Below are 72,089 nucleotides of genomic sequence, written 5' to 3'. Positions count from 1 at the left end.
AATGCATTCTTCTGGGATGAAAATATCATTGCGTCCTTCAAAGTAATGGTGACCATCCAGAAAATGCTATAGCCAATGTGGCCAGAAAAGAAAGAACTCCAGCTCCAAAACACAGAAGTGTTTCCTGCTGACTGCAGTGCCATGCCAAAATATTGCATTGCACCTCTGCTTAGCACCAGGAAACCAAGAACAGGGAACAGTCCAGCCATGACAGCATGGACTAATCCAGCACACTGGCAAGGTCAACAACCTCTTTTAGGAGTGGAAATGGGGGGATGAATGCTATAACTTTTGCTGCTTTTATAGCTTAGCTTTACTGGGTTTAGCTGCTGTTACCTATTTTCCCCTAACTTTGATGGCATTTCTGTGGTGCTGCTGTGACTGTGAGGGTTGTGGGAGAAGCTTGCAGCAGTATTACTGAGAAATGTGTGATAGTAGTAAATCAAAAATTAATCTCTAATGGAAATCACTGTGCATCTCTTACTCTAATTCTTTTCGGGCAAAGGCAGAGAAAATATTTCAAATTTGGGTTATGCAGGTTGAATTATTGCATTTCAAATTTGGGTCGTGCAGGTTGAGTTATTGATGTTTGCTGTCTTTTAGCAAAGAAGATGGAAAGTTTGTGGGGCTGGGGCTAGTCTTGAATAGGGCCTTTTTTTTTTTTTTTTCTTCTAGGGGATAAATATTCAGTACTCAGTGGAACTGGGGTATTTTCCAGTGCTGCTCCTTTTTCAGCTGTGATTCCAGTATAGCTTCCATTTCTAAAAGTTTACTCTGATGGTTCTGGATGCAACAAAGTGTAAGTAGTTGGATTGGATTGTGGGGGAGTGGATGTAAGACACTGTGCCTGATATCTTGCATATGTTATTCTTTTTTCTTTCCTTTATCTGCTGTACTTGAAAAGTCTGTTATTAACTATCATTTTCCTGCCTGGATTTCCTGTTTTGTGTACTTGCCTGTGATATTCATTTCTCTTCTGTGTACACCTGGTGCTCATAAGTGTCTTAATTTCGTTTTTTTTCTTGACTGGCTCCTGTGACGCTTTATTTCATAAAAGAGGACACCTGGCAGGGAAGTCTTGTTTAGCCCATCAGTTCTCAAAAGTGTTTATCGAATCAAAGAACTTCCTGATGTTTCTGAAGGCGTAAATGAGTTCAGCTACATATAATATTCAGAGTTGTAAGTTATTTTAGTGGTTGTCTTTTGCAGGAAATAATAATTACAAAACAGTCATTTCTTTCAAGTTTTAGTATCACACGGATTGCAAGGCATGGGGGAAAACTCTTTGGTTTCAAAAATTTACATATCTTAAAAGGGATAAGACTTTGTTTTGGTATTACTGTAGGCATGGTCCCTATGATGCTTATCATTTTAACAAACTAAAGTAAATAGCCAAAATTAAGCTTTGCTAACCATGCTTCTGAAGGAAGGAAGGACTTGAATAGACTTAACTAGTAAAGATGAGCAGAGCTGATGTAACTAGAACCAGAATGTCAAAACTTTCGAGGGCCTGACAGCTATCAGCAGGACATCAAGTGAGGGGAAGCTTTTATTCAGAGGATCTGATGAACAGCTTACTGATGTTAATAGGATATTTTTCACGTACTTCGAATTTTTTGGACTTTGAATCAGGTCTAATGTTCTCACTGAACGTGTGATATTGCACTCCCTCTGTTGTCATAAGAATGACACCTTCTTCAGAAGAGATTACTTGCTTTCGGAAGGGGAGGGACCCATGAAGGAAATAATTGATAGTCTTAAATCCTGTACTTTGGAAATTCAAGTTCTTTTTTTATAATCTTCACAGAATAGGAAAAAATGACTAGGAACTTCACAATACTTAAAGCACATCTGATAATGGAGTAATTATTTTACACAAGAGCACATTCTTTATTGCAAAGATGAGCATTTAGTTCTATCTATACACGGCTTTGTAATAAAGGTAATAATTTCCACCAGAACATGTGTGATTAACTGAGCAATTCCATATAGAGTTGTCAATCCTGAATGTTCTGGTAGCAAGGAAAGAACAAGGACACCTTGTCTCTGATTATTGTTATTGGGGTGGGGGTGGGCTGAAGGATCTTATGAATAGTGTCTCAACTCACCTAAGGTGTTTAATTTGTATCTGCAAAATACTGAATATAATTGAGAAGGGTGGTGGTGGTGGTGGTGGTGTAAGGGGAGTAAAGAAACAAGAATGACTGCCTACTTGCTGCTGAACAAAGCTATACCTAGGAAAAAGCAAACTTGAAGTAGAAGGGGGAAATATATGATCTGAACCGGGGAAAAAAATATGGGAGCAGAGAGAGAAAACCAACCACATCTTAAAGTTCAGTTTAAGAGAATAAAATTACCTAAACAAAAGTCTTTTGAAGACAATAAAGAAAACGTAAACCATAATTTTCCTCATTTTCCTCATTTTGATCCCCCCCCCCCCTTTCTTTTTTTAATTAGTGAGAACTAAAAGAATGAACTTGTAAGTCATTTTGTTAAAAGGTGCTGGAAGCGATGTTATTCTTTCTAATGGTACATGTAAGTGAATTAGTGAAACTTAAAACAAACAAACAAAAAAAACACATCTTTTTTTCCTGATTCTTAAACTGATAATTGCATTAATGTTTCATAATGTATTATTGGCAATGGTACTTTCGTATACTTTAAAATGTATTTCCAGAAACCCGAAGCATTAAAGTTGTGCAGTACAAAGTGCTGGTAAGTTCTGGGATGGAGCATAAATATATTAGTGGAAATTAAAGCAAAAATTTAGGAACAAACATTTGAAATTTACAACCTATATTGATGGTGTATCTTTGGAGAACAGTGGATCAGAGCAGCAGGAACAATTGCGCCTATACGAAGTGGTAACCTGTTGACATCTTTAGAAGATAACCGCTGCAGAGCACTTCAGGGTAAGCAGCTGTCTCACACAGAGCGGTGCACATATCATCACAATATGGAAAATACAGAAAGTTCATTTTCTGAGATCTTACATCGCATGGCATGAATTCTGATTAGCTTTTGCTTGCACGTTGTGTAAGCAGTGAAACTATCAGCAATATTTCAGTTACTGATGTCCTGTGGCAGTGAATTCCACAGACTGCATTTGCATGAAGTGTTGTTTTTCTTTTGCTACTTCTGGCTTTCCTGTTATTTTTCACTTTGAACATTAGTTTTCGAAGACAAAGGAGTGTGATCTCTGTTTCCTGAGCCCTGTTACAGCAGGAATTGTTTTTTTATGGGAACAAAGCTCTGGCAGAGGACAAGGACAAGGATGCACTTGCTAATGAGCACACAAAGGTAGCAAAACATAAAGAGCTCAGAGCAGATTTCAATGTCACGTCGGTGTTTAATTTGCCCATTTGCTGATTTGCCCATATCAAACAAGTTAGTGTCCAGGTACCGTCCTATTTGGCAAGGGAGATGGGGTCTGAATGGATAGGGTTTCTCTCGCCATCCTCCCGAGGGCCTCTTGACTTTTGAGGTATTATGCTTACCTATGCTTACACAGGTACTTGTAGTGAGGTGTTAATTAAAACATAAAGGAAGTATCTGCATTCTGTGTATACTGAGAAATATCAGTAAGAAGAAACCAGATGTTTCTTCTTATCAGATGTTCTTTATGATGTAATTTAATGTTTTCTTATAATCTGAGATGATTTATTATGGCACATGCTTTATTACAAAATGTCTGGACAAATAACATCCATCTTTACAGAGCCAAAGCTATGCAATAACTGTGATAGTAGAAGAAGCACATAAGTATAGTCATCCTCTTGTGTTTGTGAAGCCTACGCATATAGTGAAATGGTAACAAAATACTGGACTGACTGACGATGCAGTCATCTTGGTGTTTGCAAGATGAATTTCTGATTCCAGTAGGAGAACTTCTGTTAACTTCAGGGAAGCCTTAAGTTCTCCGTTCAGAGCAGTGCTTTCCAGTATTTTTTTTCTCTGAGTATAACAAAAAAAAAGCTCAACAAGCAGGGCTTTTTACTTATCTATGGGCTTTGCCTGTAAACACATTGAGTTCAATTTTTTTTTCTCTTTCCTACAGTGTAATCGTTCTTTTTATATATATATATATATATTATAATATATAAATAAATATAAATAAATATAATAAATAAAATATATATTATTAATATATATATATAATATATATATAATAATATATATATTATTTTTTTTGGATAAAAATACTTACACTGATACTTATAGCTTATTATTTCTCTCAACATAAATACTTGTTTAATCACTTAGTTCTTTTGATAAAAAAATCATTTGAAGGTTTAGTATATAAATCCTTTACAATGGTTTGTTAAAAATCTCTTTCCTTTCTTCTGATGATTGCTTTGTTGGATCAATATTCGTGATCAAAACTATAAGTGATCAGAAAAGGGGAAATAAAGTTAGGTTCTTATTTTAATATGTGTGTCTCAGCCACCTGACTCTGGCTTTAGAAATGACAGAAGTGTCAGAAATACTGAGCAGACTTTCAGGGCTATAAAAACAGTGGGGTGACGTCACTTGGCAGAAGAATATAGCTTTGTTTTCTGAATTTCTTCATTCAATGGCATCAAGACTTAGAAGTTCATATTCTTTAAGAAGTTCCTTGTCTAGCATCATCCCAGTCAACATACACAGAGGTTCAAAAACATATTCCCAAGTTACAGCTGTATGGCTAAGACTAAAATGTGTCTTTAGGCATATTTGTTCAGTTATGCATATGCCAGACCACACTATCAGTCTGCATCCTGCTTTATCTGTGAAAACTGTAGTGCTGAGTTTTGCATGAAGTTCAGGCACTCTGGGGAACACCAGCAAGCGTGCATTAACCATAGCCCTCTCTCTCCATCTTCAGGCTAGGTTAGGAACTTTCAAGAGACTGTAATGCCAGAAATTAAAACATTCTCTTGGCAGTAGAGATCATAACTCTTCCACAGATCTTCATTTCCAGGCATAAGCAGAAATTGCAACTCTCACCACTCACCACTACAACAGATACCACTTCAAAACAAGTGCTAGGGAGTGCTCTGTGGACCACAGCGAGCCACGGGTTTATTGACTTTTGGAGCTTTTGTATCATTTTTAATTTGTCCAGATGTGGGTAAGCCAGAAAATCTTGGAGATTCCTTTAAATTATCTGGGCCTGAGACTAGATGATGCTGTACACATTTAAGGAAAAGTATATACATAGTGCCACATACAGGTTTGTTTTGTAGCATCAGTGTGTATATATGTATATATACACACACATATAAGTGTTATTTACAAGTATATAACCTAATAATTCCAAGATACCTTTTGGTAACAAAGAATTAGAGATATGAAAACAGTCTGACACACTAGTCAGGGCTTTGCAGTCTAGGCTAGGCATGCCTAACCAGAAAAGGATGCTAGCCTTTTTTTGCAGGCTCTTTTCACATTTGGCTGAACAGCGAAGATTTATTCTGGCAAAGCTGTCAGTATGGAGAAACGCACAGGGCATAAGCAGGGCGTGAAAGAAAAATAATTTAAACAAGAAAGACAACAGCTGGTTTGAGTTGGGTCAACTCAAATACCAGTTTACAACACCCATGCAAAGAGAAGAGAAAGCAGTCTGGCTAGGAAAATGTACAGATAAAACTGATTTGTTCTGTAAGGGATGCAATTTGCTGGAATTCCAGAACTCATTGTAAGGTTTTTATAGACAATCAAAATGTCAATAAAATATTCTGCTCTATGATCACTCTTTATAGAAACTCTTATTTGTAATATGTATTCAAAACTTACATCTAATGCAAAGGATTAGTGAGGACATGAATGTACTTTAGCTTGTGCAGGACTGACTTGTCCAATGCTTTTTGATGACCCTTACTGTGCTTAGTAGATACACAGAAAGAGTCAAGCCAGAGACAGAAGGTCCATGAGACTATACTGATTTATCCTAGTTAAAGATGTGCCATCTTGTGCCTCTCTTGTTTTATCTGAAAAATAGGTTAAAACGAAATTTCTCGTACTTGTTTGACTTTTGTTGTTGTTGTTGCAAATCTGGGCTATGATGACAAGAACCACCATTTCTGTTCAGGTAGTGCTCTGACCTCAGCAGCCCTGACATCAGACTAGTGTTTCCAAGCACCACCACTGTTAAACTATAACAACATTAATGTTACCACTATGACTACTATGACACTGGACAAGGGAATGTATCTGTAAATATATATATATATATTTCACTTTCCCTTTTGAGAGGAAGCATCTCCAAATTACTGGGAAGTAATTTATCTCTTCTTTATAAGAAGTGTCCATGGTTACCTTGCTGCTGCCAGTCATGCCAAGTGTTATTATCTATGTATGACAGTTGCAGTCATACATAATGAAAGTGGCTATGTTTATGGAGGTTTTATTAGTTAAAATTATATTTCAGGTTTGCTAAAGATAAAATGGATTTTCACTTTACTTTAAACAGGAGAGTGGGAAGAAAAAAATCCTGTTACAATAAGATACAATGCTCTGTATGTGAGTTTGTAAATTTGACCCTGATTTTGGAAATGGATCTCTAATTTGGTGTGCAAACAACACTTGCTGCACAGTAGTAATGTAGCCATAACAGCAATTTTTAGAAACTGCGCATTCAGTGTAGCAGACTTGTTTGGAAATGATCTGAGTTTTGTGGACTGTGAATCAAAGACAGACTAATGTTTAAAAAAAAAAATGTATTTATTGTGGAAACTGTGGTTACCTACGTTTAGTGTTGCACTACTCTATCTCCTTTCTATTTGTGTCTGAAATTTCCACTAGTACAAATTGCGTGGTGGTTAACCCTTGAAATAACAACTCATGACTATTGTTGTGCAAGTTGCTCATCTTGAGAACTAGCTAAAACAGATTCATGTTCTCCTAGGAGATCATCTAGTTGTCTTTGATACTTGAGTTTTAGGTGCTTCTTCATCCCTATAAAATCCAAGTGCCTTGATGATTTAAATGCACCTGTGCTCAAACTGATTCAGTAAGATAGGAGACTGTGCAGAGAAAAACTGAGGGCTAAGTCCCTAATGAGATGTACGATGTTTAATGTTTGGTGTTCAGGTATCTAACTCTTGTGTGCCCTGATATCCCATTGAATCAATACCTTGTGTTTCCTAAATTGTTTCCAGGTGCTCAGGGATGGGATTCATAAAAGCTACTATGCTCCGAGCCACTTCAACAAGCCTTGTGGGTCCTTAGGCCTTTGCTGTAGTTGGAGGGCTTTGTGCTCCGAAGTTCCCATCCAGCCCAAAGGGATGAGGCAATGACTGGCTGCCTCTTGCACGCTCCCTGATCTTAGGGTGCTGACCTGGAAATCCATCTGTCCAGCCAATCTCACCACATCATAAGGAGGGTGAGGTGTGTTAATAAAGACATGGGAAGATGAATCATAACATTTTACTATTCCTTGTCAAATCATCTTTGCTCAAAAATCCTTATGGCAATGGGGTATTCATTCCTGGGTTGGGGATTCTTAGTTTTATTTTCTTTTTCTACAGTGTAATTACTTGAAACAGAGGGGTGGTTTTCTTGCTAAATGGATGCTTGCTGTAATCATGGAACATCCTTGGAATTAAAAGGGAAGGATTCCTGCTCCAGGTGGGGATAGTGCCATGGATATCAAGGATATATACAGTTCCAGTTTAGAAATGCATAATAATAGTGAAGCAATAGTTACTTAAGTTATAGGTAACAATCAGTAATATTATCTCTGACCCAGGGAGCTGTAAGATAGTTTGTACTGAGTGGCTTCAATAGAAGAGAAAAGTGTCTGAGCTGTGCTGTGGAGAGGTGGTATAGACGCATTTACCTAGTGGCATTCAAGCTGCTGCAGCATTGAAATGTAATTGTATCAGCACATTGCAAATAAGGTCTGCCAAGAGGGCTGGCATCATTGTCTAAGCTAATGGTTATGGAGCTTGGCCAAGAGCAATGTGTACTTAGTCCCGGTCTCTGTCCTTGATTATTTCTGGCTTTCTCATATATATAAAATACATATGCTATCTAATGCTAGATGTTTGAACACCTCAGGGAGCAGAAACTGCATCCCATGTCTCTTCCACTCAGATCCAGGGTTGTGCTTCTTGTAGCCTCTGCCTGGCCCCATCTCTCCTGCATTCTCCCATGGGAGGTGGGAGCTGTGGTTTGAGCCCTCCTCATCAGGGAAAAGCTTGGAATCCAGGTCTACAGCTTTCTAAGCAAATTAACTACTTGGGTAATATGCAAAGTGCCATGGCTGTGAATAAAAACTTGGCTTGCATTTAAGTTGCTCAAAGCACACCAAATAAATCAGACTCTTCAGGAGGGACAGCTAGTTTGTAAATCCCGAACAGCCTTTGTTGACAGAGAAGTGCTTAGCTTGTCAGCTCGGCTTGGATTTTTCAGAAATCTAGTGCAAAATCCCTTTGTGTCTTCAGTTTTCATTACCCTCTGAGCTGTGAGGCAGCGCATTCATGCCTGGCATTCAGGATGAGGTGTATTTCAGATATTTGCCTGTCCTGTGTACCTACAACACCTGGGCCCCAGAGCCCCATTCCTGTAAAAGGTTTTGTGCCAGAAAACGAGAGAGGAGTGAAAGGAGAAGTCATGCTGGAGTGGTTTGAGGGCACAAGTCTGGCAGCATGCAGTACCTGGTGAATCAGGATTCAGCACAGATGTCTGGTGACTGTTTCAATGGGGAGAGTGCGACCAGATCCCCAGTCTGCTTGTGTGCTCCAAAGCTGCTTATGAAAGAATAGGAGAAAAAAGGTGATTATTTAAAAAAGTTGCATAAGCACAAATGGGTGGTTTGAGTTCAACTCTGAAACAAAATATTCTTTTAATGCATACTTGAGCAGTTAACGTCTGAACCTTGCTAGTTTCCTGAAAAGTGATGCTTACTGTTTCCAAACTGTGTGTGCTCAAAGCAACCATCCAGGGACTGTAGCCCATATCTAAGCAGCCAGATAACTTAATAACAAGCAACAGCAGGTTCTTTTGTGCAGCTATGGATATCCTGCAAAATTATGTCTATTTTCAATAGCACGGGCGAGACATTTCTATAAGATTTTTCTTGGTTCTTGTTTCAGATATGCGAGATTAGAAAGCTTGACATTAATGTCCCAGGCTGTGCTCACACCTCTTTGCTCCAAAACTTCTTACTACGTTGGCATCTCTTCTCCTGGACAACATTACTTCTCCAATTGAGCTACACAGTGGCTTACATATGCTAAATCTATTCATGTGTTCACATCATAAAGCTTGCCAGGCCTTATTTGCATTTGTGGTTTATAAAACCTGAATGTGATTTCCTGAATGCATGATGGTGCCGTATATCATCTCCTGATATACTCTGAAAACCAACCTCCTAATGACTTTTAGCCTATTCCTAAGGCTGCTTACATTATTGTAATGTTGTTCAGTTACCTCTAACAGCACCAGCAGACCACTACAGAGATTTTATTCCCTTGTGAGAGGGCAAAGCAACTCTTTTTCTCAGCTGCATTAGTTGTCTCACTACAGATAACTCAACCCAGATTTACATAGGTGTTGAATGTCACAGCTGCATGTCCCAGTGGCTGCAGAAGGCACTGGGGAGTGCTCAGTGCTTTCTGAAAAATGAGACTATTCAGATTTCAAATTTACCACTGCAAATTAGAGAAGTGGAAAGCATGAGGCAATGAAGGATGGGATTTATTTGCATTCTCCTGATTCCAGTATACTGATGTGACTACTAAATATATTTTGAGATCTCCCGAGTATTTGAGAGCATGTAATATTTTTATCTTAACAAGAAAGAAATAAAATGATGGATGAAATCAGATCGTACAAATTTTATTTAAACTCGCTGTCATAGATTTGCATTTTATTTCTTGGTCCAACTGAAGCAGGAAAATCCTACTTTTTCAGCTCTGCAAGTTCTATGATTACATGAGAACCCCCTAAAGAGCTGATAAAATAAATAATTGCTTCTGGCTAATTGTTTCCAAAATACAGATGCAGTCATATAGTCAAAATTCATCATGGCCAGTTCATGGAACATCTGTTTCATATAGAAATGCTGTGGTTCTTTATGTATTCCTGTCCATCATATGCTCTTGTTGAATTTGGTGCAATTATTTGTGGAAAAATGTTTTTTTTTTTTTTTTTTTTTGAGAAAGGCATTGGAATCTGCCATTTTCCAACAGTGTATTTCTGCGTTGTATTATTCCCCCCAACAGAAAGCAGCCATAAAGGTGTGTCAGAAAGATAGGTTATTCTCAAAAACATATGAAAGGTGACAGTCTGTTTTCAACACTGTTCTGTGCCATTTGTAATTTGTTTTCTATCAAATTAACTCTTAGCTGCCCTATTTGGTAAAGATGCATGTTGATAGGAAAAAAATAAACAAACTAGAGGCAACAACATTTTCTGAACGACTTGACTGACTGACAGAAATTCTGATAGGTTGTTCCTCCTGTAGCTAAAAATATATAAAGTGTCACAGAAAGGTAAGAGATTCTGGTCAAGCGTGGCTCTCCACTGGTAGGGATGAATACAGAACTGAAGCTGTGGTGATCCTGATTGTTAATTTTATTGGGTGTTCGCTCTGTTATCTCACCTTTCTCCCTGTAAATGGATTATTAATCCATCCTCCCTTCAGAGATTTAGTTTAGTACAGTCCTTTGACACTATTGATGAAGGATTTCCTCTGCAGTTTAACCCACCTCCCTCTTTGTGCAGATACTCCTGACCACACCAAGAATGTTTCTCTGCAGAATCAGGTTCACTGTTTTGCCTGAAGATTTGCTGAATGTAATGCTGAGTTTTTCCCTGAAAATCCGGAAGAGAAGCTTAAATTGCTTCAGTAAAAAGTGATCCAGAGCGTTGAGTTTTATATCCCTGAATTAATACTGAAGGGAAGAGGAAAACTAAAGAGGTAATTTCACAGTAAAGCCTCAGCATGCTGGTGAGTAGGAAAATATTCTTCCTCCATGAATCATGCTCACTCCTGGGGAGGAAAGATAGACACCTATTTCTCTTGCCATTTACCCTCTGGCCAGCTGGCTGAAGAAGGGTCATGCAGCTATAGCCACATGTTGGAATGTCTTTTCTGCTCTCTCAAGTTGTTATAATGGTTAGAACAGAGAGGAATCGTGAAGGACTGCATTATTCTCACCATTTAATTTTGCAGGATCCTTTTTCGGGCTTCTGCTCTGCAGTACAGAAACAGCATCCTGAGTGATGTATGCATACATATGGTAGACACCAAAATAAGGCTACCACTAGTAAGAAATACTGACTTTAATGTCATGAATTACTACTACCCCCCACCCCCCACCTTCACTGGAAAAAAAAAAAAAGCCAAGGCACTAAGACCACTTTAGAAAAATGAAGTAGAAATGCTTATTTATTTAGCAGCTACAGCACAGAAGGAGAACACCAAAAATCAAATAAAATACCCCTAAAGTATGGGAGTCTAGTGCTAGCAAGCACCAGTTCAGTGTTATCTCCTATGGCTACAGTTGGACGCAGCAGCAGGAGTGTTATTTTCTCCCTGCATGATATGAGTCACTTCCATAGGAGACAATATGCAATCCTAAGAGCTAAGCACTAGGTGTTTCATATTTGCTGAATCTCTTGCTTTGAGTCATTGATTTCTTCGCATCGAATCTCATCTCTGGCCCAGTTAGTGAGCCATTAAGTGAGGAGTCTACTGTGTTGATGAAATAATAATTCTGTTTACAGATCGCCTTCTCACCAAGGCTCTGTAGGTGCAGCACAGTATCTGCTTAATTCACACTCTTTTAATAATTAAAGCTTTTCTGCCTAATGCCTTTGTGCAAAACAGAATTCTTGTGCTGTCTTCAATCAGAAGCAATCGCAGGAAGGTGGTCTGGGGAACTGTTCCTAGAAAGCTGCCCATTTGTTTGGCACCAGAGTATCCTTTCCTCTAGAATGGAGGAAAAATTCTTTTTAGGAAGGTGCTCAGGTCACATACATGAGCACGTCAGCTGGGAAGCAGTGGTACTCTATTTCTGCCATACTTGTGACCCCTTCCAGCGTAATCTGAAAACATAATTAACATGACAATTCAAAGTCTTTTTTCCCCCTTCTAAAATTTTAAAACGTGCTGAAATTATACACATCTCTTAAGGATTCCAGTGTGTAAGAAGGGAGGGGAGAAGACAGGAAGGAACAGCGTGTGCTGGCTAAGCGACTGATGTGCCATCCCATCCCTTCCTACTTGCACACTGCTGGTTTTAATATGAACAGTTCCTTGGTGGTTGTCTTCTAAGAATTCATAGACACTTGCAAAACCTATTGTGAGTTTTACTTCCCTGGACCACCTAAGCCCATTTATTATATAGTCAGTGAACCCAATTTAAGAGAGAATACAGATCAGTTTTAAATGCTAATATATCCTTTAGCCATAAAGCCTTGGTTCTGCTTTTATTTATTTTTTTTCTCAATAAGCATTCACAATGTTTTTGTAAATAGCCACATTAGGGCTTTGTATGTTTCTTGTTGTTCAAGTGTAAAAATGAGACAAGAAAGGCTGTGAAGGATCAGATGTCATAATTCTGAACTGCCATCATTATTGATTTCCATGTGTAGACCAGCTCTTGGGATAATACAGTGTAATTAATTAGCTATATGGCCTGGATACAGCTCTGAAGTGACCATCTGCAGTGGGATGTGAAAAATGAACCTGAGAAACCAGCTATGAAACATGATGACTATCACACCTGGCTGGTGTGACTTCCCTTTGCTTGCAGGAAGGATGCCTGGAAGCTAGAGCACTTCTTATCTCAGAGTTTAGGCTTTAGGTCACATTATTGCTTTTGTTTGGAATGTTTTTTGAGTAGGAAGACCAACAGGGAAAGGTGATAGTCCATGCTGGTATGAATTAATTTAATTGCCACTTTTGCAAATGTGAGCATTGGCTTCTGTAAGCAGTGTCTGTTCCCAGATCCCTTGCAGATCCCTTGATGTACATGCTGGGGGACGTGCTACATGTTTGACAGGTTACTCTGGTGAAAATGAAATTCCTTGAAAATGTACAGCTTTATGTATTAATGTACTTGTATTTCTGTGCAGCTCCCCCTGCCTTCTTCCCAGCATATGTTTGAAGGGGCCCTGGCTTAAGGACAAACATTTATTTCAGTTCACACTGCATCATCCCAAACACTTTTTGCGAAGGCTATAGTAATAGAGGAATAGTTCCGGTGGTTATTCTACTGAATAGTCTCTTTCCGGAAAACCATCTTGTGTCATGTCATGTGAGCACTGACAGAGGGCTAGAGCTCACAGGAGAGGGGTGGCCAGACCTCCAGGAGAGGTGGTGGCTGAGGGCAAACTATCTTTGGCCGAAGTCTTCACCCCTCTTGCCCCTGAGTGGCACTATTGCTGGTGTGAAGGCATGGGAGCAACTAAAACTTGTGAAGTCCTCAAACATCTGAAAATATTTTCCTAAGATTTTTACTTTGCTTCTGTCACAAAAAGCAGACTGGAAAATAGTTTGAGAGCTCTTTAAGATAAATCCTTTCGTGCCTTTCCTACAGATGCAGGTAATTGCAGAGAGATTTGGGATCTGTCTAAGTCAGATCCTGCCCATTAAAAAATACATCTCAGGGTTGGATTTGACATGCAGTGTTGACATCCTTCTTTCTATAGTAAGGCAGATGATATGTTTAGCAGACAGCTACTTTGACAACTTCCCTTCTGAGGAGCTGAAGGAAAATGCTGAAAATTTCCTGTAGCTCTTGGTATTTTATGTGCTTGCTGGCCTAATCTTTATAAAATCCTGACACTGGGGGGTCACATTTATTGCCACTGCAAGCAGATGCAACTCCTGAGACATCCGTGGAATTGCATCTCATTGTAGTTGTGATGCTGGACCTCCCTTTGATGAAAAATATTGCCTTGCTTACACATTAAGGGAGAACAGACTCGCCCACTTCTGAGCTTTGATACCAATTCTGCAGTTTAAAAGGCAGCAGGATCTTTCCAAAACTGTAATTTCTTTCCATTAGGAGAATCACCTTTCAAGAAATTATATTAAAAAAAAAAAAAATCTTCTTAGTAGTGTGAATTACATCTTGAGTTATTCCCTATGCATTTTGTATGTTTTTTACTTTCTTCCTTTCATTTTATTGCACTAAAACCTACCTCCTGTATCCTAATGTTGAATAGCTAACTGCCCATATTATGTGATAACAACTAGCTCCAGAAACAGACTCTGAAACCATTGTAAAGAGCTATTGAACCAGGCTTGAACTGCCAACGTGCTCACTCAGAATGAGATGAAAACCAGGCTAGTGACTTATAGAAACAGTGTAGATTTTTCATTTTATCACTTCTTTCATAGGAGATCCCCAACAATTTTCTGGAAATATTATGATGGGTTACTATAAATATATATTTCAAAATCATATATCTAGTTTGTTTTTATGTGGTTTGACTCTTATCAAGGTGTATACCAGATCTTACTTGATTATCTGAGAAGAAGGTTTAACTTGCATATTTATAAAATGTTTAGGGCCACACGTAATGAAGTGACAATGTGTTTTGGCACAGGTGCAACTGTGAATACTTTGTGTGTCAAATGCAAGGTTTGTGATACCATTACTATATCTTCTCTAAAGGTACAGGTAGAAAAAAAGTCTTCTCATACAATAAGCCATAATTGAAATCGATTGTATATTAATGTACAGAAATTTCTTTTTTAAAATGTCTTGGTCAAGTTTGCCCTCTAGTGGTACAGAGTTTGCTAACTACGGACCCCCAGGAGCCAGTGCAAGAAGGGTGCTCTGCAGAGAGCATAGCTAATGGATTTCATTTTACTCTTGTTTAATTCATGGTTCAGTTTATTTATCAGCCTTTACTGTGAGCCTATAAATGTACAGGGAAGACTTTTTCTCACGTAGAGGTCAGAGCGAAGTGTGAATAAGCCCGCTTTCCGTGCTGCACCAAGGAGGAAGAGAGAGGAGACCACCGATTCTCTTATCTGGAAGATAAGGCCAACGGCAGTTGGTAAGAGTTGGGGGGGGGGAGGCTGCAATTCAGTTTCCTGGGGTTTTGCTGTAGGAATATGTTCAGCTAGTTGAAACACACTTGATTATGTAGCCCTTTCATTATGAACCTGTTTTCTGGGTAACAAGAAGTCCTACAAATAGAATGTTCAAGAATTCAGGCAAAGAGAAGAACTTAAAGTAGGACTAAAAGTGAAAGGTCTTTTCATATGAAGAAAATCTTTTGGGAAGGGAAGGGGGTAATGAAACCCAGTAGCTGTGAAATTGCTATGTGATAACCAAGTAAGCAACCTCTCAGTCTGTCATTCAGAGAAATTATTGCAGTTTTCAGACGTGAGTCATTGGATTAATATGGCAGACTATGCCACATATTTTGTTTCTCATACACTGTTTTAAATGATCTACCAACATTTCTGCAGCAGAAGAGACATTATTTTTTACATGTTCTTTTTGAACAATGAGTTCAGTGGTGTTAATGCAAATATTGAGGAAAAGAATGAAATTCAAGAATGATGTAATGGGGAAATTATCAGGTATCTTCCTGAGGGGGCTGACTGGTGGTGATCCCACTTCATCTGTATTCCAAACACACCCAAACCCATTCCAAATACTTGTAGCAGTTAGTTTTAAAAAAGTAGTATTTTTTTTCCTTTCTTTTCTTTTTTCTTTTTTTTAACCATCTCAATTACCTTAGGATAAAGTACTTGTAGAATGGTGGAAGCATAATGACAGCCTTACTGGATGAAGGTTTTCCAGAGCTAAAATATGCGTTTTGGTACCTTGGCTAAACACAGCTACGTTTGCAGCTAGTAGTGCTTGATGCAGAGCTGCAGTTAAAGGAGGACTTGATGACTGGAACAGTGGCAGAGGGGTGGACACAATTACAACAAAATATTTTTATTGCCAATATAGATGTGGCAGTTCAGTCATACTGTCCTGGTCAACTGATCTCAAAATGGATCAGTTGCATTTATATATTAATAACAAATGAAATCTTAAAATGGGGCTTTTAAGCAAGGAGTTTCTCTGAATGTTGTCCAAAAGGATACTAACGGTAAGGCAGGGAATTCAAGAGGAGCAAAAATGTGCACATTTCAACCACTCCACTGGAGTGCTGAAAATGTGTAGCATGAGTGAGTGAAGGTGACGTTTAAACCTTTGCTCCATAAAAGATTTAGCCTTACAATTGGTGGTAGAATTTTTAAAAGAGATGAGAAACCATATAAATCAGTACTGGCTAGGCCAGGATTTTCTCTCTAGGTGTTTATTCATGTAAAGGTGCAGGTTTAGTAGGACTGAATATCCCACAAAACACTGAGTTTTGCCTCCACTGGTGGCTAAACTGATTCATCTATTCAGTGCCTACCTGTAATGAGATAGATGTGATGTGATGCAGAATTATATAAGAAATAGTACTTTGGGCTTCAGATTCCTTCACAAATATAGATGAAGCAGCCCCATAACATTTCACCCTCGGTCCCCAGCACAAGTGAAGAGGCTGAGACAGAGAGCGACTCCTGCTCTCTGCACAGGGGAACTCTGTCCCAGGGGTTTGGGCTTGTCATGCTGCCTCTCCTTCTGCGCAGGAGGGGGACATCAGCATACCAGCATTTCTCATGAGTGGAGCAATCCATTTTGTCAATCCACCAGCTGGCCAAAAGGTGGAGAGAGTGCCAGGTTCCCTGTCTGCCTGGTGCTAACCAGCTGGCCCTGGGCATGCTTAGGAGCCTGCAGAGCCAAGCTGAAGGCAGGAGGCAGCGTGCAGGAGCTGGCTCTTAGCTGGATAGGAGCTGGCATCCTTACCTGGCCCTGGGAGCTATGTAATCCGTACAGTTGCAGCTGGGGATCTAAGGACTTGGCAAAGGGGGCAACCAGCCTGCCAGATTTATTTTGGTCTGTCAGGCAAGGTCACCAATTAATTCCTCCAGAGTCTTTCAGTTTGGTCGCATCAGAATTTTCCAGTGTGAAGCACTAGCATTGACTGATGCCCAGCTTCACAAAGGAAAATAAAAAAAAACTGGATGCAATGCAGGTGGTTAGACTGAAATCCTAAATACTTTCTCCTCTACCTGTAAGTAGCAAGGCCTATAAGTGTCTAATTTTCACAACTTGTGCAGCTCTCCTGCACCCTAAAGAGCATCCTTGCATCTGCTCAGAAGTGTTGGAATAGCCACAGGGCTTAGCCCTGTCTCACGCAGGACAGATGAGGAGCCTCACACTAGATGTCTTCCCTCAGAACCTTTAATCTGTGTCAGTGAGACCTACAAAAACACAGTATCTGTGGTTACACTCAGTCAGTGATACAACAGTGGTTTCCACCTATTTTCTTACAAGGACTGAATGGGTTGAACAGTCACCTGAGATGTGAGACCTAGATTGAACACCGGTTCAGACAAATGAAAGTTAGATCGTGTGATACAGGTAATCATAAGAGACAATTAGAGCACTGTGAAGCATGCTATAGGGATGTCCAGATTAGGATCAAATGGAAGTGGTATAGCATTCAGAGGTATCAAGGTATCTGCAGTGAGTCTGAAGTAATATAGAGAGGTTAGTGTCATGGTACGGTAAGCATTTTACTGCTTGTTCCAGCCCTAGCCTGAGTTTGCATCAGTCTCTTATGCCCATAGTGAATCTAATATGTGTATCATCTCCAAAGTCTCATGGTCATGAACATATTTTAAACATTAATAGTTTTGTTTGGATCATGTAAGCAGGAATCTAAGTTGAATTCTAGCGTTAGCTTATTCAGCTCAATTTCTTCTTTGTGTTTCTTTTGATGTAATTATCTTTTTATCAGCTGGTGAGAAAACAAAACATCAAAGCGTCTCTTGCTAGAGTAAATTTTCAGCCACCTAAGAGACAGATATGACTGTTGCTAAACAAGGCACTTAAACATTGCTTTATGTAATGTCTGTAAATAACACTGGGTTACTTCGACTTGCAAAGATTAAGATGATATATGGACAAAATAATTTGAAAAAAAAAAAAAAGATCAGTTTGAGAGGTGCTAGTCACAACATTTCATGCATTTCTCACCACTTATTATATTTTGAAATTCATTTCATTACCTAGAAGATGTTAGGAGTCATGAAAGTGCTCTGAAGCTTCAGAACAGAAGTTTCTGAAGCTTGAGATAAAACAAGGATGTGGCAAAAGCCCATGGGTCATTATTTCAGCACCCTAATTTAGCATTGTGTTTGTTATGGTAACCCTTGCAGAGTTCATGCAGGACTCAGGGCTTCATGGTGTCTGATTATTCTTTCTTCAAAGTACCACAATCTGCATTAAGGCAAAGCCAAATACAGTAGAGAGCATGGCTATCTAATAACAGGACCGAAGTTGACTTACATACACCCTGATGAGTCCCAGTTAGCTGCTACTGTGAAGAATTTTGGTTTCATGTAGCCTTGATTATGCAGATGACAATTGGAGGAGTCCAGGGTAATCTGCAGAGGTTTTGGATGTTCAGGCTCCTTATGGGCTCTGAACTCCATCCTTTCCCTAACATTAAAACCTCACTTTACAATGACTGTGTAACACACATCCCTGGCCTGGTTTGTAGTCATGGATGAGTGAAAGGTAACAGAGAAGGAAAACAGTGAGAAAAGAGAGAGAAAGTCTGTAGAACTCTGAAAGCTTCCACAAGCTGATGTTTTAACATAGGGTACGATCTGAATTTTAAAGCTGCCTGAATAGCTTCCAGTCTGGGTGCACAGATACAGAGCTGCCGCCTTCCCCCTGGCTCAGGGGTTGTTCCTGCAGGTTTGGTGAAGGAATGCTGGGATGCCCACATTTGTCCTCCTTAGAGAAGCTGAACAGACCAGTGTGCAATGATAAATGGGGAAAGAAAACTGAGGTGGTGGAAGAAACAGGCTACAGATAATGAAGGGAAGTGCTGTGATCAGATCTATCTATGTGTGTATATAATTCCTGCTTCCCCAAATCCATCTGAAAATAAACTTAATAATATTAGGACATATAAGTGCTCAATGTGAATTACAGCTAAGTGAACTGCAAGGGAAAAAGCAGGAAAACCAGATGTTTTTTGGTGCATTAAAGCATTTTGAGGTACCAAAATAACAGCCTTTCAGACTGGTTGAAGAAGGACCATAAGTACTCTTTTTGAACATCTTTGGATTTTCTAGTAAACTGTTCTCCCAGCCCTTCTTGCAATATAATTACTGCCTATCCAGCAATAACAGAAATGAGAATGTCTTAGGCAATGTCTTTTTCCTCCAGAGACAATGTGAAATGATGCTCAGAAAGGTACAGAATTGTAATGTACTCACAGGAAAAAAAACACATAGTAATCAAGTGTGGAGGTTAGTGGGAAAAAAAACACCACCTCAAACCTTGATTAGAATTTATATAAAACTGCCTGGAATGTATCAGACCTATAAATAAACCTGGAGAAGAAAGATTTAAACTGCTGCTAGTAAACAAAAAAGCCTGTAGATGGCATGAGAGACCTTGAGATTCAACATACAGACCGGCCACTAATAGCTACTCTCCTGCAACCTTCTGTGCTGTCTCTGGTTTTAGCTCTAAGTATCGTATATGCTGGATTCCCGAGGTTTCTTATTCATCAGCTATGCTTAGATCCACACAGTGCATTTATTTTTAGGGACAACTAAAGTTCATTTAATAACTCATTTAAACGTGCTGAGTAAAAGCCTGGATCTGTTGAGTTTAACCATTGACTTCAGTGGGGTTGGAATTGGACAAGTTATTTTTTCTTTTTTTGTTGGTCGTACTGGGGAGCAGGCATTTCGTTTCCAGGAGGGGTCTGATATTAATGGTTTTATCCTTTCCTCTCATACTGCAGATCCTTTCTCCAGGGCACAACGACTGAGCTTTCCTGAGAGTCACTGTGTCATTTAAAATTAGTGAATCAAAAAAGCCTGGTCTGATGGACAAAAGGTTTGTTGCCTTTGTCTAGGATACAAAAGACTGTGTCTCCAACAGTTTTTTGCCTATCTTACTGTAATAGCAGGATCCAATTCTAGGCTTTTATGAACAATCCACTAAGGTTTAACCAAAGCTGACCATGAACAAATTAAGTACATTGTTTTGATTTTTTTTTTTTTGCAAATGTGTAGTTATTTTACAGTTGGATGAATCTGAAAATGAAAACCTTCAACCTAGCAATAAAATATGCTCGTGTGGTTATGAGATCTAGTGGAAAAATTTACTTTTCATCTGTAGAATCACTGAAGAACTTGCAAAAGGCATACGGGACTATAAATTCATATGCATTTCTGACTCCATCAAGTAGGTAAGCAGTCATATCCTTCTGATGCAGAAAATGAGGCACAGAAATCCCCATCCTCATGCAAAACCACATTACAGAGCTGTATAGGCAGAATTAGGACTCAAGCCTTGCCTATGCATAGACCTGAATCTTTTTTTCTGGCACTCATGTTTTTAAGCAATACTGGAGTGCATATATATTTCCATGTTTGTTTTCCTTGTTTACTACAGTAAAGTCCAAAGTTCATTAATGCATATCATTTAGAAGTACTAGGAATGAAAATTAGAGTGTATAAAAGCTCAGCCTGTGAAATATACATTTTAATACTTGGTAGGCTACGTAACTCTTGTTTGCATTGTAAGATAGGACAAGCATGATTTCTAAATGAGGTTTAAATCTGGACTCTGGATATCCTCCCAGATGAGTTGGAAATGTCTATGTGGTGCATAAGAAACTCCAGAAGAGCTTTTTCACACTTGTACTGTTAATGTTCTTAATTCTGTTGGCAAGATGGGGTGATTGTCAATGTTTTGCTTTGCTGTGCCTGGTGCCATCCTCTGGCTTTACTAACTTTCATTATATTTGGATTTTACAGCTGCAACATCAATGGAATCAGTCACAGGTATTCAACTGCCTCAGCAAGAGGGTGCCAATTAACAGGAACCAGACAGGGATGAACGCTGCCCCTTCGAGATGGAAACAGGAGGAGCTGTGTCTACCCCATGCCCTGGACAGCCCAGGTGTGTGCCTAGGTTTTGCTAGTGACTGCTTCCCCTCTGTCTGACCCTGCACCCAAGCCTGGCTGTGTTACTGGTAGGGTGATGGGGCACAGATTCCTTGGCCAAGGTCTGCCATAGGGGACATTTTTGTCTTTCCTTCTTCGTGTCTGGGAGAGTGTGTGAACTAGGTGTTTCCTTAGGATTGGTGGACTCAAGGCACAGCAGGCAGCATCCTGCTGGTGGGGGCTTTGTTGTCGATTAATAGCACAGCCGGTGGAAGTGCTAACAGAGTAGCTTCTGCTGGGGGAGAGGCACATGTGTGTGGTTTTAGCATGGGAGATACCTTTTTCTGCCATCAGCAGGAAGAGACGTGAAGCCACTCTGGTGGCTCCATTTAACTGCTGAGGCACTGGAGATGCCTTTTTGTCAGTGCAGGAGCCAAAGTGGTGCTTCGCCAGGGACAGGGACCTTACCTCGCATGCTCAGTGGTTTTTAAAACTGTACAGGATGTACTATATATCATCATTGTAAAAGAGGCTAATTTAAGGCCATTGATCAGGCCTTGAAGTTTTTTTCCAGTGAGTTTAACAGTTCGTAAATTGTTTCCGGGAGAAGGCGTTTGCCTTTATGAGTTGCTTGTATTTTTGGTATTGTATATCCCAGCTTGATCATTGTTAATTAGTGTCATGCTTCTGTGTTTTACTGCAAGCAGAATTACTTCACTTACTAATGGTTCTTTGCTGCTGCTAAATTCCTATTCTAGTAGTTGAGCATGAAAGTTAATTTTTCTTTCCTCACTACATTTCTTCACTGCCTTTGTCTTATCTGAAGTGGTTGACTGGCAAAAGTTTCTCTTTTGTAAACAAGCGGCTTAAAAGGAAAGGTGTTGGATTAAAGACGGCAGACTCCAGTCTGATCCTATGAAAGTCAATGGCAAAATCTCCCATAAATCACAGTGAAAACAATACCGGAAAGAAAAGGACTCTCAAGGTGTAATATTAGTGTGATTTTAAAGGAAAGTGGAATGTAGTATTCTTTCTCTCTCTTTTTGTTTGCAGCTGCCTTTTTTTTTTTTTCTTCAGTGTAGCAATTCTGATGAGTTAGCAAAACACAGCTTTTGTACAGGGAATTTGTGAAAGCTTTATTACAAATAAAAACACAGTGCAAAAGCTCATGCTATTGGTCTGAGTGAGTTTGAACATGCTTGACAACAAAAAAAGCTGTTGAATGGAGAGAACTGGCTATCTGAATAAAGGCCCAGTATATGTGAAGGCTCTCAAACACAACGTATAGACTAAGTAAAGGCTGAGTGAAGGGGAAGGGGCAGGTAACTCTCTTGTGCCCTCTATATCCCTGAACTGCTGCTTATCCTCAGGAGGCTGGGAGAGTACTCAGTACGCTGAGGAAAAACTGCATCTTGTTTAATTTCAAGCTAGTTTCAAGCTGCAGTGAGCGAGAGCAAGAGGAGTACTACTTTACTCATGTTTCTGCTCTTGAACGAAAAGCACTGAAAAATGTTGTTCTGTAATTGTTCAGCTCTTTAGTCTTCAGCCCTCCTCTTTCTGATAGCTCAGTTTTTTAGTTAGGAGAAGCATTTTCTTTAATGACAGCTTCCTGGCAGCATCTGGGTTCAGCGCTACCTTGCCCATGCTAAGGCTTCTCTTGGAAGAGTGTGCTGGCGGCTACTGCCTGTTATGGAGCACGTCACGGCTTACCGCACAGCCGATTTGTGTCCAAGGGGAAGGGATATTGTGCCATCACCAGGGGTGTGAAGGTGCCACCTAATCTTGCTCCCCTGGGGTGGGAGGGAATTGCCTTTCTGCATAGGCCTAGTGAGAGCTAGCAGATTGACACTCCACTGGTTAAACACAGTCTGACTGTCCCTCTTTATTTTAGCTTTATGATGCTATTGATCTTACATTTTTTTATATATATATTATTTTTTGGAGTATTTGGAATGCTACCTTATGTATTATTGTTCCCTGAAGTTTTTGAAGGCATCATTTTCATAGATACACAATAGGAAATGGTAAACCAAAAAAAGAAAAAAAAATCCTATTCATACTTTTAGCTCATGAAGTAACAGCATATCCATTGAAATTTAAATCAAAATGGGGACTGTGTCACACACTATAGCTCTCTGGAAAGCTACAGTGGGAGTCTAGCAGTCCAATTCATTCCTTTGTAGAATGTACTAAGGCTAATGGTCTTGCTGGGAGTAAAATGTATTTTTTTGCAGAATGGTTCCAAGAACAGACTTTGCTCTTTACCATAAAACATAAAAGAAAACAAATGCTTACTGTGTCTTTAGTATGCTAAATATGAAATTCTCTACACAATGGAATGTTAGCAGTAGCCGTAATCATGTTTTCCTTTCATCACCTAGTGAACATAATTTTAAGAGAGGACTGCTGTAATTATATTTCAGATAAAAAGAAGCAGAATTTCTGGATAATATTATAGTTGGTCTGATTGTTTTGTTGATAGGGAAAAATAAAGACAGAGTCCACATGAATACTTATTTAATGAACAACATATTTATTAAGCAGTGCAGACTGTACATAATGCATCTGACTTCGGATGCAATGCAGTAAGCTTACTTTCTTCAAGCACATTTCTTAATATTTTACTACAACTATTACATTCCTTCTTACCTGACCAGCTATTCAATTATTTCTGTAATACATCTATAGCACAACACTAAAGAATTTAGCTTAACTACAGTCGCCAGTGCAGGTACAATCAATGTCAGCATCCACAGACTCCACAACATCCTCAGATGCAGATTTCTTATCGCTGCTTCTCTGCCATTCCAGCAGGCTTACAGCAGTATCTGTCAGAAGAGCAAAGCCATTGTTAATGAACATCAAGAAAATTAACACATTTCATGGAAATACTGTTTTGATGGCTGCCAACTCCCTCATCAAGTAAAGAATGAAAGCCTGCCCCCACAACTGACATCTAACTGACTCATTGACTTGGAGCAGGATTTTCATCCATGATATAATTACTATAATACTTCCCTAAAAACAAAATGAATAACATTTCATGAAGCACAATGACAACAGGCAGGAGCCAGTAAAAGTGCTGGAGGAGGTAGCCACTTTCAAAGAAAGACCACCTCATACCAATACACATCAGCAATCTCTTTTTATGTTATTGCTGCATATCACTGCATATTTCAGCTGATTATTTGTCGAAGTTCATCTTGAAGGATAAGCCCTTTGGAGAATTTTCAGAGGTTCATAAACTTCTAATTAAAGTTTCCCATATACTGTGAAATCTGACAGAGCATTGTCAGTTACAGTATTAACCTTACCACACTGCTTTATCAACAGCAGCTTGAATAAACCATTTCCTTTAATGCTGAAATAATCTAAATGGAATGATAATATTCATCCTCCCAATAAATATTCTTAGATAGTTGGAGGTTTATCATTGCAGCTGGAAGAATATTAGAACATCCATTTAGATTAAGTTTGCATAATCAGAATGGGTAAAGCTTTCATAATTTTACTTCTATTTGTTTTATCCCTCAGTTGATCAATATATTTTTAACATGCCATCTCTTATCACAGGGAAATTGGATACCGCTGGGTTTGGGCTCTATTGGTCACTTTTTGATCTCCTGGTCACTTACTGGTCTCCTGAAATGTTCACACCTTCCTTGGGTGAATTACTGTCCAACCTGAAGCATGGTAGTTTTTTTTTTTCTTTTCCGTAACTACTTTGAAATTTAATATTTCCCAGAAACGTGCTTGAGATGCTTTTTAAAAAATGCATAATATTTTCAAGCTATGAAATGAGATCTGCTATGAAAGTCTAAGGTCTGTTTTTTACATACTTTGATTCTTGTTATGCCTGAGGGTACTCTGTGGGTCTGTCTATGTTCATATCTATGTAGGAAACAGTTCCCTGGGCTAACTGGATCATGGCTGAGTAGCTATCATCCATATGGGTAGGACTTGTGGCATGTTTGAAATGTAAACTGGTATACGAATTTAGACATGGAATGAAATCAGCCTCAGTCAGGATCCTAAGACTATAGGCTCACTGATTTAAGGAAAACAGGCAATTTTGCACCCTTGAACTTCATTTTATCCTTCTGTCAATTGTGACAGTGAAAGAGTCCCTGTCTTTTGAGACAGCAGACTATCAAGTCTGAGTTCTCATATAAAGAGCTGAGAAAAGGTTTTTGTCCTGTGTATGCAAATACGTATTCACAGTTTGGGAAAGATGGGGATTTTCTTTCTGTTGCTTCTCCATGTCATTGATCAAAGAAAGAAAAAGGCCAGATTTTAAGGGCTGGCCTTGTATTCCTATTGAGCCCTAGCCTGAGGAAAAGCAATCATCTTGCTAAAAAAACTCAAATGGCATCTTTTCCCTTCCTCCTTCTCCTCCTCCAGATAAATAAATAAAAAAGCCCTTGATTAGGAGTGCTGCTAGCACACTTCCCAGCCTCTGGTTCAGTAAATGAACCAGAGAAGCCTGCAGTTGCTGTAAAAGCAGCAGTGGTTGAGACAACTAACATATCTTTTTTTTTTTTCCTTCTCTGATTTTCCTCTTTTCTAACACATTTTTGTGAGAGAATGAGACAGCTTTATTACAACCTAATATTCTGAGGCAGTAAGTGGCCTGGGGTGATGACATTTCAGAGATATAGACTTGGACACACAAAAGAAATCTGTGAAACATGGATATGACAAGATTTTGGAAGTTTTTGTTTGTTTGTTTTTTAGGGTGTCTTTTTCTTTTCATAAAAGGATGCATCTAGCATCTATTCTCTTCTCAGGGAGCTATTAGAAACTATTAGCGCACAGTTACCTATGTACTATGTGATCCATTAAAAGATTTAGGAAAGAATGCACCAGAAATATCTATAGATTCAAGGCTGGATTCTCCTCTCAAACTTGTATAACTGTACTGTAAACCTGTGTTAGACGATGCATTGCATCCATGACAAATTCGTATAAGTGAAAAGAGAAAAAGGCTCAATATTTTAAAAAATCTGGGGCACAAGTATGTCTGTATAAAATACCTTCAAAAACAAACCATTTTTTGGAACAATCTAGAGAACATTTCAGCAATGTGTTTTTTGCTGATGTATTGCACAGTGGCATAGCGTGGCAGCCTAATCACAGCAGTCATGTCACACTACTTGACTGACTTTCAATTGCCTTGCTTGCCCTAGTCTACACAAAATTGCAGGCTGTAATGTGCATAAAAGGACTTACTGTTGCTTATCACAACTTTATGGAGATCCTGAAAATGTGGAAAAAAAAATTATCTATCTCTGCTGCCCCTTTTACCACCTCAAATGTTTTTCTCAGATGATGCTACCTGCCATCACCTAAACTAGCTTTTAGCTAGCCAGTGCTGTCAGTGGTTATAGCAAATACTAATGGGATTAAAAACAGCAGCTCAGAGGGGAGCTAGAGCAATACAGGTTTGTGCGTGGCTGTGCTGTGTTTTTTTTCTTTCGAGTACTCTGTCAGAGCTCCTACAATATGTGACACAGAAAGAGAAAAATATCATACCTTTTGGGAAACAGTGGAAGCCAACCTTAACCGAAGTTTTTTCGATTGGAGTACAGTCTTTCATACATTTCAGTACTGGGTCAACAGAATAGCATGTAGACTCCTCTCCATCAATAGTAGGATTTCGATTTAGCTTCACATAACTGCGCTGCAGTTTGCACCCTAAGAGGAAAAGGAAAGTTAGTTAAAATTGTAGAAATAAATCCCAATCGATCCTTGCAATAATAAAGGTCCATATTTTCTCTTCAGCTTTTATTAAAACACAGGTCCCTGACAAACCATTTTCACAGTAGCGAGGTTATCAAGATAGGATGATAATAAGTTGGGGGATAGAAGAAAGATTCTGAAAGGGGAGCTATTTTTAAAATGTAATTGCACAATATAACCCAAATGGAATCATGTATATCCAGTTTTTTAGAACTACATAATACACAGAAAATAACCTCTCATGTCTGAAAGCTATTAAGAATAGATACTGCAAGCACAATGGCTACTTCATTGCATTAGGAAAAATGTCAACTGTTGTGAATGGATAAAAAAAAATGGCAGCATTTATATAATAACATCAAGGATAATTTTTGTATTGGATGATTTTTATAATGCTGCAATTATCTCACTAGAAAGGTATAATGTAACTTAACAGGATCCAAGCTATGACTCTGTTTTCTGACATACTGATAAGTACAATTCTACTGCCAACGAAGTCAAGGAGAAAACAACCATTAACTTCAATAAAGTTGTTTCAGGTCCAAGGTAAGTGGAGACCTGTGGAACAAAACTGTATTGATGTTATGGGAAACCATCATTATTCTTCGAGCTCCATGTGAGAGGAAATTCTTACCTTAGGAGTATTTCTAAATATTTCCCTGAGATTGCACCCTCGGATGATGCAGAACAAAAATTTATTTTGAGCACTCTGAAAATTTACATAATCTTAAGATTTGACCTACGGCATTCATAGAATGCCACTTGTTTTATTAAATAAAGTCTACAGACAACAGATGAAACTGCCTTGTCTCAGTGGTGAAAATCACACTGACTCTAGTTGAGGCAAGATTAGGTCTGATTTTGCCTCTCCAAGAAAAAAGCTACTCAGTGTAAGAAACTATAGCAGAATCAATTATTCAACATTGAACTGCACATGATACAAATACTTTTACTGTATTGTATATTCGCTGTGTTTATAGGCACTGTTTTAAACAGTTAATGAAGTTACAATGGTTATATATTGCTATTGTCTTTTTTAAAGTAAAAGATATATCGTGCCTTTTTTTTTTTTTTAATCCTTTCCAGTTATTGGCAGAAGAAAACTGAAATTGTGTTCTCCCCAAGCATAAATTGTTTTTAGATCTACTCACCACCAGAACAGGTTTCTTCTAGCAATACCCATGAATGAACAAAAGCAGAAGAGCTGTGCGCCAGTTTATGATTTGGCATTAGGAGTTCATTGTGCTTTTCTCTGTCATTATTTCCACAAACTCCACAGGTCTTTCCTCTCATCCATGCAGCAACAGTAATCTATAAAATAACACACCTTTGTAGTGAATACTGAAGTGCTTGTCTGTTACATTGCCAAGGCACTACATGGAAAAAAAGCAGTAACCTTGAAAAAAAGCCCCATACCTTAAGGATCATTCCATCAAAAGTTACATTCTTCAGTCCATGTGTTGGAGCTTCCACAATAACTGTTGTTCCATTTTTATAAATTTTAATATTACCTGTAAAAAGATAGTTAATCATCATAAGGTGATCTGTCTAATTTTAAATTAATGGAGGAACAGGAACCGAGTAGCACAAAATAAATTAGAATGCCTTTTCCTTCACAGTCATTGATCATTGACACATCAGCAGATCATTGTTCTGCTGCAGTCGGAATGTCTGTTTTATTTTGTGAGAGAAAAAACAAAAAAGGAGAAGAAATGATCTCTTAATTTCTAAAAACATTCTACTGATGTTCCCTGTAGTTGTAACTGACTTTTGTAACCAGTCTATTAAGTCTTGAAATGAAAATTGGTGGTTCTCCAGCAAATATCTGTCCGAAAGCATATAACTGTGAGTATAACAAGCACTTTTTTTTTTGTTTTTTAAAAAAAAGTACAAGCCTGGACATACTATATATTTAAGAATTGGTTTTATTTACTCCTCAGTCATACTGAAGAAAAGTAAGACTGCATCTTCTATGGAAAACACAGGATTATAAATTAATAGAAACATTAAGAAAGTCTCTAGTTTTTCTTTGAATTAATCCCACTTGTCTTTTCTTAAGATTGTGTTGCTTCTGTGAAGTTTATAAAAACACAGTCTTGAAGATATTTAGTTTCTAAATCAGACCAAGAAAGGTGAGTATCACAGTTTACCTTTTTCATATTCAGAATCTCCACTGTGTAATAGTACCGATTCTTCATTGCATGCCACAAGGAGAGATGAATTTGCTGCAGGACAGATTGTGATGTTGCTTGACGGAAAAAAAAAAAGAAAAGTTAATGGATAATTTAAAATGTGAAAAATAGAGATATCTGTGACCACAGCTAGCAAACAACCAATATGAACATCTGGATTTTGAATGAATGACTGAGCTGCTTTCATTTCAAAATGCAAAATTGATTGGGACTTTGAGTGTTGAGATTCAACCTTTAAAGAAAAGACAGCGTGGGGTTTTACGGAGCAGGTTATCAGAGGGTGACTGTGTAACCGAAGATAAGGGCAACTAAACCAGAGTTTCAGATCAGGATTCCTCCTGAAAATCCCGTCTTTCCCCAAATATCCATCTGCAAACTAGTTTCAGCTAAGAGTGAGATATTTCCCATCTCCAGACTAACTTCCTAAAGTTTTGTATTTAATTCTTGAGACTTCAGGATAAATCACACTTACGCTGAGCTTGTATTTATGTGAACCTCTCTTGAGAAAGACTGGGGATCAACCTTTCTTGTAGTAATGATGAATCTTGGGTGTTCAGTACAGTCTTGGGCCACTATCAGGTTGCAGCTTTTATTGAAAGAATATGTATGGCTCATGCGATCAAACGTTTTGAAATTTCCCCCGCTGATTTCACATGTAGCTACAAAACAAAACAAGTAAAGAAATGGCAGATGTGACAATGGCATGCATAATGCTGAAAAGTACTGAAGGCTGCCTCTGATTGGCACTACCCAGCAAAAAGAAAAGAAACTTCAACTTCTCCTTGGCAGAAGCTTTCAGTGTTTCCGGAGTCTGTAAAACTAACAAATAGCTAACAGATGTAGGCTATATTAGTATTGATTTTAATGACATGCTAAAAAAACCCCTCAGGCTAGCAGTGATTAAAACATACCAAATTCTTGAGAAATTAGACGTAGTAATCATGACAAAAAATAGTTCATGTTTCCTGCAGAGGTGTTAGATACCAATCATTTAAAACTCATATGAATCCTTTTTGAAGAAAATAAACAGGGCAGAAAATTCATGGTCTGTCTTGTACCCATAAACTGATGCCTCTCGATGAAGAGATGGCACCTTCTTAGAAGGTGCAAAAGACAATCTCTACAGCTTGCAGACAGGAATGATTCCTGAACTCTGAAGATTTACTTCAATGTGAAGTCTCTTCATTCACCTGCCAATAAATGTGGTTCTAAGTGATGGAATGAGCTGTTGAGAAAGTAGGGTTAGAGACACTAAGCTTCCCTAGAAGACCACTACAAAGAAAGACAAGTCCAAATCATAGCAGGGGATGGATCTACAAACATTGCTTATTCACGAGACAAGCATATCTGCAATATTTACATTGATCTTCTTGTGCTATTTGTGAAGCTATTTCAGGAAAGACATTCCAGGCAGTGATATCTCGAGTGTTATAAGATGAAGATGGCCCTAAGGGCAAAGTGAATGGCATTCGGAGTCCCTGATAGTAGAGTGTTACCTGAAAAAGTAGAAATGAAATAACATTAAGATAAATTGAACCATATTGCTCATGACATCACTGCAAGCAAAGAAACAAAAAAAACTCCTCATGAAAAAATATCTTGAAGATGTACTTATGCAGTTGCTGTTTTAGTCTCTACAGGATTCATCCAAATTTCAGGCTTTTTCTGAGGAACCATTGTCTACTCTTCCTTTCTCACTTCCTCACTTATGAGAAATTGTTAAGAACATTGGAAAGTATGAAACACGGATGAAGTTTAAGTGATAATAAAGTGAATTCTTAAAAAGTTAGCAATTTAAGTAATAGTTTGGTAGATTAGTATGGAAAAGTAAACAGCATCCATTAAAGGTTGAAACGTGGCATGATGTGCCATAGTGGTAAGATTCCCTACTGTAGATACAAAATACATTTACCAAGACAATCAACTTAATGCCTAATGTGCCTACTTCTTCATTATTGCATAATAAAGATCCTGCAATACTAAAGCACCACAGAAGGTTAAAGACACAGTAATTTCTCTGTTTATGAATAGCTAACTGTTTTTAATTTACCGCAGATACATAGGGGAAATCTTTCAAAGTGGTGCACAGGGATTTGGTGGACAAGGACCAATTAATCAGTGGGATTCTGCAGATCCAGCCTGTGCAAGCTGCTCTGAGAGTTTAACTAAATGTTTCAGTTTGTTTAAGCAGAGTTGAATTTGTGGCTGCTGTAACTTGCTCAGACCTGTCTCATCAAGTGTGGTCACTGCAGCTGTGGGACTCGAGCACAAACATAATTAGATGCTGCACATTGTTGCAGTGGAGTGCAAGATGTTCTCAAGGCCTCCATTATCTGCTCTGAGGCCCCTATACATCCCACAGAACTAGTCATGCTGGGTAAAATGAATAAAGCTGTGAGTGCAAAGTAGTCACATTTGAGGCAATTTGGGCCTAACCACTGCTCTCAGCATGGAAATAAAGTATTTCACTAGAGAGTTTGATTTTCAACTTCTGCTTGTTGCTACATTGCACCAAAGCAGTACAAAATCAAGGAACATGTATTTCAAGACCCATGTAGTTAGGTACGCAGCAGCTTTTCTGAAAGGGTAGGGCTCACCTTTTTTTTTTTTTTTTTCTCTTTTTTTTTTCCCCTTTATATAAAGCATCAAAGTGTTATTAGTTGAAAATCCATTCAAGGTAAGGAAAAAAAATAAAATTGACACATACCCCAGGAACTTTAATTACTGTATCAATTGTTCGTGGAGATGTTGCAGCTGCCCTTGCTATAAATTCATGAGATGGATTTCTCTGATGTGCCTCTGAGAAGCCCAACATGAGTGCTGCACCAGGAACATATTGCATGAATCTAGAGATAAATAAGACGTGACAAACTCAGCTCCATGAGCAAAAACAGACATTGAAGGATGAAGATTATTGGCATTTCTGTAAAATCAGCGAAACAATGGGAGAATTGAGAAGTCAAAGAAACCATACTTTGGATCAAATTAAATGGTTGATTCTACCCAGAAGAAAGAAATTGTTTTTATTTTGATAATTTAAACTTTTTCTTTTATTTATTTTTAATATTTGAGACTGAATCAGACATTTCAAAACCAAGAGCCATTTTGAACTGAATATCAAATTATTTAATAAGGAAAATGAAATTAAGCATGTCAAGTTTTTAAGTATTTGAGAGAGATCTCTTAACGTGAAACATGAGGGGGAACTAGAACACATTCACAAAATACTTCTGTACCATTGAACTGTTTTCAATCAGTGCATTTATAAAACCAACTAGTGTAAAAAAAGCAACACAACAACTTAGGAAAGAACAAATTACATACGTTGTGCTTGTCTTTTTTATCCAGGATGGAAGATTTCCCCACTGCACCTTCAGCTGCATGGCTGGCTTCCTTGCCAGTTGGCCTGTGGTAGCCATGGCTGCTATTCTGTAGTCCCGGCATTCCTTGCCCCATCTCAGTCTAGCCTTTACAAACAGGAAAACAGACACCCAAATTTCAGAAAAGAATCATGGAAGCACGTTTAGTCTTTTCAAAAGACAAGTTTTTCTTCTTTCATGAAACTTTGCATGGATCCTTTATGTTCCCAAGTCTTTCTTTCACTCTAAATAGGCTCAGATTTGCCATAATTTCAAATTATTTCCTTAAACTTGGTAATTTAATAATCAGTATGTATTTTTTTCTGGTAGAAGTCTGCACTAAAATTTCTATTCACCTTCCCCAATACTTCTTGTTTTGAATGTCACCCTACTTACTCAATGCTGAAATATCAGGTTGAATCAGTTAATTGCTGCTGCAAAAAGCAGAGTTTTATAAATTATTATCCAAAGACCTGTTCCCTAGAAAGGGGCTTGGGAAGCACAGCACAAGGAGGGGTGGGAAAAAAAAAAAAAAGGAAAAAAAAGGAAAGACCTGTAGTTTAACCTATTCTCTCTCAGACATCAACCCATTATCTAACCTTAATTTTTCCTATTATTTCACATAAATCCTAAAAATAGAACATTTCAAATGCCTTTGAGTGATGAATCTTCTGAAGTGAATTATGGAGCCAGCCATTCCCAGACAGGCAAACTCATATTGGAACAAATAGATAGATAGTAATGAAGCAGTAATTTTTTCAAACTTTTAAAATACTTCTACGGGTAATATTTTGATGTATCTTGAAAATCAACATTTTTTTGACAGATTTTGTAACTTTTTTTTTTTTTTAATTCAAAAGGATGGTGAAAGGAATGGATATTCTCTGAAATTTCATAAAAGTGAAATATGTATGTTTTCCCTGCTTGGACCTCCTAATCAGCAGGTGCTTTGTGCTTATTTAAAAAACTGTGGGCTTTTCAGATGTCTCACTTGGCAAAGCTGCCTGTGTACTTACCTGTGCTTTCAGAGGCAGTATTACAGCATCAGCACATGCTTTCCAATTGGTTTCAGCCAACTGAACCACAACTAGTTGCACATCAACTTTGGCAGCATCAGAACGAACATATGCTGTAGCTTGATAACCTTGATTTCTGTTGTCACTCCTTACTGCCTGTGCCACAATCGTAATGCCAGGTGGAATTACGTCTCCCAGGAAGTTGCGCTGAAAAACAACCCCCAACCATCTGTGCTTAAGTATTTCAGTGTATTCACTGGAGAGCCTACAGTCCAGTTTATGTATGCTGGTAGCAGAAAGCATTCCTCATCGTTCATCCGTTTAGTTTATGGTGTGTCTATCTATATCCTCAATACTTAAGAATAACTTTGGTTTCAGTCTTAATGATTTCATTAACACCAGGAATTTTCAAAGAAGCGTTTGCTTTGATAAAGAATCCAAGACTCTTCCAAACTATCTTTTTATACTTAAGATTTTGCACGTTATTGCAATACTCTAAATAGCTGCCTACTATATGCTAGGTATCTTCATAGTGTTATACACATTCACAATCTATTTTACTATACAACAGCTCCTTCAAACAAATTGATTATTCTGAAATCCTTTGTAGTAGCAGAATTCCCAGAGACATTGCCTGCATTTGCAAGGCTACTCGTGCTGTTACGATAAGTAGATACATTTCCTTAATACAATTACAGAATACTGACTGTATACTAAAAATAAAGATGAACAGTGCTTAATAGGACTTTATATTTCTCAATCAGTAATGATCATGGGTATTCTGATTTTAGTTATTCTCAGCATGCACTCATGCCCTCTAGTCTACATCTGAAAATAATTAGGAGGCTAATAATTAGGAGGTTTAAAACAGAGGCTTTAAGTTATACTTATTTACTTCCTCCTAATTTTCATTTTTGCTTAGGTAAGAAAAATATATTTTTCCCCTTCATAATCTCACTCCCTTTTTTTTTTTTTTTTTTAATCATTTCCAAATCCAGGTTTTCACATAGAGCTAACGGCTTTAGAAATTAAAGAAAATGTAATCAAAACCCCAAGGCCAAAGGAATTTGGAAAAAATGTTTACACAGGGGGGAAAGAAATCTCAGTGCACTTTCAGTTTACAAACTTGACTACTTCCTGGTCCTGCCTACTTCAGCTCATTAGAGTGCAACCACGTCTATAGCTTCTGATCAGCAGTTAGCAAAGCTTGACTGTACAGTAAAGATACTACCTCGTGAGTCAGGCTGGAATCATGGTTGTGGTGAACGCTGGCTCCTCTGCTCATGTGGCTTCTTGAGCTGTGCCCAGCTGTTACCCCGTGGCGGTGGCTGCTGCTGCTGCTGCTGGTGCCACCTGTGTGACTTCTCCTGTTGCTGCTGTCACTGCTGCTGCTGCTGTTGCTGTGGCTGCTTCCTGACTCCGAGGAGGCTGATGATGAGCTGCTGGATCTCTTCTGTTCTGGATGCTATGAAGCAGAAGTAGATTAATAAGGTATGGTCTGGTCTCTAGTTTTACATTTCAGACATCAAAATCAGAGCTATCAGCCTCCCTGTAAAGACAACTCAGACATAGCTAGAGTGTGACTTTTATTATTACAAAGCAGACATGAAATACGTTGGGTAGGGATGTGGATCTGAGGTACTTGTACCTTTCAGCTCATAGGAAGGCCATGTAGGCACTGATTGCAAATGGCAACATCACACTGTCTAGATCTAATGTCAGGCAAAATAAAACTGACACTTAACAAGTGTTCAAACATATTTTTTCTTTTTTCTTTTTTTTTTTTTAAGAAATAAAAAGAGATTACCATTTAATAAAAAAAAAAACACAACGTAAATCATCTTTCTTTTTCATAAACAGGTGACACTTACAAAAGCCACTTCATTATCATCCTTCTAACCTAGACTTAAAATACCTCTGTGCCATAATACATACTGAACCTGGTTTCTGATTCCATCCACATACACAACGATTTTGCCTTTCTGCTGTGATTGCTTAAAAACTGTGGAAACAGTCATTCCTATTGGAAGGTCCTACCACTTTATAATTATCTCATGGTCTCTGTTAGCTGAGTCTTGGCTGTATTGTACAGAATCTAGCCCAAAGTTATCCTGACTGAAAAACTGAGGGCTGCTAGTGCTGCAGTAGAAGGATGTAGTGCAATAGTTGGTATTTTATTAATAAACCTGCTTATTTTGTCAATGATATTATTGGACAATACGGAATGACCAAGTGAAATGAACCAAGTAAAGTGCTTCAGTACTATGCTTGATCGTATCAATTATGGCCACAGTGGGAATGTGCAATTTAATAAGGTACCTACCCAATGGGTGTGAGCAGACCTGAAGCGGAGCCGGTATACTTTTGGCAGGTGACTTTCCTGGAAAATTCCAAAAGAAATTATTACCTATAGCTCAGTGAGGATCACCTCCTAGTAGAAGTCAAAGTAATAGAAAATTTTACCCATTCGGTAGATAAGTCGTAACTACTGTGACTGTTAAATTGGGACTTGACATGTTTCGTTTCACCTTGTCTGTCATATTTGCTGTGATGATGGGAAACACCAGTGCTTTCACTGCTGCTGGTGGTGCTACTGCTGGTGCTTCTGCTGTTGCTGCTGGCGCTTCTGCTGCTACTGCTGCTACTCTGTGTTTTCTGTTTCTGCTCACGGACACTTCTCTCTCCTTCAGCAGCACTGGCATGTGGAAATGATGTGGTCTTGGACTGCTTCTTAGCCTTATGCCTTATACCAGATGCTTTGCTACTACTGCTGCTGCCACCCTTGCTGCTGCTGTTGCTTTTGCTGCTACTACTGCTGCTCCCCTTGCTGCTGTTTCTGCTGCTACTGCTGCTACTACTGCTCTTGCTACTGCTACTACTGCTACTACTACTGCCACTGCTGCTGCTACTGCTACTGTCCCCAAAGGGGTAGAATTTCTTTTCTTTGGCTTTAGACTGTCTTGATTTCAGATTTGTCCGGGTCCCTCCTTGTGATGCTCTGTTGTCAGAGTTGCTGCTGGATGCGCTGCTCTTTGTACTTTCAGCACTTCCGCTGGCGCTGCTGGCACTGGATGAGGAGCTTCTGGATTTTCTTATTCCCTAGTCAATGACACCAATGGAAAAAAGATATACATGTATATGTATATTTATATTTATTTTTTTTCTGTGTCCCTACAGAAGGCTGTAAGTAAAATCAGATATAGAGGGCTATGAATCTCTCTGCTGCCTTAGAAGACAAGATGTGTACCTGAGATAACATTCTTGCAATACACCACAATGAGGCTAATACATAATAATGTGTTAAAAACACACACAAATAGAACATTACCCCAAAACCTTGTGTGATAATAAACGTGTAGAAACTTGATCATATAATTACTTGTAACTAGTATTAGTAATGATAGTGGTATAGCTGACTATCTCAGAGCAAGTTGTATAGGTCGGTGTCACACCTCTTTGCTACAGTTGCAGTAGCGGGGTGGTACAGACTACCTTCCGGGCACACAAAGTCTATTTGGGGTCTTACGTAACCATGCAAGAGATCTTTAGAGAAAATTACAAAACCAACCCTTCACCACATCTACGGCAAAAAATATTAATTTAATCAAAAGACCATCAGAAAGAGTTGTGTACCCAAAAGCCTGTCTTTATTTTCCAACTTTTGTTTACCATCTAAATAAATGAGGTTACTTAGTAAAATAAATATAAATAACCAAGCTTTGTGTATTGCCTCCCACAAATCTAGAAGTGGATTTTTACAGCAGTACCTGGTCATCAACAGTGTCATCAAGGATTTTCTTCACTCTTTTGATTGCTTCTTTGCTGGAAGATGCTTGTGTCTCTGGATCTTCAAATGTTACCAAACGTACCATTTTTGCAGGAGCTTGGTCCCCAGCTTGAATTGTGACTTGTATTTTTTCAATAGGTGCCTCTGTGTAAACTGAGATTGCACAACAATTAGTATCACTGTTAGTAGTAGCAACTCAATAATAAAATAAGCCAAATTTTGCTATGATTTATACAGACATTCTTCGCCATATATATATTTCTTGTGTTGAGTAATTTTAAAAAAATATTTCAGTAATCGCTGATGTACATACTGGCAACAAGCGAATTTTACAGTGTTAGCATAATAATAGATTCTTTTCATGTCCGTAAACAGAATGATCTTTTTAAGATTTAAGTCAAGTGAATTGTGAATTGGATTGCTTAACCAGATAACACTATGGGTGAGTGAATCAGGCATTAGAAAGGAACTGAGGTTTACTCTTGAATTGCAAAGAAAGGCCCAATGGTTAGGCCTGATACTTAGGAGACCTAGATTCAGTGGCCTGCTGTGCTTTTGCTTTTTATGATCATGGATTAAGACATTAAGAACTAGATCCTGACAGGGTTAATCCATAATTCCCTTTAAGAGTCTGGGTTTTTAAAATGTAGTTACAGGACTCTGCATCAGATCTGCTGCCCATGTCCAATTGCTCTTTGCTTGCATCCCAAATCCAATGATTCAGGATGCATCAGACACGCTCTGCAGGTACAGATCAGCTCTGCTTGATTCTGGCCATGCAGAGAGGTATTGCGCCGCATGGCCACTTGCTGGGAAAGCTGGGAAATGGTTGCTCAAGCCCATGGAGGAGAGGTGGATTCCTCCTGCAGTGGGGTCTGCAACCGATGTTGGCAGGGCTGAAACGTCTAATAGTAGTTCTAGTGGTATTTAAGATACTATATATGTACATAAAGAAATATATATATATATGCACACATCCCCGCCCATCCACCCACCCACCCACTGCTTTCTTTTTGTGCACAATTCTATTTACCTGGCTTGAAGCTCATTCTAAGGGCATGTTCTCCAACTAAGTAGTAAAGAGGCACATTTTTGATAAATGCTGCATGTATGCTCTTCCTCTCAATACACACTTGAACCCCAAATGTACTTGCATTGGAGCATATAGACTGAACAAATGGCTCCTTCCGGGAAGAAGAATGTCCAAAGGAGAAGGAATTTCCTGATGAAACATCTTCTACAGACTGTCTGTCCTATTAGATAATGCACATATCAAGTTAAAATGGACAACATTAAGAGAAATACTTGTATGCTAAGAGTCCTGTTTCAGTAATAGATGCGTATATTATGCAGAAGGAATTAACCAGTTTATTTGAGATTGCTAGGCTGTGATATAGAACAACTTGGTTTTCTGTTGGACAAAGTTATCAACTGAATGCCTTGATTAGGCTATCTAGAGTAAAAGGAGATTCAAGCTGTAAGGGTGGAAAATTATGTCACAAGATAATTCTAATTTCTTCATTTTGTTTTCACAGAGAATTAAACTGTGTAAAATGATTCTTGACCAATCTGAGCATGCTGACTGGAGTTCTTTCTTTTGCTTTATTGTTGGGTCAAACTACAGAACCTTCATCCATGTCCACACAAATTCTCTCTCACTTGAGATCTGACATGAATGTGAGAATATATTAACCAGAAATACATTATATATAAATTATATATTAATATAATATATTAACTAGATCACAGAGATTTCCTAGATGGCCAAAGCCTATAAGATGTTTGAAATTTCCACTCAAAGATACGTAATTTACATGTAATAAATGATGTTTGCAGAAGAGTGAATGAAAATTAATTAAAATTAGAACCAAATCCATGAAGTGAAAGCTATGATTTCCTGGAGCAGTGAAGCAAATAGCAAAAAACACTTAACCATAAGCTTTCTTTTCATACATAATGCAGAGTTTGAAATTATTTTTACTCAGTTTATCATGTCTCACAAAATTCCAAACTTGCATGAACCACACAGAAAAAAAATGGAATTTTAATACTGATCCTTTCTTTCCAAAGGGAATGATAATGATAATGGGAAATACTCTAATCAGTGTCATTTTTTCAGTTGCTGCTCATTCAAGAATAACCACAGAGTGAAATATTTTCAGGAAGAGCACATAGGCACAAAGATCTTTGCTTGTTCCAGGATATTGGAAACTGCTCCAGCTGATGGTACATTTACCTATTGACTTTTCCATATGAAAGTGCTGTACTCACCCTCTTTTTGTCTCTTATTTTATCTGAAAAACCTTCAGAGTTGCAGGATGACAATGAAACCTGAAGAGGACAATGTATTCCTCACCTCTGTCAGTATTTTGTTGAATGAATTGTCATGGTGATGCCTTCACGATGCTGCCCATCATAGAAAGCCTGTAGTGGCTTTTATGGAAAATTGTAGCTCAGGAAGTCCTTTGGCTTGACACACAAACTGCCATCCATCCTTGAATCAGGGTGCCTATAGGTGTTAAATTTGGCTCTGCAAATTGATCACCGGAGCATCTCACGAAATATTTGTGGCTGTCCCAGGAATGTAATGATTGCATGATGATTGTAAAGCATTTTAAAGATTGTGGGCCTATCCTGTAGATGGCAGTGTAAAATTAATTACCAAAGCAAATGCTCTTTTGGAAAAGTGTCACAAGTCTGTTGTGATCACACTCCAGATTTTAAAATAATGCTTCCACAGGGCTATTTGTGTTATTAGATTGAACCTGACTTATTATGTGCAAAGTAGCTTTGGTCAGAGGTGAGTCATACATTTTCCTATGGAGAAAAGAAATGGTCTCCCACTGATTAAAAGCCAAAAAAAAGAATAGTCAGACACTACATCAGTTACCCTGATGTTATCAGTCTCGCCTGATGCAGAATCTGAATCGAAGGACATCTTCATTATGTCAAGCACTGCTTCAGGTCGAAGAACTGGAGTCATCTTACTAGCAGCCAAATCTTCAATATTTCGTGTAACAGCAAATGTCTTAGACCTGCAGAATAAACATTAAAGGGAACCTGTATCAATAAAGCACTGCTGAGGAAAAATCATGAAAAATGCCTTATAGCACATACTCAGCAACAAGTATCGTACCTTGCAAATTGCTTTACAGATATTTACAGCATCTTTCCTGCTAGTTGTATTTTCAAGGATGGCTAAGAGTGAATAAAGACATGGACCAATCTTGGGCCAGATATCTCACAGTTAGGCTTTTGCAATCATGTGTTGAGCTTAAAAGAACTGTACTTGGTGGGATCTCCGTATACCTAATGGCTTGAAGAACAGCCCACTTAGAAGCTGGGCTGTGGACTATGCTATTAAATTTTTGAGACTCCTATTTTGATTTTTTTTTTCCTTTTAAAATTTTAAACTACTGTGTATTCACTGCTAAACTTGTTTCTCATTTCTTTTAATATTATAGTTGGAAAAATACTGTCATAACTTCAAAAAATAACATGAGGGACTGGGGAGCTACTGAATGTTATTTCCTGTTCAACATTTTTAACCTCAATTTGTCAAATTAAGTATCTCCAGCTTGATCTAACTGCACTGGTACAGACACATGGCTTGGAAAGACATCACAGAGAGGATGTGTTGGAAGGTGAAGAGCCTACTTAGGTAAACGTGTTCAATACATTGATTAAAATGTTGTGGGGTCTAAGAGTGTTAGTATGGATCCAGGACAAGTGATATAAACTGTGGCATGGGACTGAGACTCTCATGGCTAGATATCCTGATGCCCTGGCTCCATAACCTACATTCTTCACAGTGCTGTGACAACCATGAGTTTTGTTTTGTGTCACAGAAACATTCTTGAATACTAAACATTTTTGACAGGTGAAAACCTATTTCCTTCAGCTAATAAAATTGCGCTAGCTCTACCTTATTAGCTATTTATCATAGCTAACATCCAGCTCAGAATTCCCCACATACTGTTTCTCACGTATGAAGTTGATCTGCTTGCCCTGGGGCTTTTGTGGTCCATCAATGGCGGTGGCCTTTGTGACAGTAAATGGAAAGATGATCTGCAAAATGGTCTCTATTTTAATATGGTCCGCACTGTAATAGCCTGAGCAATTCCAATCTAACCTATTTGAAAGATGAATTTGTATTCATTTGATAGTGCTCTCTTCCTCTTGAAGGCTCCTACTGTGCTGTGTGCACTGTAAAGCACACAATTGCACTTCATGTGGAACACCTCAATAAAACGTGTGTCACCTGTGGGCTTTGTTTTCTTTTCCATCTCTCTCTTTTTTTAGATAAGGACATGACAGCAACGCTCCACGCTGGGTGAGAGGAGAACCTTGAAGAATGGAATCTGAAATAAAATATTCTCCCTAACAAGCTGAGGGGATAAAAGAAAATACAAATCAACTTGCATTTCAGATGGCTCATCTGGGTAAAGGGACAAAAAGGGAAATGGCTTTTATTTTAATCCCATTCAATAATTCAAATGACCACTGAACTTCAGTCTGGGTCTCCAAGCAGAAAGCCCTGGGGTTTCTTTCCCTTTTTTTTTTTTTTTTTAGGCATTTTTATGCCAATAGTCTACTTCTGCCACCTAATGAAAGTAGAGGATCGATTCCTCCCTGTTGAGCACAGAGAGCCAACAAATGTAGCTGCATCACAGGTGACACATGTCAATGTCTGCAGAATCACACGGCACAGTAAAAATAGGCTACAAGAGCCAGCTCTGGTGCTTTAACAAGAAAAACAGTCACAAAGAAGGCCTAAAGCTATGGTATGAAAGAATCTGTTCTCTCTGATCCCAACACAAGGGAGAAAAAAATAAAAGGGAGATTTTCCAATATATATTAGTGTATTTTTTTGGTTGAGAGAAGAAGCTGTGCTATAGTATAAGCCAAATTCACTGCAGGGGTAAGAGACAAGGAATTCAGCTGTGTTGGGCCCACTGATATTTCAGGGAGTGTGGCCTTACACATGGAGACAGAAGATCTCAGTGTCTGTTTAAAACAAAAACAACAACAATATCATTGAAAAACTATTTCTTCAGGTTTTAAAGCACAGCAAGACATCATATCCAATGAAATAAGAAGCAAGAGACAATTTTCCAACCTGATCTTTAACTCTCTTTCTGCTATGGTGAAATGAAAATGTTTGCCTTTCCTGCACATCATCTTTCTGATCTTGGAGCAAAGGTGTTACAAAAACAGAGGCTTGGACTGCAAGTCATTTCTCTCCTCTATCCCCACACATGCAGCATGGTGAGCTCACGCACTGCGTACACTGGGTCTTCTGCATTTTCCATTATATGTTGTATACATGTTGTGTACAGTGTTGTAATTTTGTAATTCAGCCTTATAAATGTGAAGCAATTTCTGCTTATCCTACAGTTGAAACAAGCAAAAAAGCCCCATGGTAAGAGCTCTATTCAAGATTATGTATATACTTCAGTAGCCTGTCATTATGAATATGTGATATATTTGCAAAGTGTATTCTCTGGCAGCTCTCCATATTTATACTTTAATCACAGGGCTCTAATTTTTCCTTAAATTTATTTGATTTTTACTTCTTCCTGTACATTTTGTTTAAAAGTATGTTTAAACAACCATCTGTAGTATACCAAATAATTATGCTAAAAGAGCCTTAAAAATAACTATTATTCTTAATTAAATTTAACTTTGATAGAATCGAATTGAAACATATGCTATATATTCTCTTCATGCTGATTAATTGTGCTCTGATTTTTGCTGTAAAGAAAGTTGAGTCCTTAGTGTACTGATTTGTCTTGGGAATGCAATCTCTCTATCACCAAAGTTTTTGGGCTTTAATTTTTTATTTTTTTGATTGCTCACCTGAATTTCTTTTCCACTCCTGGATATTTATATAAATCCCACGACTGTGACAGGTTATAACCTGTACAGTGTGTAGGATGTAACTGAACTAAACACTATTGAAGACTGTTTACTTCTGGGTGTGAGAGATGAAAACTAGAATAATTTTACATCCTGACCAGCTTTAATATCAAGGTACTACTATAGATAGCAACTCACTGACCATCAAGACAAGTGCCTAATACTAAAATATTTCAAACAGCTTACAAACAGCTGAAAGACCAATAGTTTTCTAGAACCATTTCTTTGAATGGAGCATTTAAAGTTAATAGGGGGAAGTGTCAGAAAATTTCTAAAATATTGAATTCAATAGGTTCCTTATTCTTTGGTGGAGCTATGCAAAAGGAAGAGAAAGTCCATCTTAAATTAAGACTTTGGACAGAATGTATGTACATCCTTTCTCTCTATATATCATTCCTGGTTGTTTCTCTTCATACCTTTAAGATTTTACTTTGTTTGTTCTTTGACCTCCTCAGTGATGTGGTTCAGTGTTACATTCTCTAGTTATTGCTTTGCCTTCTCTTGTACTCATTGCTGTTTCATTGCTCTGTGTGATTTCCACCAACCATTTGTTTTGTAACAGTGAACAGGAATGCTTTTCGGAGAAAAATTGATGGTGCTAAAAGTTAGCTAGTGAGTATTAGCTTTCTCATATACTTGGCATTATGGAGCTATTTCCAGCTGACTGCTTCACTTTATAAATGATAATGCTGCAGGGTCTAGAGGAGGGCTTGGGCTGGAGCTGGTGGACTCCTTGGCTATGATCCCCTATGTCTGTTACTGACTTATTTTATACTTTCTGGCAATACATTTAACCCTTTTGTGTCTGATTTGATTTCCCCTTAAGTCAAAGGAGGAAAATATTTTTTATTTTGGTTTGCCAGAAGGATCTTTCTGCTAAAATTTGTAGCTCTGCCTGAGGCTCTAAACTCCATCACAGTGTCCAATATTCTCATTCCAGTTCAGCATCCTTACTGAGTTCATTAATATCCACTTTGTCCTCTCTGATGAGACCTAGTGACATCAGGTGCCTGCTGTCCCTGGTGACCTTGGGAGTATACTGTCTTGGCATTCACAAGAAACTGAACAAAACATTCGCTCATGGTGCCACAGCAGTTTGCACACAGCTAACAGACTCTCTGTGAACTGCTGAAACTCTCCCTCCTCTGTGTGGAGAACCTGATTACAATCATGATTGATGGAACTGAGGAATCATAGTAGGGAGGAGGATGTGATGTCAAATACCTAATAGGCGGTTCTGTGACCATTGAAGAGCAAGGGAGAATAATGATTAGCCTCTGTGGTGGCTAAACTGAAGAGACCTGCAGAGCTTCTCTGGGCCAGCAGCCATGAATGCTAATTGCAGCTGGATCAAGCAACTGAGCTCTTTTGTTGTGGCTGTATTCTTAGAGCAGAAACTTATTAACATTTCTGCAGCTTGTATAATAGCTGATTTCTGTTGTCAGTGATGCTTTTTTCTTTGTTATGAATTTTCAGCTTGTCTTTCTCAGTGTTTTTTTTTTTTTTTGTGTGTGTGTGTATGAAGGTTTTTTAAGCTTTGGTCTACTGCTTTGATTCCTTGGACATACTCGTTCTGTTTTATCCCTCTCTTTATACTTGTATTTCCATCTGTTTTCATTTGTTTGGCATCTGGCTACAATAGTTTTCCAGAGTGTATTGTAATTGCATACACTGATAATAAATCAAGTAGACCGAACAGGCAAGAAAACCAAATGGCAGCTACAGGGTAACAAGGTAAAAACACAAGAAACACCAAGTCCTCTGTGCTTCCAGGCACCAAATGCAAATTTGTATGGGTTATCTGTTACAACTGATAGAATCCAGATGGCTTATATTTTACCTAGTGTCTTCAACCCAAATATATATATTGGGATAGAAATTTTATGCCTTGTGGGTTTCAAATATTTTATGAATCTCAAAAACTGAGAAATGGTAATTTTCAGGTCAAGACCACAGAAAGTAAAACATATTTTCAAGCAAAGCATTTGTACATGTCCTTTCATTTAAATTCAATAAACTACACTGATCACTCCAGTTACTCAAGCTGTTAGTCAAAGGCAAGATCCCTAAGCAAATGTTCCATTTAATTTGGAAAGACTCTACAAGGCTACAAAGAAAGATAAGTGCTATGACTTACCTTACAGTAAATAAGTTAGTCTCTTCTTTACACGGAGGAATTTCAGCTTTGATACTTTTTTCCTTCATCTGGACAGTGGCAATAACATTCACAGGTACATGAGCATTAATCTTGGTATGTGCTTCCAACCCTGCCTGGATCATGTTTGTGTTGATCCCGATTACAAAGGTCATATCCTTAGCCATGCTGAAAAGTTAGAATGAGAGGGTAAAATTATGTACATACAGCAAACAGCTGTTGAAATTTTTGTGGCCTCTGTCACTTGGAAATACAATTCTTTCAATTTATGAAAAATATTTACCTTAGACTCATTTTGGATCGCAGCCTAATGTTGGCTTGCAGTAACTCAGTCAATCTGAAATCAGACCTTGGAGAAGGTGTAATCTGTGCTTGAACTGTTAGAAAGAAAGTAAACAAAGTGTTAAAAATCCCCCCAATCCTGATAACCATGTTTGTTTTGCTCAGGTATTGAAATACTTTACCATTTCCTGCCACCTTTGTGACAGAAGAGTAATAGAAGCTGGTCTCCATTGGGAACCCAACACAGGTAGGCACGATACGACGGATCTCAGAGGACAGTAAAGCCTTGGTCCACTGCCTCCCTATGCCACTTTGAAGGTTACTGATTAATCTCCTTATTGAAGGGATTTTTTCATCAGGTCCATACCATGCCTGCAATTACAGAGTTTAACTTGTCTAAATAAGCTGAGCTTGAATATCATGATCTGTGTCATTAACTGTGCCTCAGGGGAAGGTCTGCCAGCAATGATTATAGCTAATCCTGATCAAAGTTTGAATTTATTTACCTTAATACTAAAGACAAAAAAAATCTCTTGAATTAAGAATTTAAAAAAAGGAGGGGAGGGAAATGTGTGGAAGAAACAGTGTTTTAAAGCTTTTGGTGCTTATCTATCTGGTGGTGTTTTTGAAATGATACCTGCAATGCATTTTGGATGGTGTTTTTATCAAGTCCACCAAAGAACAATTCTTGGCCAAATATCTTCAAGTAGCCTGAAGCAAAAGGTTGGTCACTCGGGAGTGCCTTCCAGTCCGAGAGCTGCATGAGAAGAGGAAGAAAGTCTGGCTCTTTGTAACATTTGGCAAACCAGTACCTGACAGATTTTCCTTTTTCCTGATAATTTACCGTTTTCAGGATTTCCCTGAAGTCATAGTCAGTCTCCCAGTCCCTGTCAGGAGAGTAACCTTTAGCAAACACCTCCTGCAGTCCTTCAACTGTTATTCCCACCTGTGGGATGAAGAAAAATGTAAATGCCAATTGGATGATGGTCCTGTGAAGGTGTGAGGGGCAAACTGCTGGTAGACTCAATTACCTCAAAGGGATCAGCAACTCTTCCAAGGAAATGTGTCCGCAGGTGGGATATTGCTGTTGTTGGAATTAAGCTGCCTGCATTATTCAGTACCAAATATTTAGCTGCCAGTCCACTCATAAGGAACTCTGAAGAGAAACAGGTAGTAAAACACAGCCCAGTTAGTATTTTAAAGCCACAGTGTGCAGATTGTATCAATCTACTAATTGCATAATACAACTGCTACAGCATGGTATGAGAAAGGCCAGAAAACCCAGCTATAAAACTGATGTTATAAAACAGTCACAAACAGAATATTCTGCATTCTTGAACTGTTAATGGACAAAATTACAAGTCCCCTGCTCATTGCATGGTGGATATGCTATTTTTCCAATTGCTTCTGCTATATCCTTTACATCCGGTCAGATTCTATAATGCCAGCTTATGAAATACTTTTACAAGACATCACTTAAGGCAACTTGACAAAGGGGATCAGAAATGAAAACAGATTTGCCATCCTTTGCTAATAGTTTAAGAAAAAGGGATATAGATGTCCTGTAAGGACAGATGGTGAGGTGTAGATTTGTTTCCCAGATGACTCAGAGGCAATTTAACACACCTCGTTCCAAATGCTGTAGCTCTTTACATAAAATGAACTAATTGTTAAATAATTGTTAACTATTGGGTAAACTTCAAACAAATGTAATTTTTGGCTATTTTCTCTTCTTTAGATTTATCATCTACAATGTTCTTAGGTACAGGTAATCAGTGCAGAACGCAGTTATATGTTCTTCCTGATCTTGGCAAAGCTTTATGCAGTCCTGTTTTCTGAATTAAAGTAATCCCAAGGCTTTTCTAAGTTTCCTTAAGTTTCAAAATGAACTAGGGCAGCACAATATGTAGGCATCCCTGTTGTGCTTCCTTTATTCCAACCCTCCTTCCTTTTCCAATACTAGACAGAGAACAAGAAAATATTTTAGGAGTCCCTATGTTAAATTTCTGCTACCCTTGTGTTAGACATAGGCACCATATACTGATTAAATAGGCCCTAGAATTCTAACACCACCAGAAATCAGCTTTGGAAATCCAGGATAAGTGCAGAGCCCTAGAAAATGCAGACCAATAATTTCAATACCTGTGCAGAAATTACTGATGTATTGTAGGAAATATATTTTCAAGTGTTTATAGAATCATAAAGTATCCTGAGTTGGAAGGAACCCACAAGGATCATTGAGTCCAAATCCTGGATTTGTAACGAGAGGGAGTGAGACTTTGGCCTCTTTCTAGAAAAGGAGTGATTAAATTTTCATAAATTATTTAGCCATAATTTGAAGACTAGATTATTGCTTGGTTCAAAAATGTTGATGTTTATGAATACTCAGGCCCATGTGATTTCTCTAGTGCCACTCTCTGTGTTTCAGACAAAATCTCACTAGTATGCTAACACCTTGTCATTCTCTTTTGAATTTGCGCATGCTGACAGAGGCCTGAATGATCCTTGGCCCTAGCTCACTAAGTTTAGTATCTCACATTAAGTTTAGTATCTCACATTAAGTTTAGTATCAGATTACAGAAAGTAATTTTGATTTCTAATTTCTCAGGATAGATTCCGACTTTCCAGGTACTTGAGAAACAATCTGTTGGAAAGGCAATCCACTTAGTCTGCAAAATCTCTATGAATTGACCTCTCACTAGGTCACCTTCACTCTCCTTCTGCATGAAGCTCCTGTGTTACCCAATGTGCTATGCACTCTGCCTACAAAATATGCTGTTCAGTAACAGCTCCTGTGATCAAAATACAAACATTTATGCTATCCCATAAGAGGCAATTTCCCATGGCAGAGGAATCAGTGGAGAACCTTCAGCAGGCAGCCAGGGAAAGAACAAAAACAAAAAAAACCCACCACATCACCTCATTTATTTTCCTATAGAAAATAAAAAACAAAATGGTATCACACTGGGACGTTACTATAAACTGACTTGAGACTTGGAAATAAGAAGACTAGATTTTCTCTGAATGAATTTAGCCAGAGCAGTCCTAGGTGTTACATGTTCTGGCAACTACAATGAGACATAGTACTTTCGGCAAATTTATTAAAGCTCTTTTTGTGTGGATGTTTTCTAACCCATGAAATCTGTTAGTTACAAACAACAAAAAAAAAGTACTTACTGTTACTTCATAAGAAATGTTGCTCGTAAATATGTAAATAAATAAGCAAAATTCATCAACTTAAAGATAGTAGTTTTTTTTTTTTTTCTATACCTTAGGCATTATGTAGCTCTAATGCTCTAAGAAAATATTTACCAATGAAGAATCCTACTAACTCAGTGAGATGATGCACCATAGCCACTTCACTGTGAGAGTGTGATGGCACCTGCATATATCTGACTAAATATTTTACCTCAAGGAAGAGGGAAAGGAAAATCACTGATCAAATAACGCAGTCTTTGATACCTATGAATATTAGTAAGCATATTTCATTATATAAATCTGTAGAAAACCCTGTACATATTGAGAGTCAGATTGTTAGTTTCCATATTGAGCAGTACCTGGGTCGTCCATTTGATTTCAGTGGCAGTGTGCAGAGCACGAAGCACTATTTGAGGTGGCCATGTGTGACAGATTCCAGATTAGAGGTACATTCAACTGACATTAGTGCCTGTCATTAAAAATTCAGCACCTAGCACCACAAAGAACTGTGATGCTGAGGGCACATTTTTGTTTTTAGCAAGAAAATAGGTACTGCATTCCTGCTGTCACTATGGTAACTCTTCTAGAAGGAACTCACTGAAACACATTTCACCCGTGGCTAGTGGTGACAAATCAAATCAGAAAACTGGAGGATGGAGCCTCCTCCCACACCAGTGTAATTGAGGATTGACTTCACTTAGCTGACTGAATTATACAAGTCTAAGAATTAAATAAGTGAGAAAAGGAACACGTGTTCCTTAGTCTTCAGGATGAGAAGTTTAAATTTCACATCTGCATTGCTACCAAATTTGTGACACTGGCATTCACCAAGAATTAACAGCAATTCAATTCACTTTCTGCTGCATTTTGAGGCTACAGCCAGAACAAAATAATCCATTTCACATAGTCCTCTGCCAACTACCCTCCTGTGTACTGCACCCCTCCTTTTCACTGTGCAAAAATACAGGCAACTTCATTTTTAAAGCAAAAATAAGGAGAAAATGAATACCTAAAACCTGAAACACGTATCTGCTTATTTCTGGAAAATGTATCTCTCTATGAATGCATTTTAAATGGTACAAAAGTTCACACAGTGTGTATTATCTACTGTATTTCTTTGGACACTCTCTGCCTCCATCTCTGAGGAAGCAAGCATGTGGTATCGTGGTTGCTGTGGTATGTATTATACTCAGTTTCATTATAGACCAGACTAAATGGTCATATAAAAACCATGAAACAGGAGAAGGGCAACAATAAGATCTACAAAAGTCTTCCAAAACCCCCTCCTGTCCCAAAAAGAAGGCAAAAGTACTTGCACACTTAGCACTGCGGGTTTCAGATGTTTGAGTCTCTTTTTCTATTGATGACTTTGAAAAGAATCTTTATATATACCAGTGAATAAAAAAAGTGCTAAAAACATCTAAGTCCTTCTTTAGATAAACAGCATGTGTAAGGAGACTGTGTTTGTAGATATAATCTCTCTAGTCTGCCAGCTACGTATGCCAAATCACTGAGGCTGTCATGGTCATTTACATGCGGGAGTTGCTTAAAAAATCCCTACTGGGAAGAGTAACATAAATGGGAAATGGAAATAGGTACAATTTGGCCCAGAAAGAGATGTCCTCTAATCTGGTCCTCTCCCCTCTAACTGCCAATGCTCTTGATTTTTCTATGTGACTCCCATTGATGTAACTGGTGTGATTGCAGATCGGATGCATGGATATGCTCATTCCAGTAAAGAATCTTGGAAAGAAGGTGCAAGAAAAATCTTTAGACAACATGCTTGAGTTAGCTGCTCATGGGTGCAATGAATTGTTATATCTGACCATTTTTGCTGTTTCACTGGGCACTACTGTTGGGGTGAAGGGAATTTAGCATCATATTTGAATTCAGAAAGAGTTGTACATGTTCAGCACTGGTAGAAATTAATCCACTTCAGCAGTAATTTAGGTCCCTTCTGTTTGTTTGGTGCTGAACAATGGTATGAAATTGTTAAGCACCACTGAGACTACAGCATTTGATACAGAAACATGTGCCTCACTGGCTAATGAAAATAGAGGGTTAGAGCCCCATAAGCTCTCTGGTAATTTCATGCTGGCAGTGTGCAGTGCAAAATACAGAAGAACCTAAATACTCTCAAAATGGAGAGCCTGAGATTTATTTATTTATTTATTTATTTCCACTGAATGTAGGAGAATATGGAGCAACCATATGCAGCTAGCCACCTGGCTAGTGCAATTAAACTCTCATACTTTATTTTTATACTTCAACTTGTATATATTTCCCTAAAAAATCTTCAGGATGATTACTATGGGACAGGGATGGAGGGGTATGTATCTTACCTTTAAACATACTGAAGCGGAAAACCTTGCTGAACTGATATCCAGATCTGTCAAATTTGGGACTTAGTACTCTGACAGCCATTCTGCAGGCAGAAGCCCTGAAAAAAATCAGTGAGCACATTAACACCTCAATTTGTCTGCAACAAGTTCTTCATCTAGAGAAATGAGGCAAATTTTCCTTACATCACTTGAAGATCCGGAGCTGTGCTTCTACCCAGGGCCCTCAGGTGAGAGTAGATGAAACTTGCCACTTGCATGCTAGGTTCCTTCAGCACAGCATCCGCTAATGTCATCAGGATTGGAATACCTGGCTTGGTTTCAAGCAAAACCACTGCAGCTAACATTCGAACCTGAGGATGAACTCTGTGATTCAGGAAAATCTCAAGTGTGGTAGCCTGGACCTGAAAATAATTCATACTTTCAGATTTACTCTATATTTGAAGAGTTTTCTAGTAACCATTCATCATCAGTGAATCATCTCTTCATCACTAGTACAGTAAAAATTTGTATTGTTTAATTATTATGGTAACGATATTCCTGGTTTCAGAGTTTGAGGGCAGGAAGGGGCATTATGGTAATGTATTCTGATTCCTACACGATCAAAGCCATAGAACTTCACTGGATAAGCATTACACCAAATCTATTGTCCCTTGTTATGCACTAACAAATTATATCTGTAGCATAACCAAGATGAAATGTAAGTAAAAGAGACTTCAAGAACCCACCACATATCTGAGATGTGATTTCAGTGATCACTGATCCCTACATATAAAGGTATACCTTACTTCTAACCATTTCTCCTGGGGCTCTTTCTACCAGAATAAAAAACAGTTTACTATCAATAATCTCTATGCCATTTAGGCAATTTAAAATTGTAAGCTTATGCAACAAATGTAATTTTCACAGTACTACTCGTGACTGATGTGTTTATCGTGTACTATATTTAGTATCAAGACTAATTTTGTACTGGATACACTTTTGCACAAGCTGCACTGAACTGTTTGACCTCAACTTCAAACAGGATGGAAATGGTGTAACACCAACTGGCCATCCCTGTGCGAAGTCCTTTCTGACTGGGACAGTGCATATACATGCTCTCTTCTGAAATGTCTGATTGAGAAAACTTCAAACTTTGCAAACAACCTGAATGATGTCATTAATTTGACTATATTGATTATCAAATACCAAGTGTGAAAAGGACGCAGTAACTTCCTTCTAAATGCTACTAACTAAATATGGGTGTGTAGCTGGTTGTAAACCAGGGATTAAACTGGTTTTTGAACAATGCAAAATCCAGTCATAGTCATTAACCTGCTACAGATCAATTTTCTCTAAAGTAAATGCATATAAAATGGAACTAAACAGCAGTCTGGGTCACTTGTGGAAAGCTGGGCCAAAGGGCAAGCAGAGATACAGCATTGTTTCCAAACACCAAATCAGCTTTTTCCTTCCCCAGCAAATAACCTAATTCCTACCCTTGCTAGTCTCTCCATCCCCCCACCCCATTTTCCCTGTCTAGCTCCTGCACTCTAGTAAATTGTTTCTTTATTCTTTTGCTTAAAAGCATACCCTGGCACACTATTGTCTGTGGATCAATATGTGTACTCAAACTGGGAGTCACATGCAAAAAAAAATAGTAGTATAATGGAAAAAATGATACAGATTAGTAGGAGAATAGTTAATGAAAACCTTTTATTTTACTTTTTATGTTAAGAATAGTCTTATATAAAACAAACAAAAAAATTCAATATCAAGAAAAAAGCTTGAAAATGTAAGGTTTCCTTTTAGAAGTGGATTGCTTTAAGGTGAAAATGATTGTAAAGTGATGTCTGTGGTAGATGAGATTATGCCTGTGTAGCCATTGTATGTGATATCTAATCATTATCTCGTTCAGGGACAAAAGTCACATTTAGTAAATGTTCTGTTTATGACTTAAACCCACACAATGTCTGTAAATTTGTAATTAGGATGCAAACCTCTAGTATCTATTTACAATAAGATCCAGTCTTGAATTACGATTAGATGTGACACTCAGTATTAAATGTCAATTATCTGAAAACCTTGTTTTGTGGTTCTCTCACATACCAAAGTTGAAGTAGCACTAAACACATTTTGGTCAATAACTTAGCTTTCTGTCTAATGTCCTTGGAAAATAAATGTTTGCAGTGGAAATACTGATTTGTCTTCAACAACAGGGTAATGAATATACCCTTTTAATGGGATTTTTGCTGCTTTCTGAAATACTAGAGGTTAATGTCAAAAGGAATAAAACATGATAACTTAGGAATGGTGAAAGAATTAAAAAAAAAAAGCCCAAATATATTATAGCTACATTTGAAAAAAAAAATCCTGCTACTTTCTCCCTTATCCCCCATCATCGATTAGCAGCAATATGTTGACTTATCGCGTACAACGGAGACTTTTGTTTCCTTACCATTTTTGGGTCTCTTATGCCTATATTTTTCAGGGCCATCACAGCAGTCGCATGGACTTTGAGTGGCAGATCCGAGGCACCAGCTGCATATCCAGGCAAAAATTTCTTGATGTGCTTGATGCTGGCTGGATGTCCCACATTTCCAAGGGCTTTCAAGGCCAGGGAAATTTCTTCTGTGTTAGACTTGCTCAGTGCCTCTCCTGCAAAGCCATGGAGTAGCTGAAAAAGGAAAACAAATCTGTTGAGTTCAATTCCAGCTCTTATCTATACTCCATTCCACAGCCTATGTTTGAGGCTTGACTTTGATAATTTCAGTTTGTTCAACTCACTTACTTTATTTTTTTTAAATTCTTTTTTATGCTCATGAATAGGACACTTTATTCATGGAAGTATAGCTAAGAAAGCTGCTATGAACAGCTTCTTCATCATTATGCCTTAAAGTTATCTAATAAGATTTTTAAAGACAAAATTAATGGATAGATTCTAGTTCCTACTGCTTTTCAGGGTGAGTTGAGAACCCAGCAATAAAGTCCTTTGAATATCTCTGCCTACTGTCTGAAGACAGGTGCAAAAATGCAGATATAATTTAATCCTTCAGACCCTTAAATAAGATTCCTGAACAGATAGGGCTAGTGGTGATGTCCTTCAATGTATCTGTGACAGCAACTTTTTAGTGTGGATTGATAGCCAGGAATGAGATCATCAGGTCACTTTACAGCCTTCCTTGTAAGTAACTGGATCACACTTATATTTATGTGGCAAGATTAAAAATAGTTGTCTGAAGACTCTGAATATGAGAAAAGAACTATATCCTAGCAGAAAACTTTTACAAAGAAAAAAAGAAAAAGCTCTACAAAAGAAACACAGATGTTGTAGAATAATTTCAATACAGTTCCTCTGTTTTAAAATATTAAAATTTTAAAATGCATTGAATGAGGCTACATAAACATTTGCTCTGGGAAAGAATTTCCATTCCCTGTCACTGGGTTTCTTAGATTTTATTAGCTCAAGAGCACTGGTTGGAATTGTAACACAGGAAATGCATGTAGGAACATCAACCATGCCTACATACCACAGGAAAAAATAATGGCAGGCATACAATGTATTGGTAAAACCCTGTTTTTACTGAGGGTGGTGGACTGACCAGTGTTCTAGATTGAGAAAACTTATTTTTCCCTCTCTATCACTGGCCAGTTGGACAACCTCTGTAAACCATGACATGCACCCCTAGAATGGGAAAATGTTATTTACTGCCTATTTAAGTTGTTTTCAGGCATGCTGAGTAAAAACATTGCAGAACAGGGATGTTAATGCCGTTACTGAAACCTTATACTCAATGTGGATGATTGGGCTCTGTTTCTGGCTGGAAAATGTCTGAGCTACACAGCTTTGAGCAAAACCCTGGGCTTTTGTGTCATTCAGTTTATATATCTGTTAAGTGCTTATATCTAGAAGTATTTCAGAGCAGTGCCATGGGACTTCATTATTAATTGGCAATAAAGCACTCAGAGATACTCAGATAGAAAGTGCCATGAATTATATGAGGCTTCTTCTCACTCTCTTTTGTGTGTTAATCTGAAGATAAGAATGTTGTATTTAACCAACTGGGGTTCCTTTCCCCAAAGGAAACAATGTACTTAAGTGAAATACAGATTTCTGAATAATGAGGAAAGAACTCAAGGCTTAATTCTTCTTTTAAATGATACATAAAAATTTGGTTACCTGGAGACATTCAGAGCAGGAGTCTGATGAGGAGCACTGTTTGTGGCACAGTGATGCATAGCTGAGATGGCAAACCTTTCCAAGTACAGTACTTGAGCGTGGACAATGCTTTTTCACGATGAGCTGGGGAGAAAGCAGTTATTTGTTACCACCATTAATGAAAAGAGCAGCAGTATTAGAAACAGTGTTTCTTCCAAATTCAAGGCAATACTAGGCTTTTTATTTTTTATTTTTATTTTTATTTGTATTAATGGGTTTATAGTTATTCAACGGATATTACTGTATTTGACAATGCAATCACAAAGTAATTCCAAGTAACATCTGGAAGGCAAATGTGTTGCTTTTATAGTGTTTTGGATTTAAAGTTGGTATAGACTATAATCTGAAAGGAGTAAATAAATCAGTTATGAAATGGATAGGTTATTAATTGGGCACACATTATTCAAAAAGCATTCTTAGGTGTTTTATAATTGCTTCAGCTATAGATACAAAATGAAAATTTGAGATCCATTGTGAATGGAGTTCGGTACTTTGAGCAGACAGGAATATTCATATAAATGTAGGAAATGATGGGAGGCAACAACGCACTTTGAGTGGGAAGCACAGCATTACCACACAGCAATGGCCAGGCTGTCTTCGCTTTTACAGCTGGCAAAACTCTATTCTGATATTCATGGTCTTTACTGAGGATAGGCAGAGATAAGTATCTGCATTTGAGGGCAGAATTAGACCCTGCAGAATACGAAAAAATTGTAAAAATGATTAAACCTCCTACATGGGCTCTACATTGGCATAATTCCCTTGATTTCAATAGATCTGCTCTGATTTATATCCATCCTGCCAGGTCAATCAGGATGAATACACGGATATAACAAATATGTATTTCTTACTCCCTAGTCTTTGTAGACACTCTGTTAGGGATCCAATCTGATGTAACTATAAAGTACATTTGGACAAAGGAAGACTAGAAACCACTGTTTGCAACAATAACCTCTGTCACTGGGGAGTATTTCACTCTTTCTTTCCAGTTTTATTCTGGATTCATTTTTGCCCTTTTGATTTGCATTCTCCTCCCCTCAAGGCACTCAGGAAATAAACTCCTTTCAACTTTGCTAGAGGATATAAAACCTTTATATTTTCAAAGCCTTTGCAATCTTGTCAAAGTAATAAATACAGCAGATGCTAAAATCAGTAAAGAGCGATTTGAGTGTTTAAAGAATCCTACTGTAGCTTCCTCCATCACGTCCCGAGTTGGTGTGCTCGAATGCAGAGCCACAAGTGCTGACTGAGCCACTTCCCAGTTGGTGAGCTCCTGTTTTTCCATTTTATGCCTCAAGAACTTGAGTGCACGGTGACTGGCCACTGCAGGAAGTATATCCAAAAAGTAGCGCCTGGAATGGGAAAGGCAAGGACCATTTTCCAGATCAGTACTTGAACACAATAATTCCAGATGGCCTCCAACAGAGTTTATCAGTAGAAGATTCACTACTTGTATTGTTTGTACCTGTATGCTGGCCGATTTGAGAACCGTTTCCACACTGACTCGTAATTCTCCTCATTTGCAGCACGGAAGAGGTGCATAAGCTTGAGGGCTTTCGCTGGTGCATCACTGGGAAGCTGTTCGTATGTGGTCTCTACTAGGTCTTGCAGGCTTTCTTCTATCTGCAGGAAGATTAAAATGCGTGAAGCTCACATGCTGTTTCCCACATGCACTGATTCTAATCTCCAGCCAAAAGTCTGTCAGAGGCTGAATTTACCTGGCTTTCCACATCTTTTATTTTGAATAAGTGGACAGGAAGCTGAAGCAATTCACTGCCAAACTGGTACTGAAGTGACCCACGTTTCTGGAATTCTTTTGGTGGGACCTCTGCCAAGTGCTTTTGCACATCAATCAAGGCAAGTTTCTGCCTGGAATGGAGGAAACCAGAGAGAACATCACAAGATGCACGGTACAAACTACAAACTGTTTCTACCTCTGCATTACCATGCAGCTGCACTTTTTTAAAGGCTTTGGTTATTGAGGGGTAAAGATATTTACAAACAGATGGCATTAGGACACGATGCTCAGAACTGTACTCTGAGAAGGTGTTCATTTACTCAACAGGGCTCAGATCAGAGCCAGTCTTTCCTTCAACTGGAATAACACAGCTTGAGAATTTATGGAAGAAGTGGGAGGTGAGAAGCTGTGGCCTGAAAAAAATCACAGAAACTGTGTGTTGTGTCTTAAGGAGTAAACTAAGAATTAGGGAAAAATAACTGGTAGGAAAGTTTTTCAGAAATTATCACTTAATTTAAACCTTTTAAGATGTTCATAAAAGCTTTCACATGTCTGTGCCTCCTGGATGATTCAAAAGAAATTGAAAATTGTTAGATACAATAAGAAATGTTGTAGTCTTTTTATTTGCACTATTTCTATTTCCTCCCCATTTTGCCTGGCAAGCTGAATGTCCTGGGGACTGCAGAAGATAAAAGGTTCTCATGAAGTTTCAAATTGGATTTCCCAAAGAGGGACAGATAAATTCAGGATTACTCTTTGGAAAAGTACTCAAGTTTTTGGAAACTTTTCAAAGAGCACCAAACCTCTACCCTTTGTTATTAGGAATAATTCCAATGAGAGACTGTCTTTGCAAACATTTTCTGTCTGTGCTCAATATTCATCTAAAGAGATGCATCCTATGACACCAATTACGTTTAAAATAGGTCACTTAGGACACTTTAATAAAGTTAGGCATTTGTATTTAACAACTGAAAACATTCCAAAAGCAATATTGTTGTACTACACAGTATCTCAATCTCTGTAGAAAACTGGCTTGTTTATTTTGGAATATCTATGATGATCTCCTGTATCACTTTCTATCTACTCCTTCTTTACGGATTACAGAGAATGGCTGCAGAAAATATCGTATAACTACTTTCCAGACAAGCCACTAGAATTTGAATAGAAATAACTACAGAATCAGAAGAGATTTTTTTCTTTTTTATACTTTTTAACTTTATAACTTTTTTATAAAAGTTTATATAATATTGTTGAAAAGGCCTTTGGATCAGAAAGTATAACATCAAGTACACTTTGGCAGATTTAACTCCCTTTTTGAAAATGTGATGGATCTATTATGTTTTCATCTCCATTGTTTTGGGAAGGGATATATCTTCCTAGAATAGATGAGAAAATGTTAGACTCCAAAAGGAAGAACAAATGAATACTAAAGATAGGATTTAAATGGTGAAACAAAAATAAAACCTCTCTTGGCTTTAAAAGGTGCTGTAAGAGTCTTATGCTGAACAGGTCTGAAAAATCAACTCCAAATGTTTTAAGTCCTTGCTGCTAGATTTTCTATTTATTTATTTATTTAACACAGAGTGTATTGCAAAATTAACTTCTGAAAACTTGTATGACACATCAATATCTTGCCAGCTACGTTTGGCCCTTTCTTCTGGGCAATGCAAGAGATCATGCGAGAGAAAATGGGGAAGAATAAAGGTACTACCCTTTCTGGGGGCTCTATACCTGAAGAAGAATAGTAAGGATGACAGTCTATGTAGGCTTGCAGAGAGTGAGCTTAAATCAGCACTGGCCCCAAACTAACGATCACTCACAGCAGCCTATAATTTCATAAAAGTACTACAGCTGTATCCATCTTTACCTAGATTGAGTGAGACAGGAAAGCTGCTTTCATCTTTACTGTTCTTTTTATTCTGGTTAGCCAAACTGAAAATATTTATCATATTAGTTAAGTTCATCATTGTTTTATTGACATGAAATTTCTGATGTTGCAGTTTCCAAAACTTTATATTATACCAGTAGATTCTTACAGAAAATGGAGCAATGCAAGATTACAGCAGTTGAAGAATGGGATTAAGGTGTAACTTCTGTACAGTGATATTCATTCAGAAAATGATATTCAGTTGGACTACCCTGTCTACCAGAATTCTTACTAAAGCAGGTAACAAAAACTTTTCAATAGATTATTTTGATGCAGACAAATCAAAATATTTAAAACACTGAAAATCTGGGATCTTGAGCAGAGGCTTAATTTCTTAGACAACTACGTTCTCATTTTGCCCCAAACTTGTTTAAAAAACACGCAAAATTTTTACATGTATTTTTCCCAATCTTTTTGCAATAAAAAACAATTTCCTATCAAGGAACAGTTTTGGTGAAAGATTTGCAAGCAGCCCACAGTACTTAGGAAGTATATCGGAATCCAAAGTCCTATCTAGCTTTCTTGTGAACTAGTCTCCAGGGTCTCTTACTGCATTATTATTTTCCAGGGAACTCTCTTTCAGTGAGTAACTGTCTTTCAAAGTATTTTACTGCAAATATATTAGTTCACAGTTTTTCAGATAGAATTACATTTGTTTTGGCTTTTATGACATAAATCAAATATCCTTGAGAAATAAAATAGTATAACCCTGCCAAGTTTAGCTAACAAAATTTGGATAGCGATGTGCATGTTTCAGATTTACAACTAACAGTGAAGGTTGTTTTTATGAACTGTTTGGGGCTTTATGTAATTAAATACTGGCAGACAATAGACCGTGGAAGTAAAGGATTTATTTCAGTTATGGAGTTTGACCAGATTACTGAGATGCTGAGTTAGCTGCTGAATTGAAGGCATATGTACAGTACCTTGCTTCCACTATAACATTTCCTCCTGTTATCTCATTGAATGGTGCAAACTGGTGTATTTCCTCGACATCAGCTTGTGTGATTACAGCTTCATTACGTGCATATTTAATTTTGTAACTGTAAGTAGCAGTTGCCCGGGAATTCTTGTTTCTCTTTATAATGAAAAAAAGTAACAAAGAACATAGAAAGTCATTTAACTTCTAAATTCTGTGCCTAGAAGCTATTACATCACCCACTTCAACCCACTTATTTTCCAGGGCTGTTTTGCTCATTGACCACATGAGCACTTGATGTGAATTCTGCCTGTACACTTCCATGGGAGAGGTCAGACACGCTGCTTGGCTCCGTTTCTTTTACTGCTAGTAACACTGCTAAGTGTTAACTGTTTTTTTCTTTTCCCAAGTGTAAGTCATTGGTTATTGCCTTGGGAAGGAGAGACGCTTGCTGAGCAGAGCAGCCAGTAAAAGCCGCACAATTTCTTATTTCAAATACAGGATTATAATAAGACACAGAAGTATCTATCCTGAATAGCAGAAACTGGACTTAGGTTTTTTTTTTTTTTTTTTTTTTTTTACTCTCTCCTAACAGAGGAGGTGAATTAACTCATGTTGATAATTAATGGTTTCCAAGCCAGCCAGCTGAGGTATATGTGTAGTACACAACAGTCCACACCACAGACCTCCACTGCTCTGTGGATTTCATTTTCATACAGAAAAAAAAAATTCAATAGATATAACAGAACTGACTCTTCTCTCACTTTGGATGTTACAAAACATCGGATAATGTGGATGCTAAATGTCTCTCTGCATATGACTATAAAATATGTAAACATGATACTGCTCTAATTTACCTGCTGGCAGGTCCGGCATGGATGAGTGTATGCTGAACCTGTGACCACTTGGACTTTCTCTTCACAACTGTTCAGGTCCTTGGATTTGGTCACATAGACTAGGTTTGCTCTCTTGTTTTCTTGAATTGCATATGTTGTGTTACAAATACCTCCAATCCCAGCCTGGCAAAATAGAGATAGTGATCTTAGAAGTTTACCCCTCCACAAAGCTCCATCAGTTCCTCACATGGACTCTGCTGTTTAATTCTATATTTTCAAAATTCCTGATGGAAGTGCATGCTTTTTTATTCATTGTACTCTCTAGAAAGAAAAATGGGATGATCTGTACTTTCATTTCCTTTTTACATGTAACAGGTTACCAGTAAGCCAAACCAGACTTTCCCTGAGAGAACTAAAACATTTGAGAGCTTCCCTGAGACAAGATCTGAAGCCTGAGAAAAGATGGGTAGTGATTTCCAGTTAGAGCTGTTGATTATGAAATATGATTTGAGGAATATTAATAAAAAGTGCCAAAATAATGTGATCAGTCCGAATGAAATCTCAACAGCAAAGTATTTTAAGGTTGGAGATGACATTCTGCCCTTAAAATTTGCTTTTATAGATAGCTTAAAAATGCCTATGGAACAGGCCTTGGAATATCAGATGATCTGTCACGATACGAACAGCAAGAAGTAAAAAGAATTTCAGGACAGCAGGGTTTTGATTGTGTGTTTTCTTGAGTGTGCAGTTTTAGCTCAGATCTTCAATAATATTTCAAGCATATATATTTATAAGAGCTCTTAAATCTCCTCAGTCAGTGAGGAGGTTTTGAAGAGGAAAATATTTGATTGCATTTTAGGAGGAAGGGTTATTTTCATGATTTTTTTATTGTTATTGATAGCATAGCCACTCCAGAGAGCAGCTCTGGGCTATGTCAGAACAGCAAAATGGTCATGTGATGGTTGCAAGGCAAGTCATACCCACTCTATCTTTGATTTAACAGCATTCCTGAAGACACAGTGGCTTCGGTAAGGGCTAGGAATAAGAACCCACATGCAGGCTTTCGAAAAGACTTGTACTCTGCAGATACAGGTATGGGGCTCCTCTGCAGACTTCAGGGTGAGGTAGAGACATTTAAACTTTAAAGGGGAATGTGGCTTGGTGGGATGAGTTAGCCTCATGCATTACTGGACTTGTAGGGTTATTTAATTCACAGCTAGCTCAGATATCCTTGCCCTACACCCTGTAGGCTGTGAAGTAGACTTGCCCAGCTTAGTCCTTTAAACCTGTGTGCAGCTCGTATTAAGGGACTAATAATGCTTATCTTCCTTTACAGAGAGAGTTGAGATTGTCAAGCAAGTGTGCCAATGCTCATTAATCAGTTGCTGCCTGAGAAAAGCAAAGAAAACTTGGAAACGATTTTAGGAGGTGAAGTCACATATATTGCTCAGCTATGAGAATGGGACATATTGCTAACTGAATTAGAAAGAATGAAGATGTAAAACTAGATATGAGAAAATAGAGCTGCAGAATATGCGACACCACCACCCAGGTTTTTATGTGCAACAAGCAGCACGATATTAAATAATGCAGTTCCTTTCCGAGAAAGAGCTCCAGTCACATAAAAATACATTTAAAAAAAATTAGTTATTCTGGTCTGCATTTTCAATAAAAATAACAAATAACATGAAAGTATAATAATTTCAAGGTTTTTGCTGATCTCTGAATCAAATGTAGTCTAATCAATGTAAATACGGTTCTGGAAAAGCCAAACACATTGCAATTTCTATGGTGAATAGTAATATCAGATGATTTACCTCGACTAAGATATTAAAACCTGAAAAACAGTGGGAATTCCAACAGAGCATCAACTGAAGCTGTCAAATCTATTACAGTAATATCATAGCATATGTACTGTTTTCCGTTTAAAAGAGGAGCTACAAGATATTAAAGGATATATGATTGGTTAAAAAGTCAAATTGCTGTTATTTTAGCTTTAATCTTGTGTTGCAAAGTTTAAGCCTGTTTTAATACAGTAGTCAAATTTTACATAAGCTTCAGCTTTCACAGGAATTTACTTTTCCTAGAATTGCAAGCCAGAGTTTGTAAGGGTCTAACACTGCAAATATGTTTTCTGAAATACTTTGATGAATCAGATTAAAAATCTACTGTTCTGTCATCCTGTTTAGCTACAGCTCCATCAAATATTGTTCCATAAGAATAACCAAATGGTGATTACCCAAGCTTAGGTGTTTCTTGGTATTGAAGTTTTTATCAGGGATGAATTCAGAAAATATAGAAGAATCTGAAGAGAAGGCTTATTTATTTGTATAGTAACCACAATGGCCAAGACAAAATGCTCACCTCCTGTAAACTGTATGAATGCTGCATCTTCTTCATACTGAGTTCCAGCACGTTCAGAATCCCTCTGTAGATGTTCAGACCATCATCCGAGACAGAATCAGGAGCCATGAGGTTTCCAATGTGTCCATTGCTATACTCAAACTTGATGGGATTACTAAGTTGTCCAGTTAGTGCCTGAGTCAGTTTCAGTGATCGAGAGAATGAGCTTGTAGGCCAGATGCCATTGTACTCTGCTGCTTCGATTGAGTGAATCTAGAACAAAAGGGGGAATATAATTCCTCTTTAACTTTTTCATTTTTTTTTCAATACATGTAAGCAACTAGAGTTTTACTCACTTCAAAAATACACATTTAAATAACATAAATTCTCTTCAAAGGGAAAACTTGTAGTTGTCATTTAACATAGTTCATACAAATATACATATTTTTATATATATAAAAGGAAAGAGTAATGCAAATGACTGTGACATTTCCACAGTCACTGCACTCTGTTCTGTTTCAGAGATAATCCATATTGCCAAAGGTTGACTTGTATGAAGAAATGAGCCAGAGAAGAACTGCATGAATCACGATGCTACCCAAAAGTAGTATGGAAGATCTGCAGGAAATTGCAGGAGAAAGTTAATGTTGCATAAAGCATCATTAACTCCTGTTGTGAACTCTGTCGTCTCTCTTGCTGGGGTCACAGAGCACAGACAGCGGTCAGAAACTAATAACAACATGGCTGCTGGGCCAGCCAGATAGTCATAATTAGTTTGAGCAGTGGAGAGCAGATTACAAAAATTGTCCTTCCCTACATGTTTTGCAGTGGCGCACAAGAGCCGAAGGCTCAGACACTGGCCCAAACCCTGCTCCACACATCATGCTCTAGCTTCAACCTGGGGCACATCCAAGCAAGTAGAAAGTTGTGCTAAACTGTGCATAACTTGAACGATTTCTACCCCATGGGAATGGGGCATGTTTAGCTTAGTTTCTCAGAGGAGTCTTCCCTCCTATATATTTTGACAATTTAAAGAGACTCATCTCTGACACTTTAGGCTGGCAACATGATGCAAGATGTGATTTAATTTCTCAAAAAGCCACACAAACTAAATCCTCATAGAGCAAATCGTCGGAGACTGCACTTTCATATTTATTTTTGTTATTGTTGGTGGAGATCACTGCCAACCCCAGTAACTGAAGCTTACAGAGGAGGCTGTTACAGAGCAAATCCCTCATGCTGCCTCTTGGACATGCTTCTGGCATATCGCATTTGGGCAGGTTTGAGACTGCTCTGCAGGGTCAGCACGAGGTAGTTTTCCTGAGCCCTCAGGGTTCAGGCAGGACTTACGCTGTCTGCTCAGTTTTGAACACAGCTGGCAATTCCTACTTATGGGTTTGTGATGAAAAAATTGTCAGCTGGAAACTGCCCAGGGACCACAGCTTTTTACTTAGGCTGAATATGAACTAGTAGGCTACAGATGAAAGACTAATTCCCTGAACCATCTCTCCAAACTGTCTAATTTAAATATAACAACAGCAAAATAAACTTCTCCAGGAGCAGAAGGGAATAAATATATTGTTACCTTTCACTTAGAACTTGCCCCAAAATCTTGTGCCTTTTTTTTTTTTCTCCTCCTTTCTTCCTAGAAAGTATTTATATTTGAAACTGAAACTTTTTCACAAATGCTCTAGGGCAGGTGAAACAGTGTTGGAAGGTTTTAGGGAACAGGAGTCAATTTCTGGTGAAGACTCACCCCAGCATACCAAGAGCCATTTCAACATGTATACTCTTGCCCTGGCCATGGGGCAAGGATAAGAATTCTGCTTGCTCTGTGCCAGGGAAGTCTTCTACTCACCAGTACAGATGTGTGACTCTTATTTCCTTGTTTTTTTGAAAAAAAAAAAAAAAAAAAAAAATCCATCTATGTGCAAAGGTCATGGAAAAACAATGTTTCCTGTCTAGCTCTATTATAATTTGAACTTATAAAAATACCTAGTACCAGAAGGGTAATTCAGTCTGAAAGGCTACAACATTTACAAGCATTTATCAGACAGTCACCAGTCTTTTTAATCTGCAGTTTTTCAATTTGCCCAATTTTAAAATTGGCTTTTAAAAAGATCATTTTTCTTCCACATGCACAGAAGACTAAGTAGAATTTGTGTGAAGCAATTGAGGGGTGTGTTTCAATACATCATTAGAAACTCGTATAGGCTTCTGTTAAAGGCAAAAGTGTTTCTCACATAATCAGAACTCTTAGTAATTACTCAGCATGCAGTAAAAATATACAACTGAGGATGACAAAGGATGTCATTTGGGACCCTGCAGAAAAAGAAGCCACCAGATGACATTAATTATGCTAAATATTGAATCACATCCAGCTACTGTCACGTTTTATTGCCTTTCATTTGCTGGTTACGAAATCAGTTGATTAAATAATCCTAGGTTGTACAGTTTGGAACAATTGGATTGATCCAGTAATAAATTATTGTGCATTTCAAATTACATTCCATTGTCTCCCTGACCACAGAGCAGAAGAAATCCTTCAAACCCAAGGCTGGCTTGAGCTGAGAATTACCTGGCAAAGTGCAAACAGAATTTAGGGCACTGCATAAAAAAATAATAGTGTTAGTTACATTCTGCCTGAGTAAGCACAATATATGATGAAACTTAATTGCTTCCCAAAAGCTTAAAAAAATGTATGAAGAGAATTTTACCTTTCAAATTGAATACATTTTCTTACCCTAATAAGACAAAGTTTTGGCCCAATACCACTAATTTCCACTTTACTTTTTATTCTTATTCCAGCTCTTGCGAGTCCTTTCTCTGGAAGTCCACTGAGAAGTATACTTTCATGGTTATACGTATAAACCTTGTTTTCACTGAAATCGGGTTCTGCAAAGAAACGTTTCCCATAAAATGTTATAGAGATTGTATAGAACATATTAAAGTAACTGTATTAAAATGTATGGAACAAAAAAGATGAATTTGTTCATTTTTTTTACTGCACCTGAAGAAAATTAGCTGTTGTAAAATTGTATTAAACATTGATATACTTTTCAGATTCTATTTTGAATTTCACTCATTATAATTATAGTAGCTGATAGGAAAATTACTTACGGTAATTAAGATGCTGGCTCCCTGAAAGAGAAGGAAAAAAAAAAAAAGAGTAATGAAATGACAAAGCAAAAATAACCCAAAATGTTAATGTATTTTAGTATGAAAGACTATATCTCATCTTGTGCATATGGCATAACTCTTTCCAATTAATTTTACTTGTAACTCAGCATATATGCAAGAAGTTTCTTTTTATCAAACAACAAAAAATTTGTCATAAAATCATTTTAATATAAAATTTAATAAAATAAATTTAATAAAATAATTTCAATTAATAATTAAAATAAATAAAATAATAAATAATAAAATAAAATAAATATAAAATAAAATAATACAATAAATAAAAATAAATAATTAATAATTAATAATTTAATAAAATAAATTTAATAAAAATTTAATATAAAATATTTAAATAAAATTTTTAAAGTTCATTTTTGTAAGTGAATTGTACTTAGATTCTGAAACCTCTTCCTGAATCTATTATTAAATTCATCAAAGCAGATAAGTTACTTACCCACCAGGGTTAAAAGCACGGTTAATATCAAGCCCCTCATGATGGGGATAAAGTAAAGGTGAACATGCTGGGTTCTCTTTTATAAAGGCATGTGCTATCACATGGCCCTTTTGGCAAGTTGGTTTGACAAATAACTGTATTTTAGAATGTGTATTGATCAATCAAAAAATAAACATCTCCGAGGGCATGAATGCTGACAACTTCAAATCACCTCATTATTTCAACTTTCTTTCTATGTGAAACGGAAATTTTGTTTTTGGAATATCTTGCTTTCTTTTTTCTTTTCTTTTTTTTTTTTTTGACATGTAGTTAATATAGTAAAAGAATAAATAATAATATAGTAAAAGAATAAGTAATAACATTATAATAACTTTAATAATAATAATAACAACTTAATAATAACTTATAAATAAAATAAAACAAATAAAATAATTAAATACAATTAATATAATTAATTATAATTAATAACTTAATTAATAATAACTTAAATAAGTTAGCTTTTCTCCAGTCTTAACTTTGATGTCCTGATAATTTTGACTTGCTAAGGATCACATCTTTGGAGACACACCTTGCTCTGTCACATTGTATATCTACTTTTAGAGGGCAGTTTGTAATTGATTTTATAGATTTAGGATTGAGATACCTCTAAGCTCATAGTCATGAAATGAGAAACTGTCTTTTCGCAGTACCTACCACAGCTCTTTTTGCAAGTGTTGCTTGCTGCCTACACCTGGGAAGACAGATTTTCAGTGTAACCTTCACATTAGCTTCTGGCTAATGGTCAAAATTTGTACTATAAATAACAACAAGAGGGAAGATAATTTCTTTGTTTATAAGAAGAATGCAATAAAACAGAAGGTACATTTCTGGAAGCAGCTCAGAGAAGTGGGAGCCTCAAGTTCTTAGTGACTTCTCTGGGGGCTTTGGCTTCTGAGTCTTTGAGGAAAATGTATTCAGAACTTCCCACTTGTAGCCATAACATTTAGATCAATCCTTAGTAAAGCTAATTCAGGAGTGAGTTCCCTCCCTAACCTTAGTTATATATATATTTTTAAAGTGTTTAACATTTACTTTGAATTTAAGCATGTCTTTTGGTCAAATGGTAAATTAAATATCACATAAAACTCACCTGGGTACAAGGGTTATCGAGGGGGCAGGAAAGAGAGCTCAGGAATGTATATCTGCTATTTCCTTGAGGCTGTGAAAGGTATAACATCCATGCAAGTAATGCACATCGTCAGGCAGCTGAACTCTATCCTCCAAAACGAGAACAAGGTTTTCTCGGCTGTTGCTATTCATCAGGGAGGAGGAGTGAAACCTGAGTTTGGGTCCTGAGGCCTATACCACCAGAGCCTGAGAATATGTTTAACGCAGGCCCCATCTAACAGTCTTTTTAATGGATTACTTCATTCACTTGGAGTGATGCCACCTGACTGAGGAATAAAGAAGTGATTATTGTGGTGCCAGTGCACCTGAGCTGGGGCTGTGGTGGGAGGCAATGCGGCCATATGCTAGGCCCCTTGCTTGCTGCAGCCCTACTGGCAGCATGCAGATGTGAGAAGCTGTGAGTGGAGTGAGGTCTGCCTTGCCAGGGGACCTTCTCTGCTGACACCACCAGAAACCCTGAGAGTTTTTATATAGCAGCTTTCTTCCACAAAGGGAAAATGTGTATCTGGATGAGTAGTCAGATCTTCCATGAAAGGAAATGTGTGTCTAATAAAATATTGAAAAATATACGATAGACATATGAACTGTTACAAGAGATTAATAATTGGTATGTTCCTTCGCCATGGGTTTAGATGGTGAAAAATTAAGTGCACGTGGCTTTTCCCTCATGTTTTCCTTCAGGGTGCTAACTAACAGCCCTGGTTTCTCAAGAGTGTGAGAGACGATGAGACACACTGTACTTGTAGGCCCTGTGAAATCCAGCAGCATACCTTGGCTGGCATATATGCACTGTTAAATATAGTTAGAAATGCCTTATAAAAAAGCTGTGCTGCTTGCAGCCAGGATGGAAATAAATGCACCACAGCAGTGCACACCTCCCTGCTTCAGCCACCCTGCCTGTCAGCACTGCTTGTCGTGCTGCAACCTGGCCTCTGCACAGTACTGGGTTAGCATGCTCAGCTGGCCATGTTACCATGTTATGGAGCACAGAAACTGCATAAGTGAGACCAGTAATTTAAACTGTATTGTTAGCAACATATTGAAATAATGATTAAGGGACACACACATTTTAATATGGAGTTATAACATTTTTCAATTTTAATAAAAGGCTTCATAATTGAGATATAACGTAAATAGTTTTATTCTAACTGGATACTGAAAATATTGCATTTCTCTTTTTTAATAGGAACTACGGTAGGAGTCTAAGCTTGCAATCAGTATGTAGATACCTGATTACTAGATAGTTAGCTAAAATAATTAATATTGTTCAGGCTGCTGTGTTTTCATCTGCAACATGTCTTCTCTATTTTGAATAATCCCTCTCTACCTAGCTTTTTCTGGTTGGGGGTTAGGAGAAAGTGATTTCAAAATTGTTGCACCCATTATTACTTAAAAAAAATTTTAAAAAGGGGCAACCTAAAATTCAGTAAGTGGAGAGGACACAGCTAGTATCTGAGGGTCACAGCACTGGTCTCTAAGCCTTTCTCCAAAGGAGACACATCTTTCCATCTAGCTCTGAGGGCAGAAACAGGCCATCTATCACTTTAAGAAAATGGATAAAAAGAGGAAAGGTGAGAGCCACGTTTTTTAAAGCCAGTATGTTTCTTCTTAAACATTCAAAACATTATGATAGTGAGCAAGAAAATAAAGGAAAATAAATAAAATACAATTAATCAGGCCCTCCACAAACAAATTCTAAGTGTTTAATTTAGTTGCTGAGGAAGGAACATTAATATGGGCATGGTCTTTACACACAACCTGTGTCTTTTTTCTTTCAAAGATATAAACAGTGAAGAAAAGGATTTCTTAAAAAGTGATGGGAAATATCTTGGGATTTTTTAATTTTAGAGGGAAGAGAGTATATGACATTGAGTGTTAGAGAATGCATGATGGCTGTATAAGGGCTGCAGTAAGATGAGGTAGGCTGCTTTGAATTTACAGGGCACTTGCACCATAAATGAAACATGAATACAGGCTAATTAACCTGATTAGAGCTATTGCTTCTACACTGCAATGCAATTGTCTTTACATAACACATTCTGCTTGGGTAACAGTCTTATTATCTGCTGTTGTACTGCTGCCGATAGCTCTGCACTTTCCTTGTTCTGTATTCATGTTGCTGAATTATGGTGCAGTGATGCCATTTCCATCCTGTTAATATATAGCCTACCAACAAAGCAGGGATTAGCAAAACAGCTCCCAAGCAACCATAGCACGTTAAAATAGACATAATCAGTTGGCTAAGCTAAGTGATTTTTAGTTTTCAGTTTTCCTCATTCCTAAAGATGAAGAAGCCTTACTTAAAATATATATAAAAATTAAAAAAGAAGAAAAAAAAAATCCCACCTGTTTCATATTTAACATTAACTCCTTGATTTTTTCTTTCTTTTTTTCAACATATTCAGCATTTGCTATTGTAGCATAGCCTCCAAGATAATGTTTGATATTCTCTCCAGAGACTCTGGACAGTGCCTAATGAATAAGAATGTGTTCTGGGTTGGGCTAAATTGCCATATGCTGATTCTAGTACATTCACAAAGGGATTCTGTTACACTAGCTTGCTTTAAAAGGTGCTTTTTTTATTATTATTTTTTCTCTTTTATCCCCCAATTCCATTCCTTTAACTAGAAAGAAACCAACAGGCCTAATTCCCTGCTGTTACCCCAGTTTGATGCTGGCACACCACCAATGGAGTGATAGCTGTGGGAATCAGATACAGTGTTTGCAAAATGAAAGAGGTAGAAATGCTATTTATATTTTGCATAGCTGTTGGAGTATGCATGGTTTGAAAGATGTTGTTGATCTAGAGTTATAGTATTGCTGTAAATTATTTTTTTAATAAGTTTGTTTTACTTTAATATATGCTGTTAGACCAAATACATGTTTTTGTGCATTTCAAAGAACTTGTCAGTGCGATTGTTCCTGATGTCTAGCCTGGATTTGCCTGTCATTTCCAGAGCAAAGAATGAACGTGAGAAAAAGAGAGGAGGTGTGGAATCAATCTCTGGCTGTCTCAATCTGAAAACCAATTGTTTTTATATAACTTAGCTCTACGAAATTGTTCAAAGGGTTTTAATTTCATTTAAATACAAAAAAACACATTCTGAAGTCTAGTGGTCCACTGTCATTGCTATCATCATTGGCTCATCAGCTGGCATACTGATTAAGCAGCCTCAGGATTTTTCAACCCCTTTCCGTATATACTATTTCCCAAGTCATTTAGTAGGGTTAAATGTCAGACCACTTGTCATCTGAGATTTGAGTCACGTCATATCTGAGGACTGGTGTTTGCTATGTAATTCTATTGCATTAGAAGATAATTTCTCCAAGTTTATCTTAACCCTAACTTAGACTTCATGGTCACACAGTGATTAGATTCAGTGGCATTGGTCGTGACGGGAAATCAGGTAGCCCTGAAATTTAGCCCTATCATGTCTCCACCTCAGTCAATTGGGGGATGAAATGGTGACTGCATAAATTGGACACTGGATAGCTCTGTGTGCTGCGTTATACATTGTTCGCCTATAGGCTGAGGTACTGCTTGTAATTGCATGCTTGGTTGGAGCTACCACGGCTAATTCAGAAAGAAAAAATACTTGTAGAAAGTTTATTCCAATGTACTCTGACTGTATAAAACATCACAGGGAGGTGAGGAGGACCCAGGCCATCCTGTGTGCCTTAGGGTGGACTCCAGGAAGAAGTTTAACCTGGTTCAGCAAGGACTCAGCAGCAACCCTTTTACGGTAGGTGCTGGGAGCATATGAACTATAGACTTGTTGCCACCTCAGGAAAAAGCCCGTTGCCCTCTGTAATCCTTTGTGAGGATCCTTTTCTGTTCTCTGATGAACAAGACCTTAGTCATTTGTGGGAGAGCCTTAGGAAGAACAAGACTCTCAAGACATTCTGTTTCTTTAGACCAAGACAAATATGTTAGAGGTAGAGAACTTCAGACTCTCCTAAGAAAGGAACTGGGCTTATTATTATATTTTTTTAAAGTGTGGAGTCGTACAAATATATATGAGTCCTCAAAAATGTGACTTATTTTGTGGTTCCACCCAAAATGTATATCATTCTTTATGAAAAACAAAGGATTTGTTTTCCCCAGAAGCCAATATTCTCAGGTATAACGATTATTTTTTTCTGGTTTTTAGACTTTCACTTTAGCGTTGTATTCCCTTATACTACAAAGCCATGGCAAGAGTATGGATATAGATCGTCACTTTCTAGTGTTAGATTGTCTGGTAAGTTTATGATATCAGGAGGAAGCTTAGTATGAACTTATTCTCAGTACAGAATATACGAGGAGTGTGATACCTCTAGTTTCACAGCACTGGGTCACTGTGACATTAGGTCACATGAGTCAG

At 37.8% G+C, this 72,089-nt stretch overlaps 1 protein-coding gene across 1 annotated transcript; it reads right to left on the bottom strand.

Annotated features, from left to right (window-relative positions):
* Positions 1-23,689: 23,689 nt before the first annotated feature.
* Positions 23,690-66,598, bottom strand: LOC118243739 (vitellogenin-1). Its single transcript, XM_035538097.1, has 35 exons — positions 66,559-66,598; positions 66,048-66,068; positions 65,671-65,822; positions 62,949-63,200; positions 60,606-60,767; positions 59,756-59,907; positions 56,883-57,033; positions 56,630-56,787; positions 56,351-56,516; positions 55,126-55,248; positions 53,404-53,622; positions 51,153-51,370; positions 50,970-51,067; positions 46,461-46,585; positions 46,274-46,375; positions 46,067-46,186; positions 45,612-45,801; positions 45,431-45,524; positions 45,130-45,315; positions 39,964-40,108; positions 38,107-38,326; positions 37,054-37,226; positions 35,750-36,385; positions 35,610-35,666; positions 34,518-34,751; positions 33,287-33,493; positions 32,236-32,378; positions 31,619-31,757; positions 30,272-30,407; positions 29,384-29,570; positions 28,870-28,967; positions 28,136-28,230; positions 27,871-28,030; positions 26,513-26,674; positions 23,690-23,808 (listed from the first exon to the last, which is right to left on the bottom strand). The coding sequence occupies exons 1-35, from the start codon at positions 66,596-66,598 to the stop codon at positions 23,690-23,692; spliced, it is 5,640 nt and encodes a 1,879-aa protein (XP_035393990.1).
* Positions 66,599-72,089: the final 5,491 nt, after the last annotated feature.

The sequence above is a fragment of the Cygnus atratus genome, chromosome 8 (genome assembly GCF_013377495.2).
Source record: "Cygnus atratus isolate AKBS03 ecotype Queensland, Australia chromosome 8, CAtr_DNAZoo_HiC_assembly, whole genome shotgun sequence".
Lineage (NCBI taxonomy): Eukaryota > Metazoa > Chordata > Aves > Anseriformes > Anatidae > Cygnus > Cygnus atratus.
The sequence above is the reverse complement of the archived record's forward strand: the minus strand, read 5'-3'. Positions and strand labels throughout refer to the sequence as shown.

What these genes read in the sequence shown, in the direction of transcription:
- LOC118243739 (XM_035538097.1), bottom strand. Translation starts at nt 66,598, where the DNA reads ATGAGGGGCTTGATATTAACCGTGCTTTTAACCCTGGTGG. An exon ending in CACAAAGGTGGCAGGAAATG is followed by an intron (nt 45,525 to 45,611) that starts GTAAAGTATTTC and finishes TCTTTCTAACAG; the next exon opens with TTCAAGCACAGATTACACCT. An exon ending in CAGTAATTAAAGTTCCTGGG is followed by an intron (nt 30,408 to 31,618) that starts GTATGTGTCAAT and finishes CTACTTTTTCAG; the next exon opens with GTAACACTCTACTATCAGGG.